General features: G+C 36.8%; 2 protein-coding genes and 1 pseudogene across 2 annotated transcripts in view; all 3 read right to left on the bottom strand.

Moving 5' to 3' along the window:
• Positions 1-23,582: 23,582 nt before the first annotated feature.
• On the bottom strand, positions 23,583-33,226 carry LOC131331413 (protein DETOXIFICATION 27-like). Its single transcript, XM_058365338.1, has 8 exons — positions 32,731-33,226; positions 29,783-30,324; positions 27,877-27,963; positions 26,897-26,953; positions 25,422-25,660; positions 25,210-25,328; positions 24,032-24,121; positions 23,583-23,920 (listed from the first exon to the last, which is right to left on the bottom strand). The coding sequence occupies exons 1-8, from the start codon at positions 33,055-33,057 to the stop codon at positions 23,855-23,857; spliced, it is 1,527 nt and encodes a 508-aa protein (XP_058221321.1). The 5' UTR covers positions 33,058-33,226; the 3' UTR covers positions 23,583-23,854.
• A 14,509-nt stretch (positions 33,227-47,735) lies between these two features.
• Positions 47,736-58,151, bottom strand: LOC131328388 (protein DETOXIFICATION 27-like; annotated as a pseudogene).
• Positions 58,152-71,976: 13,825 nt separating this feature from the next.
• LOC131331411 (protein DETOXIFICATION 27-like) overlaps positions 71,977-72,089 on the bottom strand; it is a 7,995-nt gene continuing 7,882 nt past the window's right edge. The window contains exon 8 of the mRNA XM_058365336.1: positions 71,977-72,089. This exon is cut by the window's right edge and continues 146 nt beyond it. The gene's annotated coding sequence lies outside the window, so the exon portion shown is untranslated.

The raw sequence follows: 72,089 nt of genomic DNA, 5'->3' as shown, positions 1-72,089 counted from the left end.
CCAATTGCAAAAGAGACCAATTAAGAGATGGAATTCGGTGGGTTAATTTCATTGCCTATTGGGTTATTTAAGTTGACCCAATTGATACCCAATTATGACCCAACTAATAATGGGTTAGCTGGGTTTGAACCCATTCTTACCCAACTAATAAATAGGTTAGGTTGGGTCTATTTTCTAGTTGATGGGTCTGTGTTTGTTAATGAGTCTGGGTTCAATTTGTCACCCCTACTCATTGAGAATTGAGAATATCAATCTTTGCCAACTGAAAACAGTGTCCCTTCGAGATGTGGCGCTCTTTTGGCACAATTCGTATCGGTGAAGTCCAAAGTATAAATCCGGAAACTACATCAATAGTAAGAGTCCACGAGATAACGAAGCCTAATTCAATCAATACAATAAATAAGCTCATTATACGGTATATGTAACGCCCCCAATTTTGGGTACATTAATGAGTCATTTATTACATAATAAAGAAAGTCTGACTCATTATTACATCATAAATACATCATAAGTAAAGGGTACATTTACGCAACAAGGAAGGAAACTAGGGTTCCTAATACTACTCTGTCTGCTCTTCCATTCTAGCAAGCTCCTCTGCTCCAAAAGCTTACACGGTGAACTGTTCGACTTAAACATCTACAAGGTCTGACACATTATATCAGCGTCGCCACCGATATAATATGTCAGGGTCACCAAAGGTAACACCATGAGCTAAGAAAGCTTAGCAGAACAATCCCATACCCGCTAACCCAGTACTTACAAACAACAGGTTATACAATCATTGATTTCCACATGATACATGTATACACAGCTAACAACGACACATCCATATTCGTTAATCAACTATCGCTAGTATCCAAGATTTTTTGAGTTTCTCCTACGCGACTCGTCGTAGACCGTATCAACATTTTCACATACCAATCCATCTTTCAAAATCATTTCTTTAACACAACCAACCTCGGTTCCGCCGTTCCAAGTTCCTGAGTATCCTCACAATGGTTCCGCCGCACCGGGTTCCCATTGACACACAAAACTTGCATTAGCTCCTCTCTTCGAATAACCAAGCCATACCTCACCATGGTTCCGCCGGTCCGGGTTTCCATGGGAACGCACACAATCTCACAATGGTTTCGTTGATCCGGAATCCCATTGGAACACACACAATCTCACAATGGTTCTGCCTTTCCGGATCTCCATTGGAACACACACACACATTCTCACAATGGGCAAGTCCGGCCACATTGGGGTTTCAAAACTTTTTCTTCTTTTCAAAACACGCCTTGTCATTAACACACCCTAGGCGTCATGTTTCTACTTTCTCGGTTCTCGTATCTCGTTTACATGCAAAGACTCCGCGGTAGGACAAAAGTAAGCATAAAACATTCTAACAAGATCATTCAATTCTATAATATACCACAAGTAACACAATCGATTCATGTATGCAAGCTCATACTCCTTGAAATATCAAAATACGAATACTTCGATTCAATTAGTAACGTTTTAACTTTCGAAAACCGTTCTTTCTCAAATATCAACAACATACGTTTTACTTAGAATAAGTAAGTAAGTAAGTAAGTAAGGATTCCCTTACTGTTCTTCTAGGCGGTAGTAACAGCTTACGGACGGAAATCGGCGGTCGGACGGAGTAACTTCCTACGGGAGCTTCCGGTAGCTTCGAAAGAGAAAGGTTTCTCTCGAAACTTGACCTTGGCTATTACTACTACTATTACTATTTCTACTACTACTACTCTTGGATCGAGAGGGTAGTCGAGTAGCGGTCTAGTGGCGACTTTGGATGAGTTTCTTGAAGAACACAAGAAGAACTCAAGAACAAAGCAAGAACAAATGATTTCTAGAGAGAGAAGTTGAAGAATGAAAAGGTGAAAGTTGAATGGCATAGAATGGCTCTATTTATAGCCAAAAACTTTGGCTCTCTCTCCTCTCTCAAGGCCGGCCCCTCCTTCTCTCTTCATACCTCAAATTTTGACACTTGTCATGCAATCTTGGAAGATCAAGGCCTAACCCTAGGCTTGCATGGCTAAGATTTGTACCAAGGATTTGGTTATGGAAGATTTGGTGGAAAGAAAAATAGTTTGTACAAGATTTGGTGATTTAATCAAACAAAGAAAGGACAATTGAGAGGTAGATTTTGGCTAGGAAGAAAGATACACCCAAGGATTTGAAAGATGAAGAAGATCATGGGAGGTACAACCAAATCTTCTTCTTTTCTTCTCTCTCTCTCTCTCTCTCTCTCTCTCTCTCTCTCTCTCTCCTAGTACAATATATATATATATAAACAAGAAAGAATAAGTAGAAAGTACCAAGGTCCTAGATTTACAAAATCAAATATTCTCTTAAAATAATCTAATTAGGCACATGTTATAATAAACTAATGGATTATGTACTAAACAAATCTATGATTTTGATACATGTGTACAAATACTCAATATTCAAATATATAAGTGGTATCAAGTGCCCAATTAAATAATAGGCTAGGATTCTTCCCATGAAAATAATAATAAAGTACTTGTATTAGTTTATTCAATAAAGTACTTTAGAAATCTAGAGTTTAGATATACTCCAATATTTTAATACATAAAATCACATGGGAAATCCATACTAGATTATTTAAACAAAACATTGTACTTTGTTGGAAGATTAGTGCTATTACCCAATGGGTAATAGTTTTTCTAATGGTTAATAACCAAAGGATACTAGAAGGGTGGGAGAATCCCCAATAAACAATGCATATATGTACTTTGCATATGTGGATATACACTATTAAAATACTATATTTTTGTACTATCAAAATATTTTAATGAGAGGCCTATTGTCCAATGGACAAAGATTACCCTAACATCTATTGACCAATGGGTAAAGGCAAAAGGTTCATCTAGTAACTATGTGAGTTTGGTTGCTCGGTTCCTCCAAGTAGTCGGTTGGAATCTAATTCGATTGGGCCCGAAGGACTAGAATCTAATTACGACGGATTACTGAAAGTAAAAATAAGTAATTCAAATATTTAACGAAATTTTTACCTTCCAAAAATCAGGGCTGTTACAATCTATTCCCCTTAAAACAATTTCGTCCCCGAAATTGGCGTGCGACTATAGATTAGACTAGGTCTCTAAACCGATCTCAGAATCATTGACTATCCCCCTTAAAATTAGAAGTAGGTCATCATCAATCGAATTAAGCCTCTTCACTTGCTTAACGAGATGGGGTTGAAGTTGCTTTTGCCGTCGAACAGCTTGCCTCGTTGTATGCCTTTGATAAGGTATCCACCGTAAATACCAATGCCAAATGCAAAATCTCTACCAAATCATCATACAGACTCATATCCTACAGATGTTTCCTTAGCACGATCCTTTCCTACTTCACGATATTAAATCCATTTCCAAACAATGGATCAACTTGAACAAAATCATTTCCAACATCGTAAAGCATAAGTTCTCCATCGAACATCAGCAGGTAAGCCCTATGATATTTTTCAGTATTCGCGAAGGTACTGAAGGAACCTTTGCAGTCACGGAAAGATAAACCTTCCTAACCTCTCACAGTCGAAGCGTGCCTTCTTTCTTCTTCTTGAACAATGCCGATGCTTTCCATGGTAACGTACTCGGCCTAGTAAATCCTTTGTACATCAGCTCCTTCGATTGGGTCTTAAGCTCCTTGAGTTCAGCAGGGCCATTTGGTATGGCGCCATAGAGATTGGTGCCATCCCCGGTTGGAATTCTATAGAGAAGTCTATCTCTCTTTTTGAGTTGGTATGCCAGGAAGTTCTTTAGATAAAAACATCGGCGTACTCGCACGCGATGTGTGGCAATCTCACTTCCATTCTATCGGCTTCTTCCAATTTCTGGGCTGTCAGGGTTTTTATGGTATTCCTGGGTTGATAGGCTTCGGCTAGAATATCGACTAGATGTTTCATCTGCAAGAAAAAGTTTCAACCTCAAATAGGAATATCCTACGACAGGGTAATCACTTAAGAAGATTTGAATCTAGGTTCCACTTTCGATTCTTGATTTAAGTCATCATCCAATTGTTCGAGAATTTCCAGCTCGGTGGTACTGCCAATTTCCACACCTTGCTTCAATCCGAATATTATTTTTGTCAGAATTCCACCCAATTTGGGATGGTAAACTTAAACTCAATTCACGTTTGTGCAACGGTCAAACTATCTCGTGGTTCTACCGATTCTACCCATGGCCGAGGTTTTGAACCTAAAGCTCTGATACCAAGTTGTAACGCCCCTAATTTTGGGTACGTTAATGAGGCATTTATTACATAATAAAGAGTTTAGCTCATTATTACATCATAAATACATCATAAGTAAATGGTACATTTACTCAACAAGGAAGGAAACTAGGGTTCCTAATACTACTCTGCCTGCTCTTCCATCCTAGCAAGCTCCTCTGCTCCAAAAGCTTCCACGGTGAACTGTTCGCCTTGAACATCTACAAGGTCTGACACATTATACCAGCGTCGTCACCGATATAATATGTCAGGGTCACCAAAGGTAATACCATGAGCTACAAAAGCTCAGCAGAACAATCCCATACCCGCTAACCCATTACTTACAAACAACAGGTTATACAATCATCGATTTCCACATGATAGATGTATACACAGCTAACAACGACACACCCATATTCGTTAATCAACTATCGTTGGTATCCAAGATTTTTTGAGTTTCTCCTACGCGACTCATCGTAGACCGTGTCAACATTTTCACATACCAATCCATCTTTTAAAATCATTTGTTTAACACACCCAATCTCGGTTCCGCCGTTCCGGGTTCCTGAGTATCCTCACAATGGTTCCGCCGCACCGGGTTCCCATTGGCACACAAAACTTGCATTGGCTCCTCTCCGCGGATAACTAAGCCATACCTCACCATGGTTCCGCCGGTCTGGGTTCCCATGGGAATGCACACAACCTCACAATGGTTCCGTTGATCCGGATTTCCATTGGAACACACACAACCTCACAATGGTTTCGCCTTTCCGGATCTCCATTGGAACACACACACACATTCCCACAAAGGGCAAGTCCAGCCACATTGGGGTTTCAAAACTTTTTCTCCTTTTCAAAACACGCATTGTCATTAACACACCCTAGGCGTCATGTTTCTACTTTCTCGGTTCTCGTGTCTCGTTTACATGCAAAGACTCCGCGGTGGGACAAAAGTAAGCATGAAATATTCTAACAAGATCATCCAATTCTATAATATACCACAAGTAACACAATCGATTCATGTATGCAAGCTCATACTCCTTGGAATATCAAAATACGAATACTTTGATTCAATTAGTAACGTTTTAACTTTCGAAAACCGTTCTTTCTCATAGATCAACAACATACGTTTTACTTGGAATAAGTAAGTAAGTAAGTAAGTAAGGATTTCCTTACTGTTCTTCTAGGCGGTAGTAACGGCTTACGGACGGTAATCGACGGTCGGACGGAGTAATTTCCTACGGGAGCTTCCGGTAGCTTCGAAAGAGAAAGGTTTCTCTCGAAACTTGACCTTGGCTGCTACTACTACTACTACTAATACTGCTCTTGGATCGAGAGGGTGGTCGAGTGGTGGCTTTGGATGAGTTTCTTGAAGAACTCAAGAACAAAAAGAACAAAGCAAGGACAAAGGATTTCTAGAGAGAGAAGTTGAAGAATGGAAAGGTGTGAGTTGAATGGCATAGAAGGGCTCTATTTATAGCCAAAAACTTTGGCTCTCTCTCCTCTCTCAAGGTCGGCCCCCCCTTCTCTTTCCATACCTCTTTGACACTTGTCATGCAATCTTGGAAGATCAAGGCCTAACCCTAGGCTTTCATGGTTAAGATTTGTACCAAGGATTTGGTTATGAAAGATTTGGTAGAAAGAAAAATAGTTTGTACAAGATTTGGTGATTTTATCAAACGAAGAAAGGACAATTGGGAGGTAGATTTTAGCTAGGAAGAAAGATACACCCAAGGATTTGAAAGATGAAGAAGATCATAGGAGGTACAATCAAATCTCCTTCTTTTCTTCTTCCTCTCTCTCTCTCTCCCTCTCGGCACCTTTCTCTCTCTCCTAGTACACTATATATAAACAAGAAAGAATAAGTAAAAAGTACCAAGGTACTAGATTTACAAAATCAAATATCCCCTTAAAATAATCTAATTAGGCACATGTTATAATAAACTAATGAATTATGTACTAAACAAATCTATGATTTTGATACATGTGTACAAATACCCAATATTTAAATATATAAGTGGTATCAAGTACCCAATTAAATAATAGGCTAGGATTCTCCCCATGAAAATAATAATAAAGTACTTGTATTAGTTTATTCAATAAAGTACTTTAGAAATCTAGGGTTTAGATATACCACAATATTTTAATGCATAAAATCACATGGAAAATCCATACTAGATTATTTAAACAAAACCTTGTACTTTGTTGGAAGATTAGTGCTATTACCCAATGGGTAATAGTTTTCCTAGTGGTTAATAACCAAAGGATAATAGAAGGGTGGGAGAATTCCCAATAAACAATGCATATATGTACTTTGCACATGTGGATATACACCATTAAAATACTATATTTTTGTACTATCAAAATATTTTAATGAGAGACCTATTGTCCAATGGACAAAGATTACCTAACATCTATTAACCAATGGATAAAGGCAAAAGGTTCAAAAGATTCATCTAGTAACTAGGTGAGTTTGGTTGCTCGGTTCCTCCAAGTAGTCGGTTGAAATCTAATTCGATTGGCCCCGAAGGACTAGAATCTAATTACGATGGATTACTGAAAGTAAAAATAAGTAATTCAAATATTTAACGAAATTTTTACCTTCCAAAAATCAAGGCTGTTACAGTATAAACAAAGAGAGGAAGGAAAAACTCCTCTAATGGAAGAATACCCAAATGCAGGTAAGAAGATTCAAACTCTTGGTCTCTTAGTGAGATGCAAAAGTTCTGGCCAACTAAACTTTCCTTCTAATGAATTGCAAGAGTCTTGCCAACTAAACTATCACCAGCTAGTTAAGAAAGTTTAGTTTGAAAAGTTTAATAATTATGTCTCCTTAATAAGTTGAGCCTTTTGGACAAATAAGTTGAAAGAAATGGAAAAAAAAAATCCTTGAGACAAAACATCGAAGTGAAATAGTAAATAAAAGGTCATCCGAGGCCTCAAAATTTTGGACAAATAAGTTGAAAGAAATGGAAAAAAAAAAATCCTTGAGACAAAACATCGAAGTGAAATAGTAAATAAAAGGTCATCCGAGGCCTCAAAAGCTAGGCCCCGTTCCCGTTACTTAAAAAAGGAACTTTTAGAATAGGAAGATAATTTTAAGCTAAAAAATCATGTGTTTAAGCAAATAATTTTTTTATCAATATGGATTTTGTTTGATAGATCTCATTGAGATCTTTTAAATGGTGCAAAAAAAATTGAAATATTATTTTTTATTTTCGTTATATTTGAGTTTGAAATTACCTTCTTTTTGAAAAAGAAGGTTGGGCATTCCGATTTCTTAAAAAAATAACTTTTAGAAAAGAAAGATAATTTCAAGCTCAAAATCATGTGTTTACACAAATAATTTTTCTACCAATATGGATCTTATTTGATAGATCTCATTAAAATCTTTTAAACGGTGCAAAAAAAATTGAAATATTATTTTTCATTTTCGTTATATTTGAGTTTAAAATTATATTTTTTTTTAAAAAAAAAGATTTAGAAAGAAAGCGTAACAGGGCTGGACTCACATGACTCTAATCATATGATAACTTTCATAAGTTAGATGCCTTCCTTTTTCAAAGTGAGTAGGAGAGGAGTGGAAACATGAGATGTCTCCTTGATAAAAAGTTAAATAAAAAAGGCTCATTATTTCCATCAAATAACCATCAAAAAGAATGATTTCAATTATTAGTTTGATGAGATTTTTATAAGGGCAGGAGGAGTTCAATTTTTAAATTTCAGCGATATGGAGCTCTATTTTGTGTACATGGCAGTTTACAAAATGCACGGTAATGTACTAATTAAAAAAAAAGAAAAAGAAAAAATGGTTTCTCTCCGGCCGATGAGACGAATAAGACCAAAAAAATTGTCTAGCTATGTACCACGGTTCCATTTGGGTTGACCATTTAATATGAACGATATCGAAATCTTACATAAGAAGAATTAAGTTGAATAGATCATCAATATCAATCTGGAATTCACAATCGTGCATTTACGTCATTTGTGATGACCATACACTAGAAGTCATGGAGAAATTCAAGGAGGACTCTACGACTACCACTAGAAGTCACAATCGTGCATTTACGTCATTTGTGATGACCATACACTGTTGACGTGGCTTTGTTCGTTTGCCATTTTAGTTTTATTTTTCAATCATTACCTTACTTCTTTATCTAATCATTATCCTATTTTTCCAATTATTACTTTCACATCTCTCTCTATCTCTCCAATCATTACTCATATCTTCAATCATTACTCTATTTCTCTCTCCACTCACTACCAAAACTAAACTAAACTAAACTCTCAACCAAACACAAATATACTTGCGATTCCTCTAGAAAAGTTCATAAAAATAATTTCACACAAAAACATTAATCAGGCGGCCAGCAGATTACAAATATACTCCAACAGAGAGCCCAAAAGTATTTTGGGGAGTCTTTTACGGAAGTACTATTCAGTGCTCTTATAATATCGTCACGCAATGCTTCAGAAATTTATAGGATCACACATTCATCTATAATCCATAGACTTGCTCATTAGACCCACATGAACATGTGGTGGTGGAGGACTTTGATCACCGCAGTCGGCTATGTTTCGTTTTGGATTTTGAGAAAGATTTTTTCAAGTAATAAATGAAAAAAGAAAAATTAAAAAATATATATTGAAGATTATGTTCAGGAGTTTTGAGACTCCAAAATAAACCAGACAAGAGCACTTAACAATTTGGCCCTTTACTGGCCGTTCCTGTTTGGAAGCTTTAACAAGTGGACAATGAATGCTGTCCGTACGTAGGAATCATATGAGCATGTTTGGCGTTTGGCGTGCGAGGGGTAAGGAGATAAGGAAATTTTTGACGGGATATGAATCATATGACCCTACGTAGGAATCCACATGTCCTAGTTGGGTTATATATATCCCTTTGTCTTTTCTTCTTTTTTTCAAACGAAAATATCTATATCCTTTTTCTTTTCGAATGCGTCGATCATACAACAATTAATTCGTGCTAGCTGATTTGCTAACCTTTAGTCTAAGCACGTGACTTACAGGGTCGGCCCAATGAATTTGGGTGCCTAAGGCCTATTCTAAGAATAATGTCCTAAACGCTTGACAATTTTTACTGAAAAAAAAAAAACAGTCAGAGAAAGCCAAAACTATAGTATTAAATCTACTTTGCCAATTGAGCCTTTGCTCTGTCGATGTGGGACAAACAAATTGCAAAACAAAGCCTGTCACCTATAGTCTCACATCGCTAGTTGAAGGAAACAATGAAGACAAAAAAATCTTTTACCAGTACATAGAAAGTCCTACTGCCTCAGTATCAATGCTCAAGAAAATGGGCCTTGTTTTTGAAACATAGACTGAGCATTTCGTAAAAAGAGTCTTACCCGACCCAAATCCTAAAAAAAATTGGGGTGCCCCAAAAATTGGACATCTTAAGGATGCCCAAGGCCCCAGGCCTTGTGCCTGGGCTGGCTGTGGTGGCTTAAAAGATTAATCTCGAATAATATAAGAGCTTGACATGCCCCATTATATACCACATCGATTTCACACATGCATCCCACCAATGTAGTACAAGTGCCAAGATCGGCCCAGCAACATCCCTCTGATGATCATGGTATGGAACTTAACTGTGTACAGTATATCATCATGCTCATACAACACACTAGAGATATCAACTGTAACGTTCCGCGCCAGCTAACTTGTTAACCCTTAACCTAACCACATGACTTAAAAGGTTAACCTCAAGTTAGGCTATAACCCGACGCACCCCACATCAATTTCGCACAACATCTCACCAATGTGGGACAAGGGCCAAGATCAGCTCTCACAGTTCAAAACAATATTGGGTGAACTAACTTATCTGATTTTATAAGTTAAATAAGAAAAAATTAGTTGTTCGGCTAAATAAGTCAAATGATTTATCTTTTTGTCCTTATTCAATTTTATTTTATTTTTTTGCATTTGTTAGTTAGTTTTTTGTCAATTTTTTGTGGATTATTGCTTTGCCATGACGAAAAGAATCTAAAAAGTACAAAATTACGATTAAAACCCAAAATATTTTGAATAAAGACAAAAAAATAAGTCATTTAACTTATTTAGCCGATCAACCCATTATGATGTGAAAAGGAGAGGTCAACCGCCGGTCGGCAGCGTCGGCCAGTCTTATGTAGATGAAAGGAGAGGTAGTTTTATCATGTGAGAAGTAAGATGGAGTCGTTATAGTCCAAATCACTTGATTTTTTCATGTGGTGATGTTATCTATTCATTCAAGCAATTAATTTCTCCTTCTTTGGTGGTCCGTTTGTTTGGCAGGGAATGGATGCCTTAATTCCAACTTGGGTCGAAAAAACAAGATACTCTCTCCCTTTCAAAAAGGGCAAATTTCACTGACGTCCCCTGAGGTTCTAACATGAACAGAAGCCTCCTTGAGGTTTCTGAAATGCCACTGACCTTCCTTACTTTACTTGACAATTTACATATTCCCCCTTCCGTTAAGTTGATCACTAACACCGTCAAATTTGATGATCAAAAGACTAAAATACCCATCTTTTCCCATAACATGCTAATATATTAGGTGTATATATTATCTATTCTCATGTTCTAATCAAATTATTTCTTTCATGTTTGAGATGAATATGGTTTTGATTTTGAACCTAATTACAGAGACTTTTGTTTTGGTTTTATGTTGTGCAAAACAGAAGAGACTAGCCTGAAAACTCCATAGATTTTAGTACATAGATGTCACTCAACCAAATGCTAAAGCTCAATCAAAGAAATGCTAAACTCAACCAGAAATGTTACCAAAAAAAATAACTCAACCAGAAATTACAAAGCCAAATAATCAACTCATCTTTCTAATATAGGAGAAATTCAATACACCTAAATCATCATTTACACCCAAAAAAAATATTGATCAAAGCCAAATAATAATAATAATAATAATAATAATAATAATAATAATAAAAATAAGAAGAAGACTACCCGATCTATTATCAGTCGAAGAATAATGCGTGAAGAAATTGATGAAACCCATTTCTTATCCATCAACAAAACCAACCACCACTCTCTTGTCCACCTAACCCACACCCTACTTTCTTCTTTTTCTCATAACCATCACTACTAGGTCCACCACCGTTAAAGCATCCAACTCCAAATCAATTGGCAAAGAGTGGAGAGGCCGCCCAGGCTCATATACTAGTATTGGAGGAGATAATTAACCAATGTGGGACAAATCCCAACACTCCCCCGCACGTGCAACCTCTGACTCACACGTGGAGAGGTAAACAAAGGATCCGGAACACACGGATCACAATGAAAGAAAGTGCAACTGTGGCACAGACAAAGGGGAAAAGCCTCCGAAACTCTAGCTTTGATACCATGTTAAAGCATCCAACTCCAAACCAATTGGCAAAGAGTGGAGAGGCCGCCCAGGCTCATATACTAGTATTGGAGGAGATAATTAACCAACGTGGGACAAATCCCAACAACCACCATGGTATAGGAAAAAATAAAAATCAAGAATCAGACTTATCAGAAAAAGAAAATCAAGAATCATAGGTAAAAACGAACACAAAATTTCTCAAAATACATCTAATCTTTCACAGATATGAGCAAATTAATTTACCTTTGTCAACCAATTTAACTATCGATCAATGGATTGATTTACGGAAATTTAAGGGTTTCTGAAATTCACTTTGAGAATTGAGATCTCGAGACGCGTTGGTGAGGGAACTACCGTAGGAGACGAATATACTCACAATGCATGGCGGGTTTCTTTCATGGATGAAGTTTTGATTTCTGTAGACACTCCAATCTGGGCCTCCGAATAATCTTTAAGTTCCCCAATGATGAAATAAGGAAAAATATACCTTCAAGACTTGAATTGTTGCTCCTTTGTTACTCCTTCTCTAAACCTCAAGAAAACACCTTTTCCAAACATGTAGGGTGGCCCCCGGTTCAATTACAAAGAGAAAAATGTGTTTGCTTTGTCAAAAATAACTTTTTCTATGACACACTAATGGTAAAATAGGCACACATTTCAATGTATAAAACGTCTTTAAATAAAACCAATTGGGTTAGAAAGAGGACTCGACAAGCTTTCCAACGCTTTGAACCGTGCTCAAATTCGAGTTCGGGAGTGCCCGAGGCGCCCCCGCGAAGTTTGATGTGCTGTGCTGACACACAATATCGCGCGGCATTTCAGAAAATTTCAAAAACATCACTCCACCGCATGAGATTTCAATATACAGCACGACATTTCTCTTTATGTCGCGCGGCGTTTTGGGGAAAAGTTATGATAGTCGCAGAAAGTTGTCGGTCACGCCTCCAGCTCCTCTACCTCAAAAGCTCTCAGCATCCCATAACCCATGTACCTTTTGCATCTTCCATCAAATGCCCGACCATAACACAAATGACTGCATCCACCTTCGCCATGCCATCCAAGACCTCATTGACAACAAGGTCATTAAGGTACCTCCTCAACCAAAGTCAAGCCACGTGTCCAAGCACAATCCTTGCATCAATGTCGCTTTCCTCAGCAGAGAAGGGTAAACCATCAAGAGCTATGCAACGGTCCGACCTTCCACGAGTCTGGGAGTTTTCAAGCTCTGAGTCCTTATCCTCTAAATAACCATCTTTGTGTTTGAGTCGGTTTGTACCTCGAGTTTTTCTTGCTTTCACTGTTGTGTCTGTTTGTTTTCAATTTTAAGTCTGTAAGAGTCAAAAAAAAAAAAAAGAGTGTCAATTTCGTGGTCTTGAACTACGTTGTGACCTGATTCATTTACAAGATACATAGACAGGCTCACCCTGAGGCCCAATCACGAGCATTCGAGTCAATCCCAAGGTTCGGTCATAGTCTTTCGAGTCAACCCCTGCTGGTTTGGCCGTTGTCTTTCAAGCGTCCCGTATATGTGTCAAAATCGTCATAATAAACTCAGGTTTTTGTAATTATCCCCGGCTCAACTCGGAATTGTTTTCCGCCATCACTTGAGAATCATAATAATCACTTCAAAACACGAGATGATTTTTGATTGAACCCTCACCCTATGCAAGAAGAACAATTTCAAGGGACCGCTTCCCGACACCATTCCAATGACCAATGCCTTAACTCTGAAGAAAAAAAAAAAGAAAGAAGAAGAGCTCGCTAGGTCAAGATCTCATAATCTGACCTAGGCAAAAGTTAGAGCATGCAAATAAAAGCCTCTCAATGAGCATCTCGGATTAAGTTGTTAGGTTGGGCAATCTAAAATGAAGAAAAGCCATCATTTCTTTCATCCTACACATAAAAGATATATCCTTTGATAGCCTCTTTCAGCCACAATCAAATTCTTTGAAAAATAACCCAGCTAGCCAGCTTTCCTCCGCATTGGGGTGAAATAAAAATAAAAGTGTCAAAAGAAATATTGAAATTCAAAGTATCAAAAGGGTGAAAGTGCAAAACACATTGAGATTCAAAGCATCAACATAATGAAAGTGCCAAACACACTGAAAGGCATTGAAGGCATGAGAAAGCAAATGAAAAATGAAAAGAAGACACCTACAATTCAATGATAGCTGCTAGCTTTGAAAACCCAAAAGAAAATGAAATTTTTTGAGCCTAATATCCTTTCTTTGTCAAGCCCAAACCATGGCCCACGTTACAATCCAAAAACTCCTTTCAGATTAGAAAGCACAACTTGATAGCAAAAATCTTAGGTGTTATGTTAAAGGGCATCAATACATCGAGGCATTGTGCGAAACCTGCATCAATCAAAGCGAAATTCCAAATGGGGACATGGATCATCATTAGCAACTTGGTTCGTGGTAAAAGCTCTCGTATTTTGATCAATTGATGGAGTAAAACAAATTTCGAAAGGAAAAATCACAAAAACCTGGTTTGTCGTAAATTATGGGACATGAATCCTGTTTTCTGCAAAGAGTTAAACTCTCCACCCAATCAGAAGCACTACTCGAAAGTCACTTCATTCATAAACGGTCTTTCTCTCCTTCGTATATTTGAGTCAACATAGTCCTGTCAAATTCCACCCCCTTTGGTAAAAGGTCGAACCAATCATCTTGGTCTTGTCAATCCTAAACTCATGAAAGTCACCCTTGAGAGAAGATCGTTAGGCTGTAATCATAGCTTGGATTGCGCTTGGTCAACTGCTTGTCAAAACCATCAGGACTGGGGGTCGTTACTCATTGGGGTACATCGGCTCAATGCCATCTACCAAAGAAAGAAAATACAAAACTCAAACCACGGCCAAAGGTAAACCCCGGCTCAAATTCGGCATGGAATCCAACCCAAATTTGAAGCTCCTGAGAATACTGGTCCACTGGCCAAAGACAGTAAAGCAAATAGGGTGCTCAGACACGTCCCCTATTTTTCAAAGAATGTCATCATCATTGTCGTTCGGTGTCATAGGTGAATCTCGAATAATTGTTCAAGAGTCGATTCCAAGATCAATCCACGATCTTTTAAGCCTGTAGTTTCTCTCAAGCTACGGTCTAACCGACCTAGAAGCCTTTTTAGTCTCTCGAGCTGTGGTTCGTTCTCTGGGACTACACTCTGTCTAGCACTTCGTCCTTTGGGACTCGCACTCTTTATGCATTTCGGGACTGCACTTTGTCTCGCACTTTGTCCTCTGGGACTTCACTTTGTCCTCTGGGACTTCACTTTGTCCTCCGGGACTCGCCCTCTATCTGTACTTCGTCCTCCGAGACTTACTTTTGTCATATTTGTATTGATTTTACATGCTCACGTGACATTCCATGACATATCAACTTGCATCATCATTCATGTATTGTCTCAATCGAACACCAAATTCAAGCTCTTCAAAATTCAAGTTTTTCAAAATTCAAGTCTCAAATTCAAGCTCTTTAAAATTCAAGCTTTTCAAAATTCAAGTCTCAAATTCAAACTCTTCAAAATTCAAGCTATTCAATTCAAGTTTTTCCAAAATTCAAATTCAAGTCTCTCTCAAAATTCAAATTTCTTTCAAAATTCAAAGTCTTCAAAATTCAAGTCTCTTCCAAAATTCAAATTCAAGTTTCTTTCAAAATTCAAGCTTCTTTCAAAATTTCAAATCTTCAAAATTCAAGCTATTTCCAAAATTCAAGCTCTTCGCCGTTCGAGCATTTCGTCCTTTGGGACTCGTCTCAATTTTAATCCCCCCGGAACTCGTCTCAATTTTAAAGTCTCCTGAGGACTCATCTCAATTTTAAGTCCCCCGAGGACTCGTTTCAATTTTAGTCCCCTGAGGACTCGTATAAAAAATTTCATGGCACTCAAGCACGCAATCTTCTCAAGTTTATTTACTTTTGCAATTTGTCCTCTGGGACTCGTTTTACCTACATTGTCCCGATTGAAATACGTTGGTCTGATCCCTACAACAGGGTACGTAGGCAGTTCCATGAGTGCGACCACACTTATTGCATTCTTGCATTTAACTTAAAGACTTTGGAGCGATGGATTGAGATGTCTAATCTTTAACATCACTTATACCAAGCAATGGTACCTAAGTTCTGTTAATGAGTAACTACTGTAGACACCCCAATCAAGGCCTCCGAATAATCTTTAAGTTCCCCGATGATGAAATAAGGAAAAATATACCTTCAAGACTTGGATTGTTGCTCCTTTGTTACTCTTTCTATAAACCTCAAGAAAACACATTTTCCAAACATGTAGGGTGGCCCCCGGTTCAATTACAAAGAGAAAAATGCATTTGCTTTGTCAAAAATAACTTTTTCTATGATACACTGATGGTAAAATGGGCACACATTTCAATATATAAAACATCTTTGAGTAAAACCAATTGGGTTAGAAAGAGGACTCGACAAACTTTCCAACGCTTCGAACCGTGCTCAAATCCGAGTTCGGGAGTATCCGGAACGCCCCCGCGAAGTTTGGTCTGCTGTGCTGACACACAATACCGCGCGGCTTTTTAAAGCGTCGCGCGGCATTTCAGAAACACCACGCAGCATTTCAGAAAATTTCAAAAAAATCACTTCACCGCACGAGATTTCAATATACAGCACAGCATTTCTCTTTATGTCGTGCGGCGTTTTGGAGAAAAGTTCTGACAATTGCAGAAAGTTGTCGGTCACGCTTGCAGATGCAACAATTGAAAAATGGATCGGCCAGATCACATTTTGCACGTTTTTTTCCTTTGGGTGCACTCCAAACACATTTTTGCCTATAAATACACCCCCCTCTAGTTGAGAAGCACCCTTTAAACTCCAAATAAAGTTACTCTGTCATTTTCTAGACTCTCACTCTCTCACTCTCTAAAAATACCCACATTCTTCTTTTCCTCTTAAGTTCAGTAAACTACTAACTTAGGAGGACCTCCATCTCAAAACATCCAAACAACCTCACATTCTTCAATCTCCATTCAAGCATTTCAAGTCCAAATTAACTTACATTCCTCCATCTTCAAGCACATCCAAGCTTCGACCAGAAGGTATAAATAAATTTCTTGGGCTAAACCACGTTTAGCTTTGAGGGGAGTCGATCGAGGCCCTTCTCGGTTTTTCTATACCGAGTTTGGGTCTCAAACGAGCTTTATATTCAAAAAGCACAAAAAAATAATTTTTGCACTAGATACACTACATTGTACGGCGTTTTGAAACATCGCATGGCATGGTGTATTACACTGTGTATTATTTTATTTTTTTGTACATATTCTTTTTTATACTATTCTGTTTAGTCTCTTTATTACTTTTATGTGCAGGTATATTCCAGAATCAAGTTTCATGTTAAAAGTCTTTTTTTTAATTTATTAAATCTTTTAACATTTCAAAAAGTTTTTAACATTACTTTACATGATAAGATGAATAAAAAGGTCTCGTAAATCACTTTTAAGATATTCAAAAAGTATAAAAAAAAAACTATTTTGCGGACCTATATTTGTTTTGTCATGTAAAAGCGAACTGATTCTGGAAAGCGTTGACAGATACACCGCACAGTGGTTTAGTCACACCGTGCGATGTATCCGATCCGTCGCGCGGTATTCCATATGATATTGGTAGACTGCTGTAATATTGGTTTTGTTTGGTTGGAAGTGTAGTTTAATTTAGTTTTGGTAGTGGTGGAGAAAGAAATAAGGTAATGATTGAAAAGAAGGGTAATGATTGGAGAAAGATAGAGAGAGATGAGAAAGTAATAATTGAAAAAATAGAATAATGATTGGAGAAAGAAGTAGGGTAATGATTGAAAAACTAAACTAAAACTAAACTAAACTATGAGCCGAACAAAGCCGTTGTTACTTTATTTTCTGTACATTGCTCATCCATTTCATACCGTACAGTTCGCACCACAAGCACGTCAATGTGTTATATTAAACCTCATGTCCCTTTCACGTACGTGTTTTAATCAAAGTTAAGTTTTTCAAATGATATTAAATCCCCCATTAAAAATGTTTAATAGAGACCGGTCTTTACCAGGCGAGCAAAGTGCTTTTCAACAAAACATTTCTCGTTCGTAACGTGGCTCCCGAACCCAAAGTCTTAACGTTTTCGCTAGATCAAAATCCTTTTTCTCTCAAATAAACTCTCGATTTCTCGGATCATCCATCTCAAAAATCCAGATGGCGACTCTTCGAGGCGCGTCGGGCGAGGAGCCCACAATTCCCCAGGTTTTCGACTTGATTGATTAGAAAGATGATGACATGATTTACAACGATGGGTAGTAGCACCTGCGATGACGGGGCGGCGACGATTACAGACATGGTCGATTTTGTAACGACCCTAATTTTTATCAATAAAATTATAAGTTTAATAAAATTTCAGTTACTCGATTGTCTTTTTACTTATTTATTTGAGTGTGGATTTTATTTAACAAATCGTAATTTATTAAATTTCAATTTTTAAGACCTTAATAAATATGCATACTCATATATGGAGACAGAGATTGCCATAGATGGAGTAAGGGAGAAGTTGGGATTCTTATCTCATTCCCATTAGCCAGGACTATTAACCTATGACTACCTAAAGAATATATATATATATATATATATATATATATATATATATAGATAGAGAGAGAGAGAGAGAGAGAGTTATGTTCCAGTGAGGGATCCCTCATTTTATTAAAATGAGGGACTCCCCTTCCCGATTGAATTTCGATGATCCGAGCCGCTCAAAGTGATCAGAACGTGATTTTAAGGGTCCTCATGAGAAATCAGCAAAAAAAATGACCGAGAAGGGCTTCATCCGAGCATTTTTCATTGAACGGTTCAAAAAAACTGCTCGGATGACGCCCTTCCCGGTCATTTTTTTTGCTAATTTCTCGCGGGGACCCTTAAAATTACGTTCTGCACACATTAAACGGTTTGAATTTTCAAAACACTTGAAAATTTCTATATATATATATATATATATATAGAAGAGATATTGGCCGAGAGTGAGAGGGAGAGAGAAGGGGACAGAAACTTACACCAAATCTCATCATCCCTCTGTTTTCTATCCTACAAAATATAACTTATAAAACTAGACCATGGGTAGGTAGATTTCTTGGACAAGTCAAGGCATGAGAGACAGAAAGAGAGAGAGAGCGAGAGGGGGAGAGATTTGATTTCTGACACCCTTTATCATTTCTACACCACCACTTGGAGAGACAGGGATTGTATCCCAAAAACCATCATCCCCCATGAGATCCTTATTTGATGGGAGTCTTGTCAATTCAATAAAAGAAGGGATATTATGTATGTGTGTATATATATATATATATGTGTGTGTGTGTGTGTGAGAGAGAGAGTGATACGGGAGGAACAAGCAAGAGAAATGGAGAGTTAATCTCCCTGACACACAGCCTACACCCACACACCACAGTGCACTAGAAACATTATCCCTTAAATCCTGGAAGAGGAAGAGATGAGTTGTACCCTTGAATTTTCTTCATCATCACCTACTTTATCTCCAAATCTAGCCATAATTCCCTATGTGTCTATGCAAGAGGGAGAGCCGAAGATAGAAAGAAACAAGAGGAGTCTCTGCCTATATATATACTTCCAATACCAAACCCACCAACTTCCTTTTCCTCTTTTGGAAAATTCTGGGAGAAATAGACAGAGAGAGAACCGAAAAAGTTGGGTTGCATATTCAACGCTTAAAAACCACTCTCCAATTATTCCACTCTATTTTCTTTTTACTATTCATTTTTTTTTTCTAAAAAGGAAAAGTTAAGTGTCCAGTCAAACTAAGGCTTAACGGAGACGTACCGTTTGCGACCCGATCCAACACTATCATAGTCAAACCGCTACCACCAAGAAGTAAGATAGAAACCTCCTACCTACTCACCTAAATATAGTAGTGCTACGTGTTTGTTGATTTTAAAAAAAATATTGATCTAGAGAATTTTATAGTTACCCGCATAATTAGTTTGTTGGAAAAATTAAAATGTTAACATCAGTGTAGTTATAATTTCCGTTGTACACTGTATAAAGGAAACGAGAGTAATTGCTTGTAATGTTGCATGAAGGAACAATGGAGTAATTACTAGACCCTTTAAAAAAGAAGAAGAAGAAAAGAAGTTTAATTGGCATGAAGGAAAAGTCTTCACTTGCCAAGTGTACTGACTTTGGTATTATTATTTAGAAAAGAAGCATACTGTCACTTTTTGTTGGCGTGGGTAAAGTCTCCATTTACCAAGTCTACTGACTTCTGTTTTGGTTTAGAAAAGAAGCAAATCCAGTGTACTTCATTTACCCAGTGTACTGATTTTTGTCCTAGGTTAGAAAAGAAGCATACTGAATACGTTTTATTTTACTTTATTTTATTATTAGAAAAGCATGAAAGTAGGATTTAGTTCTACACGATTTTAACGAGCTTTGAAAGAATAATGTGTTCGCGAGAAAATGATGCATGTATACAAGACACGAGGAATGAGAAAACGATATTCGAAAACGAAAAAGAGCAAAAGAGAAATTTTGACATGTGTAAACCTGGGAGACCGGAACGGCGGAACCAGTGTTTGGGAATTTGTGAGTAAACCTGGGAGACCGGAACGGCGGAACCAAAGTTTGTAAATGCATGGTCGACCGTCATTCTGAAAGAGGGAGTAAACGGAACCAGTGCTAAAGGAAAAGAATTGATAATAAGTGAAATTGACGTTTTGACACAGAGTACGATACACTATTCTGAACTTGACACTTTTATTTGTATGATATCTCTATTTGTTGATTTGAATGTTATGTTTGATGCCTTGTAAAATAGATATTATGTTTGATAAAGTATGAGACATAGGGGTAGGAATTAGCTACTGAGTTAATAGCTCACAGTGTTACTTTTGTAGCCCTGTCATTTTATGCCAGACTTAGAAGGTGAACATGAGACGTACTATAATCTGGAGCAGTATGGAGCTGAGCAGAATATCGCTGAGGAAGACAACCACCTTGAAGAGTAGAAATTTCCTATAGTACCCCTCCCTATCCTTGAATAAATGAAATCTTGATTTGTGAATAATTTGGGATGTAATGACTTATTTTTCTACTTTTATTTATTAAATGTTTAAGTTTGAATAAAATAGTTATAAATAATGTTCCCAAAAATTGGGACGTTACATATTTACTGCCCAGTTACATATTTACTGCCCACCGTCGTGCGGCGAGTTACGGATGTGGCGATCGACAAAGGGAGTACGAGAGATGAGGGTTTTTGCTTGTGATGTGCTTGGTGGTTGCAGTTGATGGGTGCGGTGGTTTATGAGGAGAGAGAGACATTGGTTGTGCAGGGGTAAGTTTGAGATTTCAGTACCAAAACGCTTTTAACTTTAGCTGATGTTGTTAAGTTTTTAACGCCAACATGACGGAAGGGGAAATATGTATATTGTCACGTACAGTAAGGGATGTCAATGATATTTCAGAAATCTTAATTAAGGGAGGTTTCTGTTTGTGTTAGAAATCTTAGGGGAGGTCAGTGAAGTTTGCCCTTTCAAAAACAATAGCCGATGACAGTAGCGTAGCCAGGAAGCAACGATAGTGGGGCATCTTTTAAACACACTTCAACAAATTAAAAAATAATAATTGTAATAAGCAACACCAAAATAATAAAAGAATGCTTGTGTTAAAAATAATAGTAAAAAAAAAGAGCTAACACATTTACTAAGAAATGTAGTAATTTCACAATCTATCAAAACAAATCAATTGTTTGAATTGTCTCAACGGATTAATTTTAATAGCAATTAGTTACACAATAACTAAAATGTCAATATTCAGCATTAATCTTGATCCAATTAGAAAAAATATACTTTTCTTTTCGAATTTTATACTTAAACCTCTAATTTCGTCATGCGTTATATATGGGTTCTATCGACAAATTGAAGACAATATTACTTTTAAAATTGTGAATAATAGATAAAGAATAATGCATATAACCAATAGTTTAGCCATTTAAAAATTTGAACATTATGCATTGGAGAGTTTCAATTGGTAAGTGGTGGCTTTTTTTTTCATTAAACATCTCATAGGAGGTGGAGGAAGGGAGCTGCATAGGAGGCGGCACAAGAGGCTTCGTGTCTGAGAGATGGTGGTGGACGTGACAACTGGAGGTGTCAAGGAAATGATTGAGTTTGGGCATGTCTTTTGTTTTCTGTGAGAGGGATTTAGCACTAAGGAAACGATTTGTGTTTTTCGAGAGAATTAGAACCAGGGAAATGATTGGGTATGGGCATATTTTTGTATGTGTTGGTGTAATCTGTAATGCTTAAGAAGAGAAATAATATTGTGTTCAAAAATTGGAACAAATAACCTTATTTGTGTGATTTTTTTTTTTGGAAGATACAAAGATGAGACTATCACATATAACGTTACCTGTTTATTTGTTCGGGAGAGATAAAAAATAATAAATTTGTATGAATATCCATAAATCTGAGATACTCCGTAATAAAGAGTATAGATTGGCATATAACACTCAATTTGGAATAATATTGTGATTATACAGAGTATATATTTGGATAGATAACTCTGTATATGAGGTAATAAAATATAGTATATATTTGAACAGATAACCATATTTGTTGTTTTTATTGAGATTATATATTTAGTAGAGATTACCTTATCCTTTAATATAATTGGGATAATAAAACTGTATTTATTTAAAAAATAACCATATCTGTTGGTTTACTAGATCATGCAGAGTAAATATTTCGCAAAGATATTCTTGTTGATCTTTTTGAAAAATAGAGAGTATAACTTTGAACATATAACCAAATTTGTTGGTTTATTGCAATTATAAAAATTATAAAAACAAAAAAAATTTCAAAAATATGGATATAGATGGAGGTGTGTTTTAGTTTGGAGACACATATAAAGAATGTATATAAGGTTATTTGTGTGCTTTGTGTTCACACATATAACGTTATCTGGTGTGTTTGAATTTTTTTATTAAAATGATAGTAACACATAAAAAGTTATATATTTATTTTGTGTCACACATAGAATGTTATTTATTTATAGTTATTTGTGTGACAAAGTAATAGGTTATTCGCTTGTTTTTCAAGTGGCCTTATATGCTTTTGTTATTTGTGGATTATTACATAAGGAATTTTTTTATTTATTTATCATAATCTGGTCAAAGACCAGTCTAATTAATCAAAAGTTAGTCTGGTGCACCGTAGCCTCCGGGGTTCAACCCCACAAGAAAATTTTCCACTCTTTCATCAACCCCCAGATTTTTTTTTATGAAGGTCAAGAGGGTAATTTCACCTACCAACTCACATAGACAATAACTCCAGATTAGTACACAAAAAATTGGTTTGTGGAGTCGCGCGCTCTCTACAATATCTTAATACTCATTTTTACTTCTTTTTTCCTCCAGAGTGATGCATTCTCTTCGTCTCACTCACCTCTACCTCCCTTGTTGCATAAACCTTCCTCTCGCATCACCATGGCTGCGATAGAAATACCTGCACAACCACCATGGCAGCAGCTATGGGAGCTGCCACCGTTTTCTCCATCGTCATCCAGAGAGAAAGAGAGACCATCAGACCAATGCTTTGCACGTGCGCCAAATCAGTACACAACGCTCCCGAGACTGGCGTAATGAAGGAGAGGCGCGCGGACAGGGCAATTTCGTCAATTCAAGGAGACGCTAAAACAAATTTATTCATGGACTCTATACCTTTCGGCTACTTAGCTTGGGCTCAGTATTCTATTGGGCCACTTTTTTGGACTGGAGGCCAATTTTCCGTTCAACGACAATCCAACGGGCATATGAGGCACCGTGGGAAGCACGAGCTGCACATGTAAAGCCTGTCCGGTTGTAGGCCTTTCACCGCTGTAATCAGTAACTATTTCAATGTAGTATTCGATCTGCTTGCATAATTACCTGCTGATTCTCAACTTCTTTCAAACCTTAGATAAATATCATTACAGCAGCAACTAATCTTTACTGTTCTAAACCAAAAGTTATTTTATGCAATTACGAATCAACAATGGGCCGCATGACATTTGTGCTGTGCACGAAGTGTTTCACCTAGTACATTTCTAAAAGAGCCGCTAGCAGAGGGAATAAATACCCAGTAATCTGATCGGGAAAAAAAACCCGATATACTAACAAACTTAATATAACGACAACAAAAATGAACCACCTCGTAGTTTTGAATTAACCCCGATGGAGTGGTAAATTCTATTTGCTCAATCTCAGGTTCATCGGAAAGCTATGATTCACTATCCGTTTTGGGAGGAGTTGACCACTTTCGTACACGCATAGTAGCATTCTCAGCCTGCAGTTCACCCATTAGGAGGGGAAATTTGTTTCAAGATCTATATATATAAGTACATAAACGGATGTAAATCAAATGGTTAACAAATTGCAATTCAATAAGTAAAATTACCTCCTTTTCCCAATTGCACATCATAACAATGATCGCCAATATTACTGTTTGTACAAATGTTCCCCCGAAGATCATCCCTTCCCAGATGCCCTAATATTTGTCCAAATCCATTATCCAATAAAAGTTGATAATTTGATTATAAGGACATGGAAGATAATAATTTTTTGATTTAATTTCAATTAAGTACAAGTAATTTTATCCTCATTTTGTTTTGAACATTTTTTTGTTTCTTGGCAGGAAACTCGAGGTTTTGAGTTCCTTTGAAATTTTGTTGTTAGTTTCACGAAGTTAAAATTGCGGAACTACCGCACCTCTTTCGTACCATTTTTTCCTTGAGCTCTCATACTTTTTGAAAATACACAAAACTTGTTCGACGTGCTTTTTTTTTTCAAAACTTATTTTCTGGAGAATTTTTAAAACTGACCATTGCGCAGAAAAACACATTCTCAAAACTACTTTTCCTTAGTCTAATGTGTCGTGAAAACAACAAATATTCCTATTTTTCAAAGTACTTTTTGAATCGCATTCTGCCATTTTTTTTTTTATAACTACAATAAAAAGAGGGAATTTGCTCAAGACTATTTAGTTGTAGTAAGTACACACTACAACAAATTATACAATTGCTGACAAAATTCCCGACTAAAAATTTACTTTAGCCGACTAAAAATTTTTAGTCGGCAAATATATTTCCGACTCTCATTCATTGACTAATCTTTTTTTTTTATCGGCAAAATTAAGATTTATTAAAAAACGGGGGAAAAGGGGAAGGAAATCCAATAGAGAGTTGGACAAAACACCTTAAGGGCAAAAGCCCGGAACACTTAAGGGTCCAAACAAATAAGCAATAAAGCCCGACCCTAAACCCAGAAAAAACAAAGAAGCCCAAAATACACCCAAATCCTGCCCAAGCCCAAAATTCACCGACTAATCTTGCCGACCAAATCTGTAGTTTGGAAAGGCTTTTGCTGACTAAAAAGGTAACATTAGTCGACTAAATCGTTAGTCGGCAATTGTGTTTTTTCTTGTTGTGACAATGGGTCCTTCACATACAGAGCATATCCCTGTTCCAACATGGTTTGTTTTATCTAATAAAATGTTTCCTATAATAATGAACCAAAAGGAGACAGAGGGAGAGAGAGAGAGAGAGAGAGAGAGAGAGAGAGGAAGAAGATACATACCTTAACTCCCAAGTCAAATACCCAACCCAAAACTACTCCAAGAGGAACCCCAACAAGGTAGTAGCATCCCAAATTTAGGTATGCAACCTTCGATTGCCATCCAGATCCAACAGCCACCCCTACAAAAAATAAAACACATAATTAAACATACGAAGAAGTAAAATTAAACTGTTCGAACAAAATGGTTTTAAATTCGAATATAAGCAATTCACCAGAAAGGACTGGTTGGACGCTGTTAAGAAGAATGGTGATGGCCAAGAGTAAAGAAAGACTATCCACTGCATCGAGGACATCTGTGCTAGATGTGAAGATCAATGCTATCTGGTGATGTAACATCATTATCAGTGCGCAAAAGAATAAGCCGATAATGGTGGATTGTACCACGGATACTATTGATGCAAATCTAGCTGCTTTTCCATTCCCTGCGCCTAGCTCATTCGCAACCCTTACTCTGTATATTTCATCATGATATAAGCTTAGCAAAACAAGTTTTATGTATCCCATGTAATTTATACATCTCACAATTACGCGACAAACTTTTATGATTTATATTTATCTAATGTTAACAACAAATTTTGATAGATTTACTTTACGACGTCTTAACTTTATGGTAGGCCAATAACAAAAGGGGTAATAACCCCCAACATTTTCGTTTCATCTCTTCTTCCTATATGTACAAAATGATATGATCTCAACTTGAAAAACACACTATATAGTTATCATTCCGATACACCATCTTTGGATGGACCTTTTCCAATAGCCCCGTTATGATTTTGCTTCGATCTAGGGGTTTGGGATTGCAGTATGCGAAGAGTTTTTCGCTGAAAGTTATAGTTGAACCCTTCGAGCTTGGAGATATAAGCCTTTACTTGTTGCCTTGCTCTAACTAATTAATGAACCGTTTTGTTTGGTAAAGATGAGATCTTTTCAAGAGAAATTAAAAAATAAAGGTCCCAAATATAATAATCTCTCTTCTATTTTATTTTTTTTTTGGCCAATCAATAGCTTGATTTTATTCATCATATACGACAATTCATGGAAATCAACATTTCAATGTTAACTTTACACTGAACTTCGTATATATTTGAATGCATCTATTTACCCTAAAACAAACAAAAATGGGAAAAAGACTACTTAACCTTTAAGAAACATAAAATAAAAGTAAAAAAAATGGATTCTTAAGGTTACCAAATTGGACTTCTTTACAATTACATCATTGTCGTCAAGAAAGGATACAACAAGTGGATGGTTGTGGCAAAACATGAACTTTCCGTGTTTCTTTTGCTTTAGTGAACTTTAAACGAAACGTTCAATCTTTTGCCAGGAGACAAATAAAAGTAGGAAAATGCTTAATGCGGAGGATAATACGTAAAATATGTAATAATATCTAATAAAAGTATGTTAATAGTTGTAAAACTGTATTAATATTGGTGATAAGTGTATTAATATCCGAATTTGTTCGAAAATATTAAAGATGTACTTTTTTTTATTAGGCCTTGAACACTAAAAATTGCTGGGCCGGCCCTGCCACTTAGTCATCTCATCTATTGGTCGTTGTTTGTTTTTTTCCCGGACGTTTGACTTTCCTATCTTTTTCATCAGTCAATTACTCATTATAAGTGGCAGGCCATCGCAGAAGTCGTAGCCATCCAACGAAGAAAAAGAGGGTGGAAAGGAGCATATGTACCCTGTTCCGGCGAAGAAAGCTAAAGGAATCATCATTTCCCAACCATTGATGCTCATACTGTCAAATCAAAACCAAACACATTATTGATAAGAAAATCCATACCATAGGTATAGTTTTTCTATTTCTGGGCCTTTTTTCCGGGCTTACATTAATAATCCAATCCATTAGTTTTGTAGAGCCAATCCTAGACATCGGCCACGTCGAAAATCAGATTTTTCGGATATCATTTGTTATGATTTTTGGAAGAATATGCGCTCAACTGAGTTTTGGCGTGACTAATGTTCGTGTCAAGCTCTAAAATTAAACGGATTCCATCATCGAAGTGGGTCTTCAGAGGGTACACAAACAAGAAATCTGGTCCGTGCATTTCATTTCAATGGACCGGAGAGAATCCATGTCCATTATCATAAATTAGCCAATCCACGTAGCGTGAAAGAAGAAATCGTTTTATCTGTTGAACTGCTTTAGCATAGGCTAGTTTGGACCAAATAATCAATTTTCTTTTTTTTTTTCTCTGATTAAATTTGCTTGAAATTTTTTTGCTTTTTTTTTCGTCAAAAGTAAAATTTGAAAAGTAAAAATAATAAGAGAAATCTAATTTTATCTTTACTACATTTGATAGATTTTTTTTTTCCTCATTGAAAGAGAAATTTAAAAAGAAATTTTTTAGACCATAAACATAAAAAGTTTAGCTCGGGACAAACATAAGTTAAAAAGACAACTTTCCTGTATTGTATTTTTTGTCTTAAATTTTTTTTAAGTCTAGTGCTATTTAAATTTTTTCTTGATTGCTCTCACCGAGACAAATAAAAAGTTAAATATGTTGACCAAAACTAAAAGAAATTCACTAACAACGAAATTATTCACGGAATATAAATACTTTAGTCCAATACCACCTCAGTTTTCTCCTCTCACCTCTTTTAATACAGTAGCAAATTAAATGAGAGAGGTAAATTTTTAAAAATAAATATTGTACATACCATATAGACAATGCATCCACAGCTAGAGTAGCATCTTTCAAATTCCCGGTCATCACTATCAATATTCTGTAGTACCAGTTTTCCAAGCTGCACCATAAATCACGTAAGGAATTACTTACCATTAATTTAAATCATTGAGAGCTAACCTATTCTACAATAGGATGACGTACTGCAGCATCTAACCATAGTGCTTCAATTTACAGAGGAAATGAAGAAAAAAATTATATTATTAAGGAGGACGGAAAAAAAGATAGAATTAAGTTCGAAAATACATAGGGACATTGAATTGAATTATAAGTTAGAGTGTGTTTGGCTACAATGGGATAAAAACAGTGATAAAGAGCTAGATGAGGATTGTTTCTACCAATGGATGAACATGGAGATGACTAGATCACGAGGGGGAGAGGGCGAAAACTGATACCACGTAATTTTCCCATGATATTAGATAAGCTCCTGTAAGTAGAGGTGTCAAATGTGTCGTATCATGCATGTCGGTCGTGGCTTAGTTATTTTGTACATAATTGTGCTCTGTGTCATACTTAGCTCTACGGTCGTGACTATCTATCTGCCTAAGAGTACTGTGTTCGTGATTATGCAGACCTAGCTAGCTAGAGCTAGTAATGGGTAACAATGAAAATACTATAGAAACAAAAAGTACCAATAGATCATATTTTCTGGAGCGTTCAAACAAAGAAAATAAATATTGTTCTGAAGAATAGTGCAATTAATAAATTGGTCCCCAATATCCTTAACGTCGCCCCTCCTAGTCTGCAATCGAACGTGCCCGCCCTACCTGTAACATTCAATTGAAGTAGTTGCCATTAATTCATGCAACCAATTCGGTTCGGACATATGCATCGATCCAAAACACTCGATCTGCTTTGTCCACTTGCATCGGGTTCTCAAAACCTTTCTCTCTCAACACGTACAACTTTCAATAAATTTTCTTGCCATTGATTACCCTCGGCTAGGGCCGTAAATGAGCCAAATCGAGCCGAATTCTGTTCAATTCGAGCCTGAACAATTTGGCTCGAGTTTGGCTTATTAACATTTTTTAAAGCTCGGGTTCGGCTCGATCAGGTTCGTTAAGGAACTAGTTTGGTTTGAGTTCATTAAGGTACTAGTCTGGCTTGAGTTCGGCTTGGTCGGATTCGTTTAGGAAAAATTATTTGTGAATTTCCTAATTTCCATGTGGATATTCTTCCTTTGACCGGACGAAGAACAGAAAAATCGTCTGTGGTACGCGTAAATTAATACAGAGGACGAAGAACAGAAAAATCGTCTGAGGTACGCATAAATTAATACAGAGAACCATCACCTTCGATCCAAAAAAGAAGATGGGACTAGTGGAAAATACTCCCGTTATTTTACATATTCACGTTCATGCATATAATTATATACTGTACGTATTATACACGCATGTGTATATATTAATATATGACTACGTAGGAAAGTTATGTGGTGCTTATGAAGTAGTGCCACATGATCATTACCACTTTCTTAGTAATTTTTTGCGATAATTATGAACGTTTCCGAATCAATTTACTGGCACACCTCGAAAAATACTAGGGCAACCATCCACTCATCATGGTTCTTTAGACTAAGTGTATGAACCTCACATTAAAGTATAGTGATAAAAGGACCTACATTGGCATATCGGCACAACTTGAAAGCTGTTTAAGGACACTGAATAAACAGAAAGTTTATCCTCATTGCTTCCCCCACGGCTCTCAATTTCACCTTCTGAAAGAGTTTTGGACAGTCGATCCGGATTTTAAAAGACTCTTTCGGATCATTGATTGCTGAGACAGACAGTAAAATTGAACGCTGCAGTAGGGGAGCGGTGGGAATAGTCTTGCCCTGAATAAAGGCTCTACTATGTAGGGAAAGGATAGAAGAAGTTTACCAGAGCATGACACCAGAGGCAGCAGAGAGCTTGACGAACTCCCAAAGTCCGGAGAAGGCTTCCATGGAGAAACCAGACCAAGTATCTGGGCATCCACCCAAAAGAGTATATCCCAACAGCCCAAAAAACGTCAGCCACCACGACACATCCAAAGTCACGGCGGCGCCCACCACTCCAAACTCCAACCAGTATATGAAAACCCAGCTAATCCCCACGTGTATCACCAAAACCACCAACGAAACCCACGCCAGCACCGCCGTCCTCAGCTGGCTCTGAAGAAACCTCTGCACCGGAAACAAGAAGGCGAAGTTGAAGTGGAGCGGAATCAACCACAAGGCCACCAACCCGGCTTCCTCTGCCACGTCTTCGGTTTGTCCCAGGAGCTTTAACAACGGGGTTGCGAATACGTAGAGGGGCAGTAGCAAGAAGCAGCACAGGAAGAGCACAATCCACGACCTTTGCATGTATATGCCTAACATGTGGTACCTCTTGGCTCCGAAGGCTTGCCCACATAAGGTCTCTAATGCACTAGCCATCCCCAACTGATTGAGATATACGCACAATGAGGAAGGGATCCGAAAACAAAGCATAAACACAATCAACAGAACAAATATTATTTGGTATCACTGTTTTTGAATTTGTTCTTATTTTCGAAGCAAATACAGAGACTGTTATTTAAGTATTTTTCTGAAGTATCTGTAAGGGTTTTTTGGTTGGAAATATTCGATAGAATTCTGTAAACTATAATAACCGGAGACAACACCACAACAATAAAACATTGAGATAATTATCTAAGTACAAAATTAGGAGTTTAAAAGAAAATATATGTGGATCGAATCATGCGTAAAGCATTGTCTTAAGAAAAAATATGTACCCACTAGTACTGAATTGTGTGACATTTCAGTCTCAAGATAAAAAAATCCCTAGAAAGATTTATGCGCAGCTAAAAATTTTCCGCGAACCAAGAACCGTCTGTGTGCTCAAAGTATATGGTTTCATCAGAAAGTAAAATACAAAACTGGAAGCAGAGTGTATATTGGTCTGTTTGGTTTGTTGTAGGAGACTGTGTATTGGTACTTTCCATTCTCTGTTTTCTCATTTTTGAAGAAGAAGCACTCATGCAATTTTAAGGTCCACGTACGTAAGTAGATATAGTACTTAGGCCCCGTTCAGTTAAATAAGCTAACTGGCTTATTTTTTTGTTCTTATTCAATTTTTTTTCTTATTTATTAGTTTTTCGTCAATTTTTTAGGGATCATCATCATGACAAGAGAAATCTAAAAAGTAAAAAATTATGATCGAAACCTAATTTCTTTGAATAAAGACAAAAATAAGCCAATTTTTTTGTCTTTATTAAAAAAATTGGATTTCGAATATAAGTTTTTACTTTTTAGATTTCTGTCGTCATGACGATGCAATAATTTCCAAAAAATTAACGAAAAACTAACAAATACAAAAAAAAATTGAATAAGGACACAAAAAAAAAAGCCAATTGGCTTATTTAGCCGAACAAGACCTTAATGAAAGAGTGGTCCATTAGTACTATTTACTGCCAAAAGGGTGGGAATTCATGGATATGGCTGATAATAAAATAAATGAGGATGGAAGCTCCTCTCCCAAGTCCCAACAGCAAACAATTAAATAAATGTGCACATATGGAGTGTTTGAGAGCCTACTTTTTATTTTTAGCTTTTTGTCTTTTTGTCTTTTTAGATTATGGTCAGAATGTGTTTTGAATATGGTAGGAGTGTTTGGAAGATATGTGCAGAATATATTTTGGAACAGTGCTAGTGTTTGGTAGATGAATGATGAAAATGAATTATAGGTTGGTTTTTTACAATATTGCCCTTGTTAAAAGATTATGAATAATGTTTTTTCCATTTATTTATAAGTTAGTATTTAAATGAAAAAAATTGGTTATTGCGGTTTAAAAATATCCCATAACTTTGAGTTATAAATATTTTTATTTGGTAATTAAAAATATTACCATGTAAGTAATATTTGAAATAAGAAAACCATTAACTTCATTTAACGAACTGAAAAAAAAAAATGCACACATTGCCAACATTACACAACTACTTCAGGAGAAGAAAAAAAAGGAGAAAAACAAAAAGGAGAAAATGGAAAAAGTGAAGTCCAAACTGCATGTACAAGATAAGGCTGAAAGAAGGGTAAAATTGGTAATACATTCATTTAGGTAGGGCAATTTGGTCATTGAATAAAAAAGGAGAAAATGTAAAAATGGGAAAAGTACCTCCGGACCAACTTCTCACTTTTGGCCTCTAACTCCAAAAATGGTGAATGAGTTTTCAAAAAAGTTATTCCAGAAGTAGCTCCCCAAACACTCAAAATAGAAAAAGGAGAATCTGAAAATGGGAAAAGGAATGAGCCAAATACCCATAATAGTAAAAGAAAAACTGATATTAAAAGAATCCAAAGCCATGTTAAATTATATGCCAAAATTTTAAATTAATAACATATACTATATAACATTTTTTTAATGTACTTCTTGTGGAGACTTTATGCTTCGAAAGTTCTCTTAACTCGTTAGATTATATTAAGTGATTAAGCATTTCATACCCAAACAATGTAAGATTGCATTTTTTTTAACACTTTCATACTTGAAAATCTAAAATAAGACTCATGGTGTATTCCACTAATTGAAATAAATACTTATTTTTTGAATTAAAAATAATGTATTGTGAGAGAATTATCAATCTCATAAAATAAAAAATAAGTATTTAAAAAATAAGAATCTTAGCTGAACGGGCAGTTGAAATGTTTATGAAATCAATCTGAGAACAAATTCTGACCCTTCAATTTTCCACATCTTAACCATATAAACATGTTTTTTTTTTTCCAAATAAAATGAACATTATGGGATACTCAATATTGAAATAGCATACTAAAATTGAGAAATCGATATCAATGAGAGAAATAAAGGGTACCAGGAGGCCAAAATTGAAGCCGACGATGACATTGTTAGCAATGGAGAGGGAAGCGAGTTCGAGGTCTCCGAGGTGGCCGGCGAAGGCTATGGTGATGATGTTCATTGAGAAAGTGGCGACGCGGCTGAGGATGGAGGGGCCAACTATATGCCATAGCTTCTTTGATTCAATCCACACCTTTGACTTGAGGTCTAATTTCTCCCTGTAATCTTCTTCTTCTGGTTGATCGGTTTGGCCTTGCGCCACGCCGTTTGAAGGTGAAGTAGAAGTACTGTCTACCAAGGGCTGGTTGAGTTCTTCTTCATCGTTCCTATTCACCGACACCATCGTGTTATATATATTGTCGTCCTTGATCGGGAAAACTGATCAGAATCAATTTCTCAATATACTCATATAATATGAGAGAGAGAGAGAGAGAGAGAGAGAGAGAGAGAGAGAGAGAGAGAGAGAGACTCAGATGAGCCCTTTTATTAATCTCAAGACTTGAACAAAGATATTAGTAAAAGGAGCAAACGGCATGGAAGAAAGGAAGAAAAGAAGAAAATGAATACAACAATGGTGGACCTATAGGGGCCGGCGCCTGCCCCTACCAAAATTTAAAATATTTTATTCTGTTCATTCCATAATATTTGTTGCTCCGGACAATGAGGACGTAAAAATGATAGTAAAATTTTTGCAAGAAAAATTCAATTTATTTTTTCTATAACTTATTAGATTTCAATGATTTCTTTTGATTTATGAAAAAAAAGTTTGAATTTTTTTTGAAAGAAATGTATTAAGTATTTTTTAATTCTCGTTTTACAGACCAGACAAATATTTTTGAACGGAGTGGTGTGCAGCACCACGAATGATCAAGAAGCTTTGCTTCGTATAGTCAGTCTTTTGTTTTTATGGTCTACAATTCCCTCGACTTACGGCCCCATTGGTTCCCCAAGAACACTACAAGTTTTGTGGCGAGCACTTAAATATGCGTCGGTGGATTCTTGATAAGTGCCGAAATATTGATATTTTAGCTCTTCAAATTACACTTGTTAGTTATTTATATTAGTTATCCGATATTTATTTTGCTTTTATTTTATTTATAGGTTGATCGAGCTCATTGCCCAAAATATTGGATAAAAAGAAGAGTTTAATAAAGTTTGGGGTTAAAGCGCAGAATGCTTCAAAGTTGAATTGTTAATTTATTAAAGCATGAAGTTAAAGGGGGCTGAATGTAATTAATGCTTGAAATCCTATATAAGCAATGGAAACCTACTGACTTCGGCAGTCAGTTCTGGACGGAAAAAAAAGGAGAGTTCCGCTGGAAAGAAAAAGAAAACCAGAGGCTGCGATGATTTTCTATTCGATGGTCGGCTAAACTCGTTTCTAGGGTGTAGATGAAGCTCGAACTCTGAGTAACGATGTTCATATTTTGATTCAGTGTTTTATTATTCGAATCATGATTGTATGACTTTTAAGGATTTATTTATGATATTACTTCTTTTCAGCAAATCTTGTGTATGAAATCCTAGGTTTTATACACGTTCATACAATAGTTTTAATTGTTTTATGATAACCGATTGGATGGATTATACTACGTAAGACGTGTCGTGCCGATGAGACGATCCGTACTTTAATTTTAATTTGAGACGGATCGTGCTAGTAAGACGATTCGTGCTAGGCGGAGATGGTCCATGTCGATTGGTGATTCATAAATTATTTTTAGGAGATATCGCTAGGGCTTGCAATCCTACGGTATCCGGATTGATTCGAATAGTTGACCTGTAAACATATTTAGGTTACGACGGGGAAGAGTGGATTCGAAACCCTAGAACTTTTTCCCATCAATTCTTTCCCTGCTTTTCTATCGTCTTTAATTTCAGTTCAATAGTTTTAAGAAATCAACAATCAATCAATCTTTTTCTTGGATTAATATAGAAATTAATTGAAATAACTGCAACGCAGCCTTATAATCCTTGTGGAGCGATACTCGGAATACTTATCACTATTCATTTGAGTAATAGTAATTGTTTCGTGTTATTAATTATTTTTGGTACGGAAACGATTCGACCATACTGAAAATTTACTATTCGCAATCTGAACTATTTTGAAAGTTTATCGAACAATAAATATCTGTAAAGAGAAAGATTTCTATATAGAGCAACCCATTTTGTTTACGGCGCTCAATCACGTGTGTCAGAAAGTATTTTGGATGGTCCAAATTTTAAAAAGACTCTTCGCTAAAAAAACCATTGATTGTCGAAACAAACGGTTAAGATTCGCAAAGCCGTGAATAATTTTCTCTCATCTGTAAAACTAATGATCAATATAGGTTTGTCTTGCCACTTTCTTTTAAAATTATACTAAGCATTCATTTTTGTTTAATAATAAATATTGTTCGATCAATGATCAATTTTATTTTTTTGAATGATCTACTCAAAGAAATTCTACAAAGTACCAACCGTATGGTTTGGATCATAGCAGTAAGATTTCAGTTAAGCCTATTGAAGAGCACTACACCGCCGTAATGCAACAGTGCATGAAAAAAAAAAAAAACCTATTAAACTTTCAATAGTCCTATAAATTTTTTTGGCAGTAGGAGTCGAACCTATAAAGTCGAAAATAAATCTTTTATTTGTTGAGTTATTGACATACTCTCACTTGAACAATTTCAATTCTTAGAGTTTGTCTTAGCCTTTCATTTTGATCCTTGATGGGTTCAAATATTCTCGGGTGACCACATTTGTAACAATATTTTGGATACTATATATGTTAGTTGCCATGCGCTTCGTTACCTTAACATAGGGAGATTTAAAAAAGAAAAAAGAAAAAAGAGAGAGTATGTTTTATGTCATTGCAAATTCATACGTTAGTGTTAAATACTCCTACTTCTGCCGTCCAATTTCGTTTGTTGAGTCTTTGAATTTTTAATGTTCCTAATTGTTTGTGCATTTTGAAAAGTTTAAGAACAAAATCTAGAATGTTGCAACTGCAACTTGATCAATTGAAGTGTAATTTTTAAGAACTTTTTAGTGTAAGGGAAGAATACCCAAATGCAAGTGGGAAGATTCAAACTCTAAACCTTCTAGTGAGATGAATTTGGGTTGATCATTTAATATGAACGATGTCGAAATCTTACATAAGAAGAATTAGTTGAATAGATCATCAATATCCATCTGGACTAATTTTTTTTTTTTAGAACAATGTAATTGAATCTTAATTCCTTCATAATCAATATTTGTGGGAAAAATTAGGGAATCAGAAGTCATGGGAAAAAAAAGTTTTTTTCTTTAAAAAAAGTCACAGGAGAAGTTCAAGGAGGACTCTACTACTACCACTAGAAGTCACAATCGTGCATTTTATCTGAACCAAAGAACAAGTGGTTGCAAAGTGGGACTCTTAAATACTACTTCTTCTTTACGTCATTTGTGATGACCATACACTGTTGACCATAAAGTATTTCTAACGCGATTTCTCTAGAAAAGTTCATAAAAATAATTTCACACAAAATTATTAATCAGGCCGCCAGATTACAAATATACTCCAACAGAGAGCCCAAAAGTATTTCGGGGAGTCTTTTACGGAAGTACTATTCAATGCTCTTATAACACCGTCACGTGATGCTTCAGAAATTTATAGAAACACACATTCATCTATAATCCATAAACTTGCTCATTAAATCCACATAAACATGTGGTGGTGGAGGACTTTGATCACCACAGTCGGCCATGTTCGATTTGAATTTTGAAAGAGATTTTTTAAATTAATGAATGAAAAAATAAAAATAAAAAGAATTTATTGAAGATTATGTTCAGGAGTTTTGAGACTCCAAAATAAACGAGACAAGAGCACTTAACAATTTGGCCCTTTACAGGCTGTTCCTGTTTGGAAGCTTTAACAAGTGGACAATGAATGCTGTTTTAGTTAAAGGAATTACCTTACTTACCCGGCTGAAATTCTAGAGCATGTTTCATGTTTGGCGTTTGCTGCGTGGGGTCACATGTCCTAGTTGGGTTATATATGTCCCTTTGTCTTTTCATTTTTTTGTCAAACGAGAATATCTATATCCCTTGTCTTTTCGTACTGACTTACTAACCTTTAATCTAAGTACGTGATTTAAAAGATTAATCTTGAATAATACAATAGCCCGACGTGCCCCATTTTATTATATACCACATCGATTTCACACATGCATCTCACCGATGTGGGACAAGTGCCAAGATGGGCCCAGCAACATCCCTCTTATGGTCATAGTATAGAACTTAGTTGTGTACAGTATATCATCATGCTCAAACAATACACTAAAGATATCAATTGTAACGTTCCGCGCTAGCTAACTTCTTAACCCTTAATCTAACCACGAAATTTAAAAAGTTAACCTCAAGTTATACTACAGCCTGACGCGCCCCACATCAATTTCACACATGCATCTCACCAATGTGGGACAAGTGCCGAGATGAGCTCTCGTGGTTCAAAACAATATTGGGCGGACTAACTTATCTGATTTTATAAGTTATGAGAAAAAATTAGTTGTTCAGCTAAATAAGTCAAATGGTTTTTTTTTTTTGTCCTTATTCAATTTTTTTTTTCATTTGTTAGTTTTTTGTCAATTTTTTTTGTAAATTATTGCTTTGTCATGACGAGAGAAATCTAAAAAGTACTCCCTCCGTCCTATTTTGTTTGTCCGATCCACAAAACGAAGAAGTAAAAATAATATATTTTTTGCAAGAAAAATTTAATTTTTTTCAACAATTCACTAAATATCGATAAGTTTTTTTAATTTATGAAAAAAGTTTGGATTTTTGCTTAGAAGAAAAGTATTATTTTTAAGTCCTCATTTTGCGGACCGGACAAACATTTTGGGACAGAGGGAGTACAGAATTATGATCGAAACCCAAAACATTTTGAACAAGGACAAAAAAAAAAGAAGCCATTTGACTTATTTAGCTGAACAACCCATTATGATGTGAAAAGGAGAGGTCAACCGCCGGTTGGTGGCGTTGGCCAGTGCTTGACAAAATCCTAGTCCTAAAATAATGGGTTGCCCCAAGCGTAGGGCTAAGATCGATGTAGCACAATATCCGGTAAGACCGGAGTCGAATTTATAGATCTACGGTGATGTGTACTGACTTAAAAACTCGGGTTGTTACTATTAAAACTGGCTTTTAGGTAGCCACTCATTGTCGATTGGTTGAGATTAACTAAAAGCTAAGAAAATGTTTGGTATTTTCCAAATAATTAAAAAGAAGGTACGGTCATAGGGTTCATAGTACTCGCAACCAGTCCGGACTTATCTGCTCCATTCGTTGTTTTTGAAAACGTTCGAATTTAGAAAGAAAAAGATACCCCGAAAAATGCAAACCTTTATGGTCGCCGTTTACCCATGCGCGATGAAGAATGAGTTTTGGTCCCCCATTCTCCCGTTTACATGGGCTCCAACAATGTCCGGTTTCGTCTAACGGAAGGACTTTAATAACCTAAAATTGCCTTTTCATTTTTATTTCAAAACAGGAGCAAGACATGTCCGACTTGGCCACTGTGTGCTAATCACCCCGCGATCCTAACTATACGACTACTCACTATGCATTGAACAAGAAATGCGAGAAACCCTAATTTAAAACATGCTTCTAAATACGAAATAAACAAAAGATATGGATTAGACAAGTACCAAAGAACAATTTTAATTAAGAACGTAAATTAATACGGCTGAGAAAAAAAAAAGAATGTAAATTAATACGAGTTACGGATGGTATGTTTTTGAACAAAACTTTAAAAACTTCAAAAGAAACGAACTCCCGAAGCCTTATTCTTTTTCTGTTTCAGCCGTGAGCCCCAGAGGACACGTCAAGGTGGCGCTGTCTCTCGTTCTCCGTTTCTGCCTTCCAGAAGTAATCCCCCCCTCAAAACCTTTTGTTCTCTTTTATAAGTGCCGTAAACCCATGAGATAAAGAGGGGCCTCACTTGTCAACTACTGGGCCTCATATTTCACGTGCAAACCGAAAGGCAAAGGTTTATTGGCTGGCCCATGTCTCTTCATGTACTTCTTGATTTTAAACAATTCTATCGCTCCGAATTTCCGTAATGTTGGAATTTGATTGGGTGCTTCTCGTCATCCAGTATGAGTTTGGTCTCGTCTCTGAATCAATTGGATTGGCATCGACTTTGCGTAATACGATTTTGAGCTTTAGCTCCAAATGTTATCTATGTGCTCTGAGAGTCTTGAAACGCAATTAACAACTATCAAACCCCAAGTAATGCGCTAAATGAATATAACAAGCCTAAGTTAGGGGTAGAGGTGTCAAATGGGCCGTGCCGTGCCAGCACGGCCCGTTTAACTTCATGCTAACTGTGCTTCGTGCCGTGCCGTGCCGTGCCGGTCCGTTTCCTTTATTTACTTAAATCGTGTCGTGTCGTGCCGTGCCGTGCCGTTTGTCAATCGTGTCGTGCCGTGCCGGCCCGTTTGCCTAAATCGTGTTGTGCTGTGCCGAGCCATTTGCCAATCGTGCCGGCCCGTTTCTGAAATCGTGTCGTGTCATGCCGGCCCATTTTCTTAAATCGTGTCGTGTCGTGCCGTTTTCAATCGTGTCGTGTCGTGCCGGTCCATTTTCTTAAATCGTGTCGTGTCGTGCCGGCCCGTATTCTTAAATCATGTCGTGTCGTGCCATTTTCAATCGTGTCAAGATGTGCCGGCCCATTTACTTAATCGTGTCGTGTCGGATCGGGCCGAGCCGTGCCGTTTTAAGTCGTGTCGTTTTAGTCTGCCCTAACATGCGTGGGTTGACTTAAGACATAACTAATCTTGCATCAGACATGCAACCATTGTATACATTTGATTTTTTGGCATATTGGAAACTCAGCGACATTGGGCAAGGATAGAGAGATCCTTGCATTCACTGCATCCTCGTAAAAAACAAGGGATGAGTGTGTGTGTGTGTTTGAGAGAGAGAGAGAGAGAGAGAGAGAGAGAGAAGTTGCTATTCAACTTTGGTTGCCCCTTCTTTTTCCTTCTTTTTCTTTGAACGTCCTCTCTTTTTCCTCTAGCTTCCTACTTGATAAATCTTAGACAACTTTTTGGTTAGTATACAAACGAGTTTGGTAAATGGCTCAATCAATCTGCAATTGTGCTTTCAATTCTTTATTGTCACACATTTGAATAGTTTGAGGTGTTTTCTTAAAAAAGCTTTTACCGTTTTACACTCCTGCTAGTGCACAAGAATTATGTTAGGCAAAAGGTCTACACTCGATCTCAGAATATCATAATCACTTTGTAATTTGCAGAAGAGAAGAAGGAGAGGACAATTCACAATGAAATGAGAAAAATAACAATGGACGCTGCATTTTCATATACCATGGCACGCCAAAAAAATTTAACAATTAAAAAAATAACATATTACAACCCCTAATTAAAAAGAAATTATTGGTCTTAATGAAGTAAAATTTAACAATTAAAAAAATAACATATTACAAATGGTCCTATTGTCCTAGTCCAGGCTGTCCAATTAACTCTTATTTATATATTTTTTCCCTTATTTCTACAATGTATTTTTTTTCTTTTTTGTTTGACACTTTTTTTTTTATTTCTTGTTAGATTTGGGGTAAATAATATATGACTTTTGCACGTTTCCTTTCATATTAAATTACTCTTGCACCATAAATATTTTGATAAGTTTTTTTTAATTTTACTTGTTATCTTGTATTGTAATGTTAAATTTGCAAACCAAAGGTCCAAAGCCTATTTAATTTTACTAACAAAAACAAAACAAATATTTTTACCGAATAAAATTTGATAGTTTTTTAAAACATGATTTTTTAATAAATTATTTTTTTTTAAAAATTAAATATCTTAGTTGTTTACCTTTAAAAAAAGGTAAACAAATATTTTTTACCGAATAGAAATTGTTTAATTTTTTTAAAATTTTTAAAAAAAGAAGCCATTTGGCTTATTTAATTTTTTTCCCGTGCCTCATGCCGTGCCATGTCGTGCCCATGCCCGTGCTTTGCTAGAACCGTGCCATGCCGTGCCGTTCCTGTCCACTTTCCGTGCCCATGCCCGTCTACGATCGTGTTGTGTCATGCCATGCCAGGCCAACTTTCGTGCCGTGCCTGTGCTGTGCCGCCCACTTCTGTGTCCGTTTCGTGCCCCGGGCCCACTACAATCGTGTTGTGTCGTGCCGTGCCAAGCCAATACCGTGCCTGTGACGTGCCGTGCTGCCCTGTGCCCTTGTCGTGCCGTGCCGACACGGCCCATTTGACACCTCTAGTTAGGGGGCGTTAAATAAGTGTATTTACGTAAATAGACGTATTTACACACTTATCAGCCAGTCTTATGCAGATGAAAGGAGAGGTAGTATTATCATGTGAAAAGTAAGATGGAGTCGTTATAGTCCAAATCACCCAATTAAGTTTTCATGTGGTGATGTTATCTATTCATTCATGCAATTTCTCCATCTTTGGTGGTCCGTTTGTTTGGCAGGGATTGGATGCCTTAATTCCAAATTGGGTCGAAAAAACAAGAGACTCTCTCTTTCAAAAATGATAGCCGATGGCAGTAGCGTAGCCAGGAAGCAACGATAGTGGAGCACCTTTTAAACACACTTCAACAAATTTTAAAAAATGTAATAAGCAACACCAAAGTAATAAAAGAATGCTTGTACTAAAAATAATAGTAATAAAAAAGTTAACACATTTACTAAGAAAGATAGTAATTCCACAATCTATCAAAACAAATCAATTGTTTGAATTGTCTCAACGGATTAATTTTAATAGCAATTAGTTACACAATAACTAAAATATCAATATTCAGAAATCTTGATCCAATTAGAAAAAATATACATTTCTTTTCAAATTTTATACTTAAACTTCTAATTTCGTCATGCGTTGTGGGTTCTATCAACAAATTAAAGACAATACTACTTTTAAAATTGTGAATAATAAATAAATTATAATGCATATAACCAATGATCTAGCTATTTACAAATTTGGACATTATGCATTGAAGAGTTTCAATTGGTAAGTGGTGGCTTTTCTTTCATTAAACATCTCACTTTGCAAGTGTAGTGGAATTGTTGTAATATTTCAAATAAAAAATTGAAAATTAAATGATATACAAAATATATTAAAGTGATTAAACAAAAAACAATTTAAGAAGCCAATCTATAGGGAAAAAATACAAAATTTGAAGAAAAAAAGGAGTCTTTATATCCATCTCAAAGCAAATAGGCAATGAGTGGAGAGGTCTCAAATGTTATTAAGTGATCACCCATTCCACTCATAAGCAATGTGAAATTCTATTTTCTTAACATCCCCCTCACGTACAACCGCGTTTAAGGTCTGTCACGTGTGGCCACTTTTGGGTCCTATCATCGTGTAGCCTTTTTGCTGGTCTGGGTGGAACAGGCCTCTCTTTGATACTATGTAGAAATTTTATATCCATCTCAAAATCAATTGGCAATGAGTGGAGAGGGGTCCCAAATGTTATTAAGTGATCGCTCATTCCACTTCCAAACAATGTGGGATTCATTTCCTTAACATCCCCCCTTACGTGCAGCTGCGTGTAGCCTTTTTTTGCTGGTCTGTCATCGTGGGGTGTGGATTGTGAATTTTTTAAAATGTGGGGTGGAACGGTCCTGCTCGGATACCATGTAGACACTTTATATCCATCTCAAAACCAATTGGCAATGAGTGAAGAGGTCTCAAATGTTATTAAGTGATCACTCATTACACTCCCAAGCAATGTAGAATTCATTTCTTTAACATGCAGTGGGGGGTTATGCCCTCTCTCGTCCTCAAGTGGCCACTTGCCTATAGGGAATTAATAAGTTCTCTCTTGTTTTTTCCCCCTATATCAAGGTGTACACAGAACTATTTATGTGGCCTCGGCTTATTTTTACGATACCAAGCTTGCCTTTGTGCAAACAGGACCTACTCGAGTTGATCATAAAATAAGTAATTGTAATTCTATGTGGTCGTTCTTTTGAAAGATATAAACGGCAAGGCTTTCAAATATAAGAGAAAACAGAGTATTTAAATTGTTGGAAATATGTTTATGTTTTCCAAGCTAAACCCTTTTTTTTTTATAATTTAAATGTCTACTCGATCAAACAAAGTACTCAAAATCTAGAGATCATTATTTTAATAAGCGGGTGTCCGGGTGATCAAACTTATGCGCACCTAAATTGTAGGGATCTAATATGAATCTGGGCATTATTATGCACTTATGTCACCTTCAAGTACAAAATAAAACATCACAATTTTACTTTTTCTATTGTCTTATTCACATGCACTTATGTCAATCTTTTTTTTGGAAAAATATCCAAGAAAAAGTTAATTGCTAGCTTTTCCGATTTTTTCTTCAATATTTAGAAAAATTGTTGCATAAATGTCATAATTTTTTAATTTTTCGATTCCTATTATCAAAACGAACCAATAATCCATAAAAGTTTGGCGCAAAAATAAAAGCGCGGTTTTTTTGAATAAAGACAAAACAAAAAAGTCAAGTATTGTACAATTTTAAGCATAACTTCAAAAAAAAAATCATGAACTGACCATTTGGTAGATAGCCATTTTCAAAAGAATGTTAGGTTCTGCTAATGTCGCAAAGGGAATGCTAATGGGGACCTTTTCGGTGTATGTGAATCCGTATGCGGACGCAAATGATTAGTCGAAGTCTAAGATTGTTTTTCACGTTGTTAGACCAAGTACTGCTATATCCATTTTCCTAATTTGGTATCAAAAAGTGTAAATTTTTTTTTTTTAAATTTTGGCACTTCTTGATCTCCAGTGGTTGGTTCTATAATTTACAACAAAATAGTTCCATACTTAGGGCTGGTTTGCCTTTTTTTTTTTTTTTTTTTTTCCCGTCTTTGTTCAACTTTTTTCACTAGTTTTTCATCAAATTTTTTGTGGACTATTGGTTCTTTCGACTGAAAAAATCGAAAAAGTAAAAATTTATTATCTAAACTCAACATTTTTTTAACGATGTCTCGTGGATTATTGATTCCAACGACTTTCCGGCCATGGAATCTAGTACTTTTCATTTTTGACTTTTTAGTTTTTTGGCTTTTTGGGTTCTGGTCAGAATGTATTTTTGAATCTAGTAGAGTGTTTGGATGATATGTGCATAATGTATTTTGCAACATGATTAGTGTTTGAGAGATACATGCAGAATGTATTCTGTAAGTTCTTTTGTTAACCAATTAAAATGAAAAAAAGAAGAAAATGAGAAGTGAAAAAGCTTCTCTCCTCCTACTTCTTACTTCTCTTCTCTAAACCAAAAAACCGAGGACTCATTTTCTGAAAATGCATTCTCCCGACAGCAAGCCAAACATGCAAAAGCTGAAAATGGGAAAATGAGGAGTGGAAAATTAGGCGGCCAAACAGGCACTAAAAGTCTGCCATTTTACAACCAAATTCCCATCACCATTGAAACATGAGGTCGTATACTGGCTCTTTTTAATATTTGTAATTTATTTTTAAAGATAAATAAAATCCTTTTTCACTCTTTATAAAACCAATTTTCCATCACCATTGGACTTACAAGTTTTACAAGTTTCTCCCAACAAAACAACATTAATGGAGGCGGGGGGCTGCTGCCCCAAGGGGGCAGCAGCGTGCTGCTGTCCCGGGTTTCCGGGCCCACTCCGGTCTCGCTCCGATGATCGGAAACGTTCACTTTGTAAAGCTCGTCGAGTAGAATACGTATGCAAAAAATCAGCTCAATTGGATATCATTAAGTACCTGATCGGAGCCCAAATAACTCTCGGTCCATGGGTTACAGTGGATTTGATCCAGTGTTTCGGATCCATACTTTTTAAGATAAAAAGGTTCCGATCGATCAGGTACTTAATGATATCCAATTAAGCTGATTTTTTACATAGTTATTCTACTCGACGAGCTCTACAAAGTGAATGTTTCTGATCATCGGAGCGAGACCAGAGTGAGCCTGGATACCCGGGGCAGCAGCCCCCTGCCTCCATTAATTAGAAACCCAAAAATGAAAACTCACTACATACATACATACATACACACTCCGGTTCCCCTAAGGGATCCCGGAGGGAAGGTTGGTGCGGGACGCATGTATGAGCCGTTGGATTTAATCCAATGGCCAGGAGAAGAGAAGGCAATAAAAACGCGAGTAATTACACTTTCCCCCTTCTTTTCATTCCACGGCTCACGCTTTAGAGCATCTCCAATCCATACAAAATAGAGGATGGATGTAACACATTGAGGGGAGATTTTGTAATTTATTCCACTTTTTCTTCACTTTTTCTACTTTTTGGGAGAATCTTTGAGGGACCCACCGTCCTTTTTAGAGTTTGGTCCTCCAAAAGTAAATTTGGTCCTCTAAAAATGAAGGACCAAAAGTAAATTTGGAGTACAAATTTCCTCCAAACTCTAAAAAGGACGGTGGGTCCCTCAAAAATTCTTCCAAAAAAGTACAAAAAGTGAAGAAAAAGTGGAATAAATTACAAAATCTCCCCTCAATGTGTTACATCCATCCTCTATTTTGTATGGATTGGAGATGCTCTAAGAGAGAGAGAGAGAGAGAGAGGGAGAAAGACGCGATGCGAACCAGAGGAAGGGAAAACGAAGAAAGAAGAGGAGAAAACCCAACGCGACGAACGAAGACCCAACGACTGAAGGTCTCTCTCTCTCTGTGGTTCGAATATCTAATCTCTCTCTCTCTCTCTCTCTCTCTCTCTCTCTCTCACCAGATTCTGTAATTTCTGAACCAGCTAACCATGTTAGGTTTTTCTTTTCTGAACCAGTTTAGGGCTTTTTTTTTGTTCCATCACTTTTGTTCTGTTATGAGAAATTAGTGTAAAAAAAACCACATCCACGACGAAGATGGCAGTTCTGTTAGGGTATAATTAGGGCTTTTTGTTCTCTCTCTCTGTCGCGATCGATTTGTTCTCGTTCGATTTAGGGTTTCATTTCTCTTTCTCTATCTCTCTGTATGTCTGTGGGTATTATAATTTAAAGCCCGAATTGTATGATTTTGAAGCCCTAATTTATGGGTTGGATCAACAATTTCGAAACCCTAGCTTTTGTCCTTCGCTGATATGGGGTAGTGAAAAAAAATGGGTTTATGAACTAATTAAGACGTACATGGACTAATTAAGTGCCTCAAAATTCTCCCACAAGTTTATTTTGTTATGTATGTTGGAGATTGAAAAGAAAAATTCTAAAATGTCTGACAGGAATTCTGATTTGTGAGCTAAATTAGGCTAATGCCTTCGTTTACAGAATATCCTGCCGGTATGAGGTATCTGTTCTGATGCTATTTAAGATGTTTAGTCATTAGTGTTCCTTGTATGATCCATTTGACCATTTGTTTTGATGAAGGAACCGGACACCAGGTTATGACTGGGGGATTCTTGACTGATAAATAGGCTTCATATGGATTCTTTGCATGAGTTTGTATGATTCAAATTCTAAGATGAATTATTTTCTTTAGATGGATGTTTAAATTAAGTGAATGGGCCCATGTTTCATCCTACGACATTGTTCTGAGATCTGGATCAAGTGCTTCACATATTCTGGTATACTCTCCCTCTATGTTGGCTCATGCTTCATTAAACTATATTTCCTAGAAGTTCCACTTAAACATGGTTACTTAGAATTTCTGTACTCACATAACAGCCAGGATTTTACCTAATAGAAATTAGTTGCTACCTCCCCTGTAGTCTTTTAGTATTATATGAACTACGGCAAAGAGCACCCTATGTGGTTAACATGGAGGAATATTCATAGTTTAACAAGTTACTAATTGTGTTGTTAGTGTTTTTTAAATGAAATACGGACTTGAAATAGACAGTGAAAGAAGGACTTGAATGCTAATTTTATTTGTATTTCAAGAAGTATATGGGTTTGCGAATATGGAGATGAAATTGGCAAGGTAGATGATGCGTGGTAGATGATGCATGTTGAAGGAAATTTTATTTGTTATGTTGTTGTCTGCATGGTGTAACCTAAGGCTACAAGCTGTTGTATTCTCTTGATCAAGTGGAATGGGCTGACTATTCTCCTTTGATGGATTAGTGGTTCTTTTATTTGTTGGATGATTGGCACAGTGCTCCTAATTCTGTCAAGCATAAGATGGAATGGAAACATGTGGCTTCCTGGTATGTACAAAGGGTTGGGACCTAGTTGCATCAAGATTATTCCTGCTGCTGGCATTTCTTTCATGTGCTACGAGGCGTGCAAGAAGATACTTGTTGAGGATGAAGATGATGTCTGAAACCCATTTCGAAAGGGTGGATATGGGAGTTTTATTTGTACTCATCACTGCTTCTTCCTTCGATTATTTAGGGTTCTTTCATTTTGCGAGCGAGTTTTGGAACTCAGAAGTAGAGTTTGGAACTTCAAATGTTGTCGGCATACTTTTCTTGGTTTATAAGATAACCAATTGGTTGGTCTATTTTGATTTCTTAGTGTAGCTGCTTAGGAATGTCAGAATGAATTTGGGAGTTTGGCAGACTATGAATTTAAATCTACTATGTTCTTCATATTTAGCACCTGGACATTACTCCAAGAAGGGTGGAATCAGTTAGGTTGGAAATTTGGAATAAAATACCTTTATCCTCTCAGTTTCTTGGTGTTTGAAATGCAGTTAAGAACCACCAGCTAGCACTAGTGGCAGGTTGCGGGGGTCCAGGGGGTCGCGCCCCCTGGCGGGGGCTCGAGGGCAGCGCCCCCGAAAGGTAAACGGTATACACAATCTGCTACTAACAAGACTGTGCCCATCCGACTCCCCCTTCTGCTAAACAGCGTAATTTGGGTATTGGCTTATACCACATAGGCCGTGTACCAAGGCTGAGTGAATCACGCCTACCACTGGCTTAATCACTTCAGGCAAGCCACACCAGGCCGCATGCCACCACTGGCCATGCCAAGTACCCAAATTGCATCCGCCAAGCAGATCATCATAGTGGGATCAAGGCCAGGCGATGTCAAGGCATAAGCCAAGTAAATCACCCCAGAGGCCATCCAAAAATTGATCCAAGGCCAAGCCGCGCACGACTGCCTTAGGCCGTAGCCTTACTGTTTATCTCATCACCGAACAGTGGCCATGTCGCGCACGACAGGCCATGGCCGAAGCCAAACAGGTTTTGCAAATGATCTCTTTGAACATCGAGCAATCTGCCAAATTACTTCATAAACGCAGACACCAGTGGGGTTAATCCATCAAGGAAACTAATCTGTCACCAAACTGTTCTTGCAACCCAAATGTAGTCCCAAACAGAATACGTTTTCTGGAAATCCGATTGTCGATCATAACGATCAAAATCTGTTTTAAGCTTGTTACCAAAAGTTTCAATCGGGAATCCAGAATACAAATTCTATTACATTTACACAAGAACTGAATTACAATAAAATGAAATTACAAAACCGAAATGAGAACCGAAATACTGAATATGAATTTCTGAACCGAAACCCGTGTTGCACACGGTGTCCTTAAAACAGATTCACCGCCTACCGGAGGGTGTTGAGGTTGCTCGGCGTCTGTCTCCCAGGATTGATCCGGCTCGGACCACGAACGTCGAAACACCACCGAAGAACGTCTTGGCGAACTAACTCAGCGTCTGTCTCTCTCTCACACTATATCAGAATGCTAGTGAATTCTTGGGTGAATTGGTGTAGAACTATGCTGTGAAATGCTCCTTTTATAGGCAGAGCATGACCCTAATAATTCTGTCAGCCTTCAATACGTGGAGTAAATGGCAGAATAAATGGGGGAAAAACCCCCACAATGAATAGAGGTAACCCCCACCATGAATATGAGGAAGTAAAGGCCCCCCAATCCATTCAAATTTCAATCCATTCAAATTTCCAACATATAGTACATAGTAAAAAACATTGAAGAAAGGAAAAATAATGTGGATATATATAAATGAGGAGAGTGCAAAACAAAATCGCTACCCTTCATTGATATGGAACGTCCTAGAGTTGTCAAGAAGCTACCAGAAATTCGATAGATACGTTACCTCTTTCTCCCAATCGCAAAATACTGTTATGATGGCCAATATTGTTGTTTGCGCAGCGGTGCCAAAAATCATACCACCCCAAATACCCTGTACATGTTAATTTAGCAGGTGGCGTAAAAGCCATTATGAATAATGAACCTATATTTTAAAACCATTTATCATAGTCAATCTCAATGGCCCATTTTTAAACAATATTGCTGGTAATTAATGCAACACATAAACTCTACTATTACTGCTCTGTTTTATTCCCATCCGTGATAGAATACAAGTATCTGAATTACATCAAACTAGACATAAGATCAAGCCCAACTAATAGTCCAATTATCAATCCTTGCTTTTAGTAAAGATTAATCTCTGACCTCCCATTTAAAAGTGTACACGAGTGATCTATTGAGCTAATCATGGCTGGTTTCTAGTTCTATTGTTGAATGATGAAACTTGCGCGCGACCAATAAATAAAGGTAATATTATAAGCCCAATTTTAGGAACTTTCGACAACATTTTAGGTATCTGTAACATCTGAATTATCAAAAAACTTTAGACAACATTTTTCAATAATTTCACACAAGTTGCTTCACTTATTGTTCAAAAAATTCGACACTGGCAAAAGAGTTTTTTTATTATGATTGAAATTCATGATAGTGAATACCAGTCTTTCCACACTTTAACAAAAAAAGGTTTTTATAACTGCAAGATATATCTTTTGAACTGTATAATTTCGTCTGCCCAATGTTTTTTTTAAAAAAAATCCAACACCCCTTATCTAATGTCGTTCTTAGGTCGATCGATCTCTTAGACCCAATTGCTCATGACTCATAATTGTACCTCTACAATACATCCAACGAAACCCAAATTCAAGTTAAGAATGAAATTAAAACGGCCCCAACATAGGAATCATAAATCCAATAGGACAGTCCCTGTAGCACATCCTGCAAGGCACATTTAAGCCGTTCACTTATGTTTTTAACGGTCGGACGTAAGAGTTTATTTTTAAATCCGAACTGTTGAAAGTACTTTTGGACAACTGCGATTGTGCCTTGCAGAATTCCCAGATCCAATCACATACCTTAACACCGAAGTTGAAGAATCTCCCAAGAAAAAGTCCCACGGGGATTCCAATAAGGTAGTAGCAACCTATATTTATATAAGCTATACACATGATTGCCAACCAGAACCCACGGCTACCCCTGTCAATTGAATATTTCGATCACACTTGTTAATTACTTAAAATTTGTCTAGAAAATCAAACTTTTTTTTTATTCTTTCATTTTAAAAAAAGGCATAGACTATAGAAAAAGTCGAATTTATATATTGTTCAGTAAATTATTATACCAGATAAAACGGATTGAACATTGTTGAAAAGGATGGTCAAGGCCAAGAGGTAAGAAAGCTTGCCAACTGCTTGGATGACATCGTGACTGGACGAGAAGATCATCGCAAGCTTGTGATGGAAGAGTATAATGAGGAGAGAGAAGAGTATGCCAATTGAGAGGGATTGACCCACGGACACCTTTGTTGCAAATTTTGCTCCCTTTCCATTTCCTGCTCCTAGCTCATTCGCAACTCTTACTCTGTTCACCACTACTCCGTATTATATATTGAGTGTAAAATTACACATGCATGTTATAAGACGTACATATTCTTAAAAGAAGACTGGTTCTAACAAAATAAGCAGATTCACGAAATTGTATTTGTGTGAAGGAAATTTATTTTCTTGCTCCACTTTTATACGCAGGCAATTCGCTTTGCAAAATCAGCATCCTTGTATGAAAGAAGATCCGGAAAGATCAACCAAAAGGTATAGTACTTTTGGGGTTAAGTGACAAAAAAAAGAGATGTTTTATTTTTTTTAAATGAAAGGGAAGTGTAAAATCATACCCCCAATTGTACATTCTATTAGTTTTCTTGATTGGTGAGCTTTTATTTTGAACAATAATAGACACTAACATGGTGCTACATGCTAATCTCAAGGAGTTAGCCTAGCTAGTGGTCAAGGTCTTAAGGTTTTGGGTTCAAAACCTCTCAAGTATTATCAGCTCATATGGGTCAATCTATACGGTACTTTGTTCCAGCTTTAATTGGGTTTTTCTCGAGTGAGCGGTGGAATATTGGATCCCGAATTTAGTCGATGAGCGCATAAGCTGGTCTAAAAACAATATAAGTTATCAAAAAAACATGGTGCTACATGTACATGGGATAATAATAGCATTAGCAACGAAATGGAAGGAACAAAAAAAAAAAGAAAAAAAAAGACAAGGGTGAGATCAAAGATCAGCATTTGGTAAAAATAGATTAGATTAGATTTAATACCCGATTGCTGCGAAGAAAGAAATAGGAATCATCATTTCCCAGGCATTCACATTCATGCTGCCAAAAACGTTTTCATAGGGCAAATGAAATAGGAGTAAAACACTAGCTAGGGAATTTAACAGTGATGCTACTAGTATAGATTTAATATCTGTACCAGCGCGTACAAATGTCTTTTTAGGCCTCTTTTGGATCTCAAAAAAATGATCGGAACCGTTAATTTTGTTTAAATTTTTTTGTCTATGGTTCTTGCAAAAAAGAAGCTCAATCCAGTATCGGTAAGGACGTTTACAAAACATCCAACTTTGTCATAGAATTCAGGCATAAATTTTAAAGCAAAGTTGGATATTTTGTAAATGCCTTTATCGATACTGGATTGAGCTTATTTTTTGCAAAGACCATAAACAAAGTATTTTAAACAAAATGAGCGGCTTTAATCATTTTTTTAAGACCCAAAACAGGCCCAAAAAGGAGTTTGTACGCACTGGTATAGATTTATGTATGTACCTGTATCATTTTTGGGAATTTAATAAATATTTGTCACGCAAGTAGTAATTAAATTTCTGAATTTGACGTAATGGAGGAAGACGTATGAGATTACTTACCACACCAGTAGGGCATCCAAAGCTAATGTGGAGTTCTTTAAATGTCCAGTCATCAGGACTAATATTCTATAATACCAATTCTCCAAGCTGCAGAATAATTTCCAGATCAATAGCATGAATCAATAATACAATCATTAAGTCTATCCCCACCGCTCAAAATTCACCGCTCCCCGACCGCTCTTAATTTCACTGTCCAAAAGTATTTTGGACGGTCCGAATTTTAAAAAGAGAATGTATATCTAATCCATTTTGTGGCAGCTTTCCTAATTTTGAGCCCAAATCCTTGGCAGTGCCTTCGTGGGAGACTTTGCTAAATTATCCAAAACCAAGGCATCATGCATTGGTTTTGTGGGTGCTTTCCATACTGGCATTAGTGATCAAATTGTTTACCTTTTGGAGCTTATCGAAAATATCAAGCACACAAAAATCATGGTGATCTGCGCCTATCGCATCATAACTTTTCGGTACACATTCATGCTGCGATAAATGGATCCCAAAGATAGATGTATTCCAAATCAAGTAACGTTCATTAACAGGATTTAAGCATGGCTGATGATTACAGCAAACTCTAACCTAGCAGAACCATATATATAGTCCCTTTTAAGCATCTTTCTTTTTTCCCCTGAAAGTTGTAATACTTAACAAAAACGTACAGAGAATAGAGGTGTCAAATGGGCACGGCATGGCCCGTTTAACTTCGTGCTAACCGTGCTTCGTGCCGTGCCGTGCCATGCCGGCCCGTTTACTGTATTTACTTAAATCGTGTCGTGCCATGCCGTGCCGTTTGTCAATCGTGTCGTGCCGTGCCGACCCATTTACTTAAATCGTGTCGTGCCGTGCCGTGCCATTTGCCAATCGTGTCGTGCCGGCCCGTTTCTGAAATCGTGTCGTGTCGTGCCGGCCCATTTTCTTAAATCATGTGGTGTCGTGCCGGCCCGTTTACTTAAATCATGTCGTGTCGTGTCGACCCGTGTTCTTAAATCATGTTGTGTTGTGCCGGCCCGTGTTCTTAAATCATGTCGTGTTGTGCCGTTTTCAATCGTGTCAAGATGTGCCGGCCCGTTTACTTAATCGTGTCGTGTCGGATTGGGCGGTGCTGTTTTAGTCTGCCCTAACATGTGTGGGTTGACTTAAAGCATAACTAATCTCGCATCAGACATGCAACCATTGTATACATTTGTTTTTTTGGCAAATTGGAAACTCAGCGACATTGGATAGGGATAGAGATCCTTGCATTCGCTGCATCCTCATAAAAAACAAGGGATGAGTGTGTGTGTGTGTGTGTGTTTGAGAGAGAGAGAGAGAGAGAGAGAGAAAGAGAGAGAGAGTGTGTGTGTGTGTGTGTGTGTTTGAGAGAGAGAGAGAGAGAGAGAGAGAGAGAGAGAGAGAGAGAGAGACGAAGTTGCTATTCAACTCAACTTCGATTGCCCCTTCTTTTTCCTTTTTTTTCTTTGAACGTCCCTTATTTTTCCTTGCTTTCCCAGCTTCCTACTTGATAAATCTTAGACAACTTTTCACTTGATAAATCTTAGACAACTTTTTGGTTAATATACAAGCGAGTTTGGTAAATAGCTCAATCAATCTGCACTTGCGCTTTCAATCCTTATTGTCGCACATTTGAATAGTTTGAGGTGTTTTCTTAAAGACGTTTTTACCGTTTTACGCTCATGCTAGTGCACGAGAATTATGTTAGGCAAAATGTCTACTCTCAGTCTCAGAATATCATAACTTCATAATCACTCTATAACTTGCTGAATGGTCACCGACACCGACTCACCGCTTGAACTGAAACGGAAACGACAATCGATCTAGGGTTTGAGTCACCGCCAGACCACTACCAGTCACCGTTGAGAGTGGAGAGAGTGAGAGAGACGAGAGTGAGAGAGAGAGTGAGAGACGTTGAGAGTGGAGAGACTAGAGAGTGAGAGAGACAGAGAGAGATTCAGACGTTGAAGTTAAGTCGAGAATTCCGAACGTTGTGATCCGAACGTTGAGAGTGAGAGAGTGAGATTGTGATTTGTGAGAGATTGAGAGATAGAGAGAGAATCAGAGACGTCTGCTAGGGCAACATCTCTTTCCCTTTTATGGGAACCCTATGATCATGTGCGTACGGGACACCAGTAATCCATATGAACCAATAATGAAAAAATCTCGTAAAGTCCTACGATGCATCACTCGAGGGCCGCTTGAGCTATTTTTGAAAAATCGGAACCGTCTAGATTTTACATTGGAGGGATTATATCATTCATGCCAAGAATTAATTAAATTTCTTATCGTTATGTACTTGATCGTACATAACAAAAATTTTGATAATAAGTAATTTACATCCCGATGAAGGAGCTTTTAAAACCCAATAGACCCAAAAATTGGTGAGTGTCATTAAAACACAGAGAATAACAAAATGAACGGTATGGATTGGCATAGTTGTTTTGTGATCATGTGGCCAACGTACATTAGACTATAGCAGAATACCTTGGTTCATAACTAATTAAGTTCAATGTATAAATTTGAAAGGTAGCTACAGACCTTTTTCCCGAATATTCAATCTAAACCTTTACGATTTAACGTCTTATCAAATTTATCATTCTCACCTGAATAGGTGATAATCGAATGTCGGATACCACATGATCGGAACACATTCGGTACTTTCAAAGGCATTAAAATCCTATAATGCACTACTTGAGGGCCGCCTAAGCTATTTTTTTTAAATCGGAACCATCTAACTTTTATGTGCGAGGGATTAGATCATTCATGCCAATAATCAAGTAAAATGCTTATCGCTACATACTTGATCGGAGGAAAAAAAATTCAATCAAACAATGAATCAGCGTGCCGATGAAAGAACTTTCAAAATCTGACGCACAAAAAAATTGGATCCCATGATTAAAACACTAAGCACAATAAAATGAACGCATTGAATGGTGTAGACACCCCGATCTGACTTCCCGATCGTTTTACTTTGTTCTTCGGTTTCTTGATTCCCCGATGATGAATCAGGTCGAAAATAGTCCCGAGAACTTGGAATGGCTTGAGTTTGGCATGTGAGGAACCCATCCTTAGCCCTAAAACCCTTGAATCAGAACCTGGACCTTGGGTTTAAATGTCGCGCGACACACTGGGATCCTCGCGCGATGGTCCATTTGCCAGGTGGTGGTCAAAGTCAAAGCTTTGACCATTGACCCTCGCGGGGTTGGTTGTATCCTCGCGCGATGCTCTCACTGTCGCGCGCGATGGTCAACACCTGTCGTTTTCACCCGGATTGCGTGGTGGTCAGGGGGCTACAAGCCTATGTGACCCCGTTTTCGTCGGCTGAACAGCGTTCTGGGGGCTCCCCTTGCACCACCTCACCCCCCATTCTCCCATCACCTTTGCTACCCCACTTCTCCACCAAGCAATTGTAACCAGCATTGCTGGCTGGTTACAAGGCCTTGGCTAGCCACCAACTAACCTTTCCTTCTATAAATACCCCCCCCCCCCCCCATGCTTCATTGCAAAGGGTTACAAAAATTCTCTCTAAGAAAGAAGAAGTAAAAGCTCAAGCACAAACACTTCACACCACACTCTCTCCTACATAGTCACCTCCTAAGCCTCATCACCTCATTTAAGCCATCTCCAAGGAACTCAAGCAAAGGTATAATATCTTTCTGCTTACTGTTCGAACTCCTGAGGGGGGCTGGCAGGGTCAAGGCTGGTAATCGATATCAGCTCTGGCCCTAAAGCTAGCAGGATTTCAAGAGCCGTTGCCTGGGACACCCTCGCGCGATGGTCCCATACACTTGCGCGACAGTTCTGTCTGCGTGAGATTGGACCACGTGGGGAAGGGACCCTGGCCCTTAAGTTTATTGTTGTGTTCATAGTCTTTTAAAAGTCTTTTAAGGAGTTTTAGCTCACTGCTTTGCAAGTTTGCATGTTAAAAATCATCGTTTCAACCTAACTCATAACTCCTTTTGGTTCGGAATGCCCTTGGGATGCTCTTGAACATGTCTCAGAGCCCCAAGTATGCAAAGCAATTCCTGGAAGTCCAGTCTGAACAATCGCGCGCCTATGTCACTCTGTCGGGCGATGGTTCTTTGTTTTCTAGGGGCTGCCCTTGCATGAGCAGCTTGGCCTTGGCCTTTGTTTAGATACCCCCACTGTTTAGGGGTTGTGCTTTCAAAATATTCTATCTACTTGCTGTAATATTGTTTACTTTCAAGTGCTTATAAACTGCTTGGTTTGCACCTGGGTGAGCACTGGTCCTTCCAGAGCCCAGAAGGGGATAAAATCCAAAACATTGCTGGAACCTCAACACTCGCGCGAGTGTATGGTAGTGTCGCGTGATGGTTGGCTTGCATGTAGATGGGTTCACGCATGCAAGCTGACTGTTTGTTCTTGCCAAAATCATACACGGCACTGTTTTGATGAACGACTGATGTTTTGAATTTTATTCCATTTATTGTATGTCATCTCACTAATCCATGTCATATCTTATCATATCCCGCAAATTGTTACAGTTTTAAAATCCCCGATTAACTGTTCCCCTACCCTAATTGGCTAAAAATTGATTAATCAAACAGAATCGCAAACAAACATTTTCGCAAATGCCTAAGTAGAGACCGATCTCCGGATTGGGCGAGAGGGGTGCCATAAAACCCTTCCCCTTTCGTAACCTGGCTCCCGAACCCAGATATGGTTATGACGGACTGGTTCCTTAACTTTTTCAAATCAAACAGCGTGGCAAGTGCTTCGAAATACGGTTCCTTGGGTGTCGGACCTTCAAACCCGAGTGGCGACTCTGTATTTTGCGAGCGCTTGCTTCCCCGCTCGCGCTCCCTCGATCTGGGCTCTTGCATTTTGGAATCCGGAAATTCCAAAAGGGCACGCTGCCCACAAATGGTATCGATTGTCATGATTGTGTGGCTACTACTTGATAGTCTCGTTTTTATATAATAGAGCTATATATTATATACTAAATTTTCAATTCTATAACACAAGTTAATTAATTGGTGACATGGTGGTTTGTTTGTGTACGAAAGAACCTAGGGACTTAGGTTCAAGTCCTAATCCAGCTAATCTCTTTTGTTTTGTTTTTTCCCCTTATTACTACTATGTATTTTTTTTCTTATTTTTTGTTCGAGATTTTTTTTCTTATTTCTCGATAAATCTGATTATGAGGTAAATAATATACGACTCTTGCACATTTCCTTTCGTATTAAATTGCTTTTGAACCATAAAATATTTTGATAAGTTTTTTTAATTTTACTTGTTATCTTGTAATGTTAAATTTACAAACCAATGGTCCAATTGTCCAAAAGCCTATTCACTAACAAAAACAAAAAAAAAAAATTTTACCAAATAAAATTTGATAACTTTTTAAAGGTAAAAAAAATATTTTTTTAAGAATTTTTTTTAAAATTAAATTAAAGGTAAACAAATATTTTTTACCGAATAGAAATTGTTTATATGTTTTAAATCAAAAAAATGCCATTTGGTTCTCTCACTTTTTTTTTTCGTGCCTCCTACCGTTTCCTTCCGTGCCCGTGTCGTTCCGTGTCGTGCCCGTGCCCGTGCCCGGCTAGAACCGTGCCGTGCCGTGCCGTTCCTGTCCACTTTTTGTGCCCGTGCTCATGTCGTGCCAGTCTACGACCGTGTCGTGCCGTGCCGTGCCAAGCCAACTTTCGTGCCGTGCCCCAGGCCCACTAAGACCGTGTCGTGTCGTGCCGTGCCAGGCCAAGACCGTGCCTGTGACGTGCCATGCCGCCCCGTGCCCGTGCCGTGCCGGCACGGCCCATTTGACACCTCAAACAGAGAAGGAGAGAGTGCATCATACTAAGACCCCGTTCCAGAAACCTTCTTAAAAAATAAGCAGCTTATTTCACATTTTCAAACTCAAAAATAATGTAAATGAAAAATAAATTTTTAATTTTTTTTGCATCGTATAAAAGATCTCAATGAGATCTTTCAAACAAGATCCATAGTGTATATTTTTAGATTTCAATAAACCCTTCATTTTTGAGCTTGAAATTGCCTTCTTAAAAAATAATGGCTTTTTTCCGTTTCCGGAACGGAAAAGGCCTTCACTGAAAACCCGGTTCAAGTCTCCGGACAACCGCCGCAGAGAACGTAGCCAAACATGCCCACCACCATAATCCACCACGAAATATCCATGGCAACCGCAATCCCCACCTCCCCGAGCCGAAACTTGTACATAAACAGCCAACTAGTAGCCACGTGAACCCCGAGGGTCACCATCGTGACCCATGCGTAGACCCCGGGCTTCAGCTGGGCCTGCAAGAACTTGAAGGCCGGCAACACGAACGCGAAGCTCATGTGTTCTGGTATGGACCATACGGCCACGAGCCCACTTTGGACGGCCACGTCGTGGGGTTGGCCCAATAGCTTCAGAATCGGGGTTGTGAAAATGTAGATGGGCAGTAAGAGGCAACAGCATAAGAGAAGCACAATGCACGATCGTTGCAGGTGTATTCCCAACATGTGGTAGCTCTTAGCCCCGAAAGCCTGCCCACATAATGTATCCAATGCACTTGACATCCTTGTCTGCATGACCAAACATAGTTTTAGAGAGAGAGAGAGAGAGAGAGAGAGTAAATGACACAAAAGATTTGTACACACATAAAGTCTATTTTCTCGGGACTAAAAAAATGGTTTTGTAGGCCTTGTTCAGTTGCAGGGAAATGATGAGAAAAAAAAATAACTTTTCCATAATTTTCTGTATTTTTAGGTACCAAAAAAGTCATGGGACAAATAACTTCAATTTTTTCATTTCAAAGACAGTTTCCAGCAAAATTGATCCAGGCAAAATGAAGAAATTTAAGTTTTCTTGTAAGATTCTTTATCAAGAGGAAACTCAGAAAGAAAAAAAATTTACTTTACTTCACTTCATTTTTTTTTTGATTTCTGAAAAAAAATTTACTTTACTTCACTTCATTTTTTTTTTGAAAATTCATTTCTCATGCAATATTCCTAACAATTCCAGTTAGATCCCACCTTTTACAAGTGCAGATGCATGTGCTCCCCAATATCAACCACAAAGGTTTTGTCCACACTAGTCACCTCAAATAATGCCCCTCCTGAGTAAATCACATTAAGTGTTCTTGCAGTCCCTTTTTCCTCTCAACACTCTTACTAATATTTGGGCACAACCTTCCCTTGAACTTCTTACTATATTCAAGTCTTTCCACATGCCTTACCATCAGATGTCTCCTAATTGACACTACTAGTGTGAGTATGTGTAACGCCCCGATTTTTAGAAATAAAATCGGAGGTTTTAAATATTGATTTCTAAAAGTTTATTAAATTAAAATTTAAAATCCAAAACGGATAATTCACCCTAAAGTTTCGTCTATTACAAATTATTATAGGAATACTGAAAATAGTCTTTGAGGTAATAAACTAAACAAAATTACAGAGCCATCTTCTAAGTTTGATACGGATCCCAAGCGTATTCTGGCTCGGCTCCCACCTCTGGGTTCTCTTCCACATAAAACTGTTCGCCTTCGGGATTTTGTGTCTCTTCTTGATTATCTGCAAAATCTGGCACGGAAACTAGGCAATCCGTACCTGAGTGAAAGAGTTCACCCCGAAGTATAATCCAACCCAACTACCCCTCTTACTTTACAGTTAGCAAACAGCAGGATAATAGTAGTGCGAAAAAGTAAGAAAGAGTTTGTTCCACATAAACCAGTTTATTACTATCCATTAACTTTACGTGAAATCTAAGATCTCATCCGCGGGATCTTTCCTCCCCAACCGCTAGCTATGCTCTGTCCCATGAGATCACTTTCTTTTGTTGTCGTGGATTGCACCTCAGTTATGTACCTAGCGTTTATCCCTCTCATTACAACAAAAGGAAGCTTATCATGCCCGAATCATAACTAGGGTTCGCCTATCTTATGCACCACTTCACAATCATCACAATCATCACTGGGCTTACTTTGCCAGTTTCAAACCATCACATCCAACTCATCACATCTCAAAATCCCGCCTGCAGGCATTCTAAAGAAAACAAAACTTAATTTCCAATTCATCCATTACCTAACATTGTCTAAGTGAACTCTATTCGCATACCATCCCATGTCTCTAGGGTTCATTCTAACATTCAAATCAAGTGTCGGTGCAATATACAATTAAATCAAATAATAATTAAAACAATTAACGAGCAATGCAATTACACAACTTTTTATGAATGGGCCGTTGCCCTTATTCTTGTATGGTACAATGTCAATAATGAAGTGGAATTTTTATAAATAAAAAATTTAATAAAATATTTTCTAGGCTCCCATTAATTATTTCTAAGTAATTAGATTAATTAAAAACTAATTTAATGCATTAATTAGGTAAAAATATTAAAATAATTAATGTGACCTGATTAAGAGTCCGAGAGGTCCTATGCAACCAGATGAGTGTCAAAAGTTGGGTTCGGAGAGTCGCAAGATTATTTTAAATAAAAAGATTGATAAAAGTTGTCGAAAGTAAAATAAATGGATAATAAATTATTTAATAAATAAGATAGGTCGAGGTTAACAACGTTTCATCTTTGGAAGGTAAAAAGTCCAAATAAAATTACTCTGGAATTTATAATAGGGTTTATAAGGTCGTAAGGTAATTTTAATTGGAAACACTGTAAAAATAATATTAAATAGTAAATTAAATAAAAAAAATATGAAATTAACAAGATAACATCTTTGAGGTGTGAGGAATCTAGGAAAAATAGTTTGGGTATTAAAAATTTTGTTTGGAAGGTCGCAAATATTTTTCGTTTATAAAATCTTGCAAGATAACGAATAAATAATTAATAAATATCTAAATAAATAAATAAATTATGAAATTAACAAGGTATGATCTTTGAGGTGTGAAAAGTCTAGAAAAAATAGTTTGGGGGTCAAAAATGGTGTTCGGGAGGTCGCAAAACATATTCGAACCAAAACTGTTCAAACCGCAAGGTCTGACCGGTTGACCTTGCGGTGGAGCCTCCAGCCGCAACCTTGCGTCTGGTTCTTGCGGTCAGCAGGTTGCGGCCGCAAGGTTATGCCCAGATTTCATTTTTTTATTTTTTTGTCACGGTTTCGATGCATGGGACCATAAGGGGCATAGGGTTAAACTTAAAAACACTAAATATACTTAGAGAAGAGGTTGGAATGGATTATAATACCTTGGTTCGGGCCGAATTGATTTTAAAACAAAACTTGAAATTTTGGGAAAGACAACTTCGGTTTCTTCAATCGGGGAACCTTGGGATCAAATTGGCCGACGTTTGGTGATGCTAGGAGTAGTAGGAACAGATTGGAATGGTCGGATTGGGTTTCGATTGGCTTTGGAATGCAAACCCATTTTTCTCTCTCTTTCTTTCTCTCTCTAGAACTCCATGGATTGGAGCTTTGTTCTCTCCGATTTTTCTCTCCTTTCTGGACTGGTGGGGCGTAGAACATTTTGTGGTATGACCTAGGGTCGGATTAATGAGGTATATATATAGGAGAATTTTTAAAGAAGTTGATAAAATTGAGTTAAATAAGGATTCTAACTCTAGGGCTTGAGATGGACGAAAGTAAGGGTGGAGATATGATCAGGGAGAGGAAGTAGAGACTGAGTAGGAGAGGGAGAGATGAAAGGAATTTGTATACATGCATGCATGTAATTGAAATTAATTAAAATAGGATAATTATAATAGGATAATTCTTATTTGTATTTATCTTATTAAAGAAAAGAATTAATTTCATTATTAATAACACTAATTAAATAATATTATTATTAATAAAATTTTCGGGTTGTTACAGTATGGGCATCTCTCTTGCTTCTTTTATTCAAGTATTGAACCCTTCATTTATGTTGTTATCCATTCTATTAACCTTGGATCTATAGTGGTGGTAGGCTCTAGCCCAAACCTCTTTTTCCTCCTCAAGCAGCCACTCATGTGCCTTTTTATCAATACTATATATCTCTGTCATACTTGTTAATGTATTTCCTGGTACAATAATGGTCAACATTGATTTTTCTTAATTTGGAATGATTTCTCACCATGTATTGGTGATGCATGTAACCTAAAACCACATTTCTCTTTGTAAATAACAGTCACCCTAGTAGATTCATTCTTCAAGTAGGTGTATTCACACCCTTCCCTAATGTGAAACTCTTTGAGGAGAGCTCTGAAGGCATGAACATTAGGGAAAATCATGCCCTCCAAAAGCTTGGGATTCTTCATTTCACTACTACAATAATAGATATGCGTCACACTAAGAAGATTCACAAAGATCATGGTTTTCAGTAAAGCGTGATAAAAAATTGTGCTTAAAATTTTTTATCTCAGTTTAAGTCCAAAGTTGAGATAAAAAGTGGGTTTTAGCGTGAAATAAAAGATCTTGCTTTTGTGGCGAGATAAAAGACAAAACAACCTCATCCTTGCGGCGTGATAAAAGATTTTAGGGCGGAAAAAAATGAGATAAAAGATCTCGCTCTTATGGTGAGATAAAAGAGAAAAAACCTCACTCTTGTGGAGTGATAAAAAAGAGAAAAGATCTCACCCTTGTGGCGTGATAAAAGATTTTAGGGCGAAAAAAATGAGATAAAAGATCTTGATCTTGTGGCGAGATAAAAGAAAAAAGATGTCACCTTTGTAGTGTGATAAAAAAATTTAGCACAGAAAAAAATGAGATAAATAATCTTACTCTTGCGACGAGATAAAAAGCCTACACATTTAGACGCGCAGTCTAAATTTTTATGTGGGCAAGTTGTGATCTTTATGGTTTATTGTAGTAGTGAAATTTAGTTATTTCGGATACCTTGTAAATATACATTTGACGTATTAGATAAAAAAATAATTATATTATTATGGCTTGGCCTTGTCTGAAAAGGATTTAAATCCAATTGGAAAGCCACCATTGAAATTGAAATTTCAATATAAACCCAAAATCCATGTGAAATTGTTAGTTTATAAAAAAAAATCTAAAGTTTGTCAATAATGTGACAATTTGCAAGCTATGATAATTTTCATAAAAATACAAAGCGCACACTACAACAAAAAACACAATTGTCTACTAAATTTACTAGGTAAAACTAAATTTTTTGCCTCAAGAAAATTCTTTGGTGACCAACAACTAATTTTGATTGGCAAAAGATTTGTTATATTTTTAAATTTTTTTAAACAATGCTTATATATGTTTATACATTTTAATATCATGTTAATTGCATTTCAAAAAATTCAGCAAATTTTAAGGGAAAAAAAAGTTTTCACACTTTAGGAAGTAAATATAAATATTTTTATTTTCCTAATATAACAGAAGTTTTTGGCTAGCTTAGTGGTAAGAGCTTGGAAAATCAACTTAGGGTGTGTGGGTTCGAAACTTGGCAATGACAAGAAAAGATAGTCTAGTAGATACAAAGAAAAGATCACGCACAATGATTTTCCATCTCAGTTTATGGTGTAATTTTGAATTTTCAATCAATTAAAGTTATAGACCGTGATCTAAAGTGACATACAATCACACCAAAAAAAGAGAAACAATCACACCCAAGAGAAAACAATCACGGCTTATAACCGTGATAAAAGAGTAACGATTACGCATTTTGGCCGTGATTGTTTCTCTCTTTCAATCACGGTTTATAACCGTGATAAAAGATAATGACTTACAATCACACTCAAATCCATCACGGTAGCAACAGCGTGATGGAAAACTTACAATCACGATCAATAGCTGTGATCTTTATGATTTATTGTAGTAGTGTTTCCTTGTTCTTGTTAAACTCAACTAACTTATACTTGCTTATGTGGCCACCCTCATCACTCTCACCCTCTCGATTTAAACACTCTATGTCATCACTCTGATCACTAAGTTCTTCTTCCTCGTTTCTAATCTTAATGGCAAACATTTGTTCAACCTACTCCTCATCTTCAGATGACTCATGAAAGCCACTAAAATTGTCATCATCACTCTCATCACCACTCTCATCACCACATTCCCAATCTCTATCAGAATCATCATCTTCATCGTCCTCTAGTGGACCAGCTGGTATTACTCCTTCATCAACTAGTATCTTATCAAGGTCAACTATGTCATCAAAGTCAACTAAGTCATCAAGGTAAACTAAGTCATCACCTTGCACAGTAAGGTCAGCCCTAGTCAAAGCAGATACCTCTTCGCCACTAGTTTTGTTCTGCACCAACATTGGGTTATAAATATAAATATCAATCATATTAGAGTCCTTGTGCATTGCAAATATGTCTAACATACTTTGGTCAAAAGTTAGACCCACCAACCCATCATCCATAGTATGATGTGGACCCTTTTGGTACATCTCACAGATATCTGAATCTTATTCCTTGACAACAGCCCTTAAATCAATGTATGACATTAGGTTAGGATCAATGTCAAGTGGAGTCACATTCCCACCAATATACTTCTTTTGGGGTCCCTCAGATATATACCATTCATGGTAAAAGAGAAGTGTTACTATTGAAAAGCCCATTTTAAACTGAAAGGTACACAAAAAAAACATAAAACAAGGGTCAATATTGCCTTTGTTCGGACAAAGACAAACAGGGGGGACAGACAAAGTGGGACCAAATGAGATGAGTTTTGCATAATCGAGGGGACCAGTAGCATACAAAAGCCATTAAAATGTCATACCAAAGGCAAAACAACAAAAGCCCCAATTTTTTTTTTTGTAACCAAGTCAAATCCCCAAAATTTTTTATTACGGTATACATATAATACTACTTCCAAGAACCCTAATAATCCAATACATAATTCATAACATACTACTATATCATATACTATGTCAAAATACATCAACATTCGTGCCTTTGTCTCGCAGACATCTAGGGTTTTTTTAGTACAAAACATACCTTCAAACAAGGGTTTCACGTTCGCCACGATCTACGGTTCTTTTGATGCCACGATCAAAGCATGCATCTTCTTCGAGGGTTTCTGTCGATTCACTACGCAGAGAAGATTAAAGTGACGAGTGGAGAGGAAGAGAGAGAGAGAATCGTCATGGGTGGAGTGTTTATCGAGTGAAGTGGGGAATGGGAGAGGAATCGTATTTCACCATATAATATGATACGGGTATATTTGTCAATTCATCCATTCCGTTAACGGAGTTTGTCATTTTTTTGTTTTTAGTAGTTGAGGGGGTCTACATGGCCGCTTTTAAATGTGATGGAGTGTTTACGAGAAGGAGTGATAGTTAATAGGGTGTTTATGTACTTTCAGTTAAAACAAACTGTGCACTACTATGCCACCAGGGCCAGCCAGGGGGTAAGCCTCGCAAGCCGGCCGGCTCGAGCAACCCCCCGGCAAGGGGCAAAAAAAAAAAAATAGAAATACAGCAAAAAATATATTTCGGGGCATTATCCAAAAAATTTTGTACAAATTTTTAAAAAAAAGTAAATATGTATGGTTTCCACCTACTTTAAAAAATTATGATACTTGAGAAAATTATGAGGGTAAAAGAGAAGTTTTTACATACTTGGGGTAAATAACAGATAAAAAAAATTAGGAGGGCAAATTATTAAGAGAGAAAATTAAGAGGGCTATCAGATAAGAAGAAAAAAAAAAAGAAAATGGACGCTATAGCCAAAACGAGAAGAGACGGATGATGTAATTCAAGCTAAATGAACAATATAATCTTGTTTTTGTCCTTTTTTTGTTGTTGCTTGTATGTCTTTTTTTTATACTTAACACTAGTGGGCAATGAGCCCTATTATTCGCAATAAAGATTTGCAGACAACCACATAAGGAAAAACTCGTTTGGGCCCATTCTAGGTCCCACAAAAATTTAGAAAAATATCCATAAATTTTTTAATATTATTTTATGGGGCCTATAAAAATCAGCTCCAACGGACATTAGTAAGTGTTTACTTTTAAATTCATATGGGCGAATTGAGCAATTTCGCCCCAACGAATCCAAAAGTAATACTTACCGATCGATATCTCTTGGAGCCGATTTTTTACAGGGCCCCACAAAATAATATTCAAAAATTTTTGGATATTTTTCTAGATTTTTGTAAGACCCAGAATGAGCCCAAACGCATTTTTCCTTCTGTGGTTCCCTGCAAATCTTTCTTGCGATTATAATTTTCAAGTGGGCAACCAAGCGGAAGATCGGACTTGGACAACCCAAATGTCGGGCCCGGCACTGACTGCCACCAATATAAAGCGAAACAAATGATTCAGCACAAAGTGATGGTAAATGACGACGATCAATTGGAAACGAAGTAATAACGTGCGTAAGAAGAAAAGTATGAGACCTTTTTTTAAAATTTTTTATTTTTTGATCCGCTAAAAGTTTGAGACTTGGATCTCCATATAATATGTGAAGGGTTGGAATTTTTTTTTAGGGAAAATACTTATTTTCCAAGAGAGAGGGAGCAGAGACGGAGCTAAGAATTTCACTACACAGGAGCGACCTTTATCATGCCAGCTAAGAATTTCCTATATAATCCCTCCATCCCCATTCTTTAGTTCCTTTATCATGCAAGTTTTGGGAAAAAAAAATTTACTCACTGCACAGTTCTTAATAAGTTTTTCTATCTATCTCTCTGCACTCATTACATAAAAAAAAATCTCAAAACCAAATAAAGTGTTCCATTAGCTTTTTCCACCTTTGCAGGGGTCGAACTACATTGAGAGGGGAGTGGCACTGGCCACCCCTGATTTCATGAATATTGTACATGTTAATTTATGGTACTTATGGATTATGCATTATGCATTTTATCAGTATTCGAACAACTTGATATTTCACCGAACTGTCAAAAAAAAAGCAATTTGAAGAATGAACGGTTCTAATCGTAAAAAGAATATATCTCAAAAGCTTTCATATACTTGTAAAAAAAAATTAATTGTACAAAAATTGCACTTACTTTACACTAACTCTCTCTATATTTGTACAAAAAAAGAAAAGAAAAAATACTGGCAATACAAGTGGATTACCATTAAAATAGCGTCACTCCCGAATCAAAATCCTAGTTCCACCACTAAGTCATATGTCACTTATCTAATGTTGAAATTCTGTGTTTGTTCTTAATTGGAGTCCCATGCATCCCTAAGAAGTGAAGAGTCTAATTGTGGATAGACTATTTGACACGCATATACCAAATGCACACAACATTATGCGGGATCCATTTTGGGATCCCAAACAAATTACCAAAGTCGTTCAATTTGTTTTTAAAATATTTTTTTTTAAGAATCCATGTAAAAAATTAACACAATCGGATAGTGGTAAGGGCTTGATCAATATTTTGCCTGATTTTTTTTTTTAGAAAATTGAGCAAAGAACTGATCAAGCCCTTACCGATATCCGACTAAATTGATTTTTTGCAAGAATCCTTAAAAAATATTTGAAATAAATTGAGCGGCTCCGATCATTTACGTAAAACATTGAGATGAGTCTCCCCATAAAGCGGTGTGCATTTGGCCCAAAGTTTTATTGAAGAACGAATGCAATGGCCCATGCACTTATAGCCTAGTCCGCCTATGGTTCATCAAAACATTTTGATGTATGGTATTTCAAAAGTGAGTTGCGGCCAGTATCTATGTGCATTAATATTAGAAAATACTTTTCACAACTCACTTTTGGGATTTATAGAAGTGAAAATTCTGTTTACAGAGCAGCTGTAAACAAGTGTTTATGAAACTCAATCTCGGCCATTCAAAAATATTTTGGACGAGCTTATTTTCAATTCGGGCAGTTCAATACCGAAACGGACGCCTAAGATCACTTGGCTCTGCAAAGAACCTCTTTGCAACGACTCCATAAATAAGTGTATATCGTTTCATAGAAAAGCTCCTTATGGACACTGCGCCCACATGAATTTGAAACACCGAATATCCGAGTTAGGTACGATGAATCAAAGTTAGTGCTTTTTGCTTTATTTTCAAGATTAGGAAAGTTGGTGCCTTACGGTAAAACCCAACAAACATAGATAAGCCATACATTACAAGAACGCTTTATTTATGATATCCGATCATTTAGGTGGCTGCGTGTTGACTGTATCCGCATTTCTCAAACAGAAATGATACCCACACACAGTAATTGTACACAGATTTTATGCACAGATCATGGGGTGAGGTCCACTACGGTTTCACCCAAACGATCCAAGCCGTTTATTAAATGTAAAATATATTTTCAAGAGCCCCCTCAAAAAATCGGCTCCAAGCAAAAAATCAGCTCAATCCGATACTGCTATATCCATTTTCATAATTTGGTATCAAAAAGTTTTTTTTTTTGAAAATTTTTGGCACTTCTTGATCTCCAGTGGTTGGTGCTATAATTTACAACAAAATAGTTCCATACAAAGGGCTGGTTTGCCTTTTTTTGTTTCGTCTTTGTTCAATTTTTTTCACTAGTTTTTCATCAAAATTTTTGTGGACTATTGGATCTATCGACGGGAAAAATCGAAAAAGTAAAAATTTATTATATAAACTCAACATTTTTTTTAACAATTTCTCTTGGATTATTGATTCCAACAACTTTCCGGCCAATCTAGTACTTCCCGTCGAATTCTTTGCCTAATTGGTGGTTATTTTCAGTTGTGTGGCTTAGGTGGCAAGGATGGTTTGGTTCCAAATATAGAACCACCTTTAAAAGTTTGCCCTATTTTAAAACCAAATTTTCATCACCATTGGAGCATGAGGTTGTATCACCGGCTCTTTTTAATATTTGTAATTTATTTTCAAAGATAAATAAAAGGGGAATTTAGAGGCTAGCCCCAAAAAGTAGGTTCGGATTTAATTTAGTCCTGACAAAAATATTTCTTCTTTATTTTAGTCCTTTTTGTTGACTTTTCATGAATTTTTACTATTTTGCCCATTCTTCTAAACTTTTTGTGTACATGTCCATTTTTAGTAAAATTTATATTTTTAGAATCAACTTCTGACGCATATTATTTCGGACAAAAATACCCTTGACTATGTAAACTGGCTATGAGAACTGCCAATTCTCATAGTCAGTTAACATAATATTTCGGACAAAAATATCCCCACCAGTTCACATAGCATGAGTTAACATATTAATTTGGACAAAAATACCACTGAACTGAGGCTATGAGAACTATATTTTTAGAATCAATTCCTGAATCATATTATTTCGGACAAAAATACCCTTGGCTATGTGAACTGATTATGAGAACTGTCAAGTCTCATAGTTAATTCTATGAGAACTGCTCAGTTCTCATAGAAAACTGGCTTGGTAAATTGAGTTATGTGAACTGACAATTCTCATAATCAGTTCTATGAGAACTGCCAGTTTTCTTAATCAATTCTATGAGGATTGGCTATGAGAAGTGACTGTTCTCATAGAAAACTAGCTTTATAAACTGGTTATGAGAACTGTACTATGTGAACTGGTTTTGTGAATTAAAAAATACACAGTTCATATAATCTTACCATACACTAAAATACACAGTTCTCATAAAAAATATATAGTTCTCATAGAAAATACACGGTTTTAATAAATAGTTCTCATGGACAATACATATTTCTCATAGAAAAATATGCAGTTCTCATAGAAAAATACACAGTTCTCATAGACAATTTTCTTGAACAACACACGGTTCTCATAGAAAATACACACACGAGCAAAAATTGAACAAAAATAAAAAGGTAATTAAAATAAAATATAGTTATAAATGTTCTCACTGCCATGTCTTAAAAAAATAATCAAAGTAAAAAAGTAATAGTTCACATAGGAAATAAATTGATTTAGAAGTGAATTTTTAACTGCCAAGTCTCATAGTCAGTTCAATGAAAACTGAGTTCTCATAGAGCATTGGCTATGTGAACTGAGCCACGAGAACTAGTTATGTGAACTGTCAATTCTCATAATCAATTCTATGAGAACTGATTGTTATCATAGAGAACTAGTTTTGTGAATTGGTTATAAGAACTGAACTATGTGAACTGGCTATTTGAACGAAAAAATGCACAGTTCACATAGTCTTAACACACACTAAAATAAACAGTTCTCATAAAAAATATATAGTTCTAATAGAAATTACACGATTCTAATAGACAGTTCTCATAGACAATATACAGTTCTCATAGAAAAATACGCAGTCTCAGAGAAAATACACAGTTCTCATACACACAATTCTCATAAAAAACTACACAGTTCTCATAGAAAATACACACGAACAAAAATTGAAAAAAAATAAAGGCCCGCTGATAAAAAAAAAGTAATAAAAACAATTGCATGTGATTGATATATACGCCTTTCTTTTTTTTATATATGTAAGCACTCTATACATACACACATCTACTAGAATCTAACAAAATAAGCCCGTTGATCAACAAACAAAAAACAAAATAAGCCCTGCCAATCAACTGAAGTACAGAATAGAGCACAAGCACAAGAATTCCTAGTGCATTCGGACCATTAATCTTCGAATTCACACCACTGAGAGACACTCCATACCTGTTTCGAATAACTCGAACAAGTAACAAAAGGCCACAAATCAACGGGCCCGGTAGAATGCGAGGGGAGAACAGAGGAATTTGAACAGATCTGAAGATTTTGAGAGACGAGAATGTACGAAATTTGAGAGAGAGTGTGTGCATGCTGCTGCTGCTGAGGAGTGAGGAATTCTTCAATCAATCAAAATGGAGAAGAGAGAGAGAGAGAGAGAGAGAGGAGAGAGAGGGAGAGAAGAGGGCAACGGCGGTGGTCGACGCTGCTCCATCGTGGAGGAAGAGAGACAGAGAGAGGTGTTGGCCGTGTGTATGGTTTTGCTGGGTCTGGTTTAGAGAGAGAGAGAGAGAGAGAGGGAGATGGGGATGGATTTCATTTTTTACTTGTGCTGGATCGTGGGCAAAAAAGACATTAACCAATATAACCGAACCTATCTAGCTTTTGCAAGAATATTCAGGGTTGGGATCTAACCAAACCTGAAAAAGAGGAATGGAATGATCAATCCACTATGTTATCAATAAGGATAAAACGCTCTTCGATCACATACCCTCTTCTCTTTTTTTTACAAGTTTCTCCCAGCAAAACAACCTTCATTAATTAGAAAAACCCAAAAATGAAAACTTACATATATGGTGTTACGGCGCCTGGGTCTTATATAGTAATAATTAATTATTACTACTTCAGAAACGTAGGTACCAGCCAATACATAGCAACTACTAGGGTCCAAAATCGAGATCAAAATTATTACTTCAAATACAATATCGTCAACATGTACCGACTAGGGTTTTCAAAGGGCGAAAAAAGAGTACTGCTAAAATCGGAGAGAGAAAAAAAAAGGATCGAATGGGGTTCAAAATCTTATTGTTCATAGTTAAGATTGAAAATCTATGATCTAGAATTTGAAGTTCAAAAGTTGGATCAATTGGACTATGTTCGTTTTGAAATTTTAACTTTTGGGTAATGAGTGGAGAGAGATAAATAGAGAAATGAGAATAATAATTGAGAAATTTTTTATTAAGGACCGTACACAGAGAGAAAAGGTTGAGACTTGAGTCCCAAAACGATAATGGTCTTGGAGTTTAAATAATTAGGATCGATTACCTTTGTACCTAGTCTTGTTAAAAATATTGTTGTGATTTTGTATTTTGGAAGTATTAAGGGTGTGTTCTACTAAGTAAAATACTTACTTTTTTTCTTAATCAAATGTGATATAATATTGTGACAGAATGACCTGTCTCTTAAAGTAGAAAATAAATACTTAAAAAATAATACATAGTAATTTTAATGAACGGGGCCGTTTGCAAGTAGGCTAAATGTTATTCGGTTCTTGGGTACATGTAAGGTTACAGTATTATTTTGTAGTTGGGCCCAAGTGCAAGGTTAGGCCCATGTTTGTTATATCAGTTAAGGCAAGAGGACTGTAGAGGGAAAGAAGGGAAAATGACGATCCAGGAAAGAATGAGAGAAAGAGAATATCAGTGCTTCAATTCCATCGGTTCCTTCTTTCCTTTTCATCTCCCAGAGAAAGTAGCGGAAATCTCTTGCCTTAATTGATCACTAAATTCCCTTACTTAATCAAAGGTTTTGAATTAATCACGAGCCAACAAATCTTCGACGACACGGGCATAGCTATTAGAATAGATAGATGGGTTATGGTAGATGCCAAGCCCGTTATTGTGTAAAGCAAGCCCGGCCAGATAAATGTGCACCCCTCTCTGCCCACAAAGCTGAGATTCAATCTAGATCCAACATGGTTAATTTTTTGGAAAAGATCCCACAGTTAGTACAAATCACTTATTTTAACTTCCGAAATCTCATTATTACGCGTCACAACCATGCATGCCTAAATGGCACCAACTTGCAAACATTTGAAATGTTTAGTATTATATATTATGCAGCAAGAATTAACTAAAGAGGCCTGCAAAGTTTTATTCCATGCCAGGTTCAAATGGAGTATTTATTTTCAAATATTATTAAACAGGCTTGCTGGATTATATTTCAAATTCCAATGAAATCTTGTTGAGTTCTCTAAATTTCATTCAATCTACAAGCAATTATTAGCCCCTTTCAAGGCCTGGCCCTA

This window comes from Rhododendron vialii, chromosome 6a (assembly GCF_030253575.1).
Source record: "Rhododendron vialii isolate Sample 1 chromosome 6a, ASM3025357v1".
NCBI lineage: Eukaryota > Viridiplantae > Streptophyta > Magnoliopsida > Ericales > Ericaceae > Rhododendron > Rhododendron vialii.
This window is presented reverse-complemented; position numbering and strand designations above follow the sequence as displayed.

What these genes read in the sequence shown, in the direction of transcription:
- LOC131331413 (XM_058365338.1), bottom strand. Translation starts at nt 33,057, where the DNA reads ATGGTGTCGGTGAATAGGAACGATGAAGAAGAACTCAACCAGCCCTTG. An exon ending in GCCTCTGGTGTCATGCTCTG is followed by an intron (nt 27,964 to 29,782) that starts GTAAACTTCTTC and finishes TTTATGGTGCAG; the next exon opens with CTTGGAAAACTGGTACTACA. An exon ending in GCTTTCTTCGCCGGAACAGG is followed by an intron (nt 25,661 to 26,896) that starts GTACATATGCTC and finishes TGAAATATACAG; the next exon opens with AGTAAGGGTTGCGAATGAGC.